Source organism: Juglans regia, chromosome 1 (assembly GCF_001411555.2).
Source record: "Juglans regia cultivar Chandler chromosome 1, Walnut 2.0, whole genome shotgun sequence".
NCBI lineage: Eukaryota > Viridiplantae > Streptophyta > Magnoliopsida > Fagales > Juglandaceae > Juglans > Juglans regia.
The window spans coordinates 39,619,385-39,690,583 of NC_049901.1; the positions used below are offsets into that span (position 1 = coordinate 39,619,385).

Consider the following 71,199-nt stretch of genomic DNA (forward strand, 5'->3'; position numbering starts at 1 on the left):
TGTTGCAAAGAAAAGATGGTTCCCCATTAAGTCCATCAAAGTTTGCCAAAAATGAGTGATAACATTTGTCACTTCTTCCCCAAACACAAATTGTCAAATACCTCTAATATTCGGTTCCTTAGGTCCTAGATTATTGTCTCATATGTCGTGGATCACAACAGAAGCTTGGGAAACAAGGAATGCGATGTGAATACAGTTTTCTTTTGGAATATCAAGTCGCCCTTTTACATTCAGATTGCACTAACAAATCTCTTTTCTATCCTTTTGCGAAGATAAAAGCGAGCTCACAAATTAATGCGCAACACATAGTAAGAAAGGGAGATTTCTGCACGAAGACAGCCTATGGCTGTAAAGTTGGCACTTTGGACGACGATTGTTTTCAGTCCTCATCTTAAAAGACTGGTCCATGGTCTTTCTCCAAAGCTCCATCCAACTTTAGGAAGTATTTTCTCTCAACAATAAAATTAAAAAAAAAATTAAAAAAAAAATGTAATGTTAAAGAGAATTTGGGGAGAATGGAGAAAAATCATGTGTAGAAAAAAGAAAATAGTATACAACAAGGAAAAGTTTGAAGGAGGTAGTAGTGTAGTACTCTAGAAAGAACAGCTTGAAAGATTATACGTTTTGATTTTTTTAATATATATATATATATATATATATATATTCCTTTACTTTTAGAAAATTTTAGTGCCAGGTTTTTAAGGAAAAAAAAAATTAATATACGATTATTATAGACTTATGGACCTCTGTAGTTAAAAAGCGTTATTTTATGTTTTCTTATTTCTTTGTGAGGAAGCAAGATTTTTTTGTTATTAGATTTACAAAATTTATGTGCATTTATTTTGCGTATTTGTTATATACTCTATTAATGTGATTGATTGCGTCTTTTTTTAATATAAAATAATTATTTTAACTAATTATATTAATAGAATGTGTAAAAATTATACAAAATTACGTAACAAATTCTTATTTTTATATAATTTCTTAAGAGGGACAAGGGGAAGAGGCTTCTAAAAAATCAGTGCCCCCTTTTTGTAAAGCGCTTGTTCACACGCGCTAATGGGAATCTGGTAGACCAGCTTTTTATTACTTTTTTTTGAAAAGAATCGCATCATCTTATCATCCGTTACAATATCCATACGATATATTTTAGAGTTATTCTGGCATCAGCCCGTAGCTGCAGATATTCGTGTTGTGATTTTTTTTTTTTTTTTTTTTCACCCAATATATTTAGTATGCAGCGACTGTTATGTACAGTAGAATATTATTTATATTTTTTCTATATTTTATAATATATATTTAAAAGTAAGAATATTTTTATAAAGTGATATTATTTTTATAAAATATTTTATAAAATTATTTTTTATTTTAAAATATAATTATATAATGTATTGTAAAAAGTTATGTGTAATTTTCATTAGCTTCTTCCTAAAATTTCAGAACCGCGACTTTTGGTTCTTTTGTATATTGCTACACTAATTAGTGCAGACAAGCTTTCATCCCTTGTTTCTAGCAACACAACATTTTCTACGGTCATGGATTCCAAAAGAGAAAAAAAAGAGTAATATTACGTACAGTCGTGAAATGTACAAACGTCGTACAATCACTTTAAAAAATAGTGGAGTTTATTATTAAAAAATTAATTTTTTTTTATGTAAATTCTATATTTATTTTTTTTTTTTAAAATGACTGTACGGCACTTGCACACTCACGATTACAACTATTATTTCTCAATAAAAAATATATACATTGATGCTTGAAAATAATTTGGCTTTCACGCAACAATGTTTAGCTATGTATTCTATTTACAAAATCATTTGGGCTTTAGATCAAACAGTTTGTCCGCCTGTCAAACTATTGGTCTGACACAGTTGACATGTACATCAATCATTCCATTGTTGCAAGTTTGCAACAAACACAACAGATGCAAATTCTGTCCAGTACTGCCATGTTTTTTTTTTTGTATCTCTGTCTGGACTTTTTCTCTGGTACTCTTTATCCGGTTGTATTTCTTGTTTTATCCAAACAAAAGCTTGGATTTATGGACTGGATGAACTCTAGTTGTTGTCTCTTGATGATTTCTGCTTTATGGATTAATGGATTTTTGTCTCAATAATTCAAATCTACCAAAACTCTTGTGTGATAACTTTGTGTTAAATCAATGGTGATTAATGTAGAATTGATGTGGCAAGTGGCTACAGTACATGGCGGCGATTGGGTGCCACTGCAATGTGGACTAATAAAATAATCGGAGTTTGACGTGTGTTGGCCTCTAATTGGACCATCAGCTAATTTTCTGGGGGTTCTCTGTAAATTAACTACATGGCAGAAACTAAAATTTAAGAACTCCCCCAAAGCAAGAACATCAGCAAAATTGCCAAGAAGGTCGAAGTTGATGGAAAAACAAATACTGAACTACCAATAAAGAATCTGGGCACACTTATAAATCATGTAAATTATTAATTATGCAAGGTTAAGAGACACGAGTTTTTTTTTTTTTTTTTTGAGTGGGGGAGAGGAGTTTCGAACTCTAGACCTTTTTTTAGAGACTGTAAGTTATACCAATCAGACCACATGAATATCATTCCAAGAACTAGAAAAACTTAAGAACTCCCCGGCGAAGAGCTAGAGAATATCATCCCAAACACTAGGAAACCATGCAGTACCAACATGAAAGAATCATACTCCACATCCAAATTATATAAATCATTCATTACTTATGCAGAGTAAAAGAGGCAAAGTTGATTATAAAAGAAAAGAAAGAAAAGAGACACCAAAGTTTACCCTAAAAGCAGAAGCAAACATTTAAGAACTTCTCAAAAGCAAGAATATATATTATGCTAAACGCCAGCAAATTGCCAAGAAGGTTGAGATCGATAGGGAAACCATTGAAGAACCGATATTAAAGAAGTTAATTCAAAGTCCAAATCCTATAAAGAGGCCAAGTTAATTATTAAAGCATATAATTCTCGAAGCATGAGTTCCTGTTGAGTCATGTTATTCCGCATATGATCTGTGCGGATTAGTTTTTGTCTCAAATCTTGGGCTCTCTAGGCTAACTGCTTGATGCCAAAGTTTTCCTTAAAAAAAGAGAGTCTAGATCTCACTCTAATCCTGACACTTGTAGTGGTTTGCTTAGTACTCGTTTATTTTATTTTTGCAGATAAAATGAAATAAATTGAGATAAAAATTAAAAGTTGAATAAAATATTATTATAATATATATTTTTTTAATATTATTTTTGTTTTGAAATTTGAAAATGTTGAGCTTATTTTATTTTCTGTAAAAATTTAAAAAACTTGTAATAATTAAATGAGATGAGGTGAGATGAGATGAAAATGATTATGAAAACAAACGAGGCTTAGATCATCCATGGACGAGTAAAATTTCTCCTAAATTTTAGTTAAAAGTCATATTTTCCTAAATATTTTCATAAATTTTATTCATCTTTTCATAATCTAGTCCTACTTCACACTCTCTATTATTTTCCTATTCTATTAAAATAATATTTCTCTATTATTTTTTTATTATTTTTTATCACTTTCTTTTACAATATTATTAACTAGGGGTGACAATATATGACACGACTCATGAACTCAACATGAATACGACACGAAATTAGCGGGTTTGGATTTGATATTAATGGATTCGGGTCAAAACAGATTGACCCGTTAAGACATGATTTATTAACGGGTCAACCTGCTTAACACGAAATCAACTCGTTTTGACCAGTTGAAATTTTATTTCAAAATTAAAATTTTATTATTGTTAAGTTGTAATATTAGTATTTCTCAATATACTTATGTTTTTATTGCTGGGATTGTAATTTTAGATCTATGCTTGTATTTGTTATTGTATTATTTGTAATAATAGTTTTATTATATATTAAAATTTGAAAAATATTGATATATATTTTTTAAGATATTATGACTACTAATAAATATAGATTTTAAATTTTTTGTAAAGTTATATTAATCAGGTCAAATGAGTTCTCAAAATGGATGACACGACACGAACCGTTATCTAAATAGGTTGGGTTAGAGTTTGAAAATGAAAATTTGACACATTTAGCTTAATGGATCGAGTTTGGGTTGACTTATATAGTCGAATGTTCATGAATTGAAACGACACAAACACAACCTAAAAACACGGTTTGTCACCCCTAATATTAACTACTCACTCTTTTGTCTTTTTCTTTCTTTTTAAACTATTATTCTCTAGTGAATATTTTAAACAAAAATTTAAATTATTTTTTTGCAAGTACGATAATATTTTCAAAATTATTATGTCTTAAAGAAAAATCTAAATTTTTGTCAAAATTCACTTTTTCCAAAGGTAATATTTTGTAACGGTTAAATTTTAAAAATTAGTAGGAAATTGAAATTGTACATAGCACTGTGAAAATGTGTTTGTTAATAAAAATTAGTTAAATGTTTAGTAAAAATGATTTTATTTAATATTATTGAAAGATATAAAATATAATGAGCCTCACATTAACAAAAATAAGAAATTTGATTTTTATGATATTGGTTCTAATTTTGAAAAAAGAGTAGGAATAATAAATATATCTAAATGTATTATATTAAATTGGAATTAAAAAAAAAATCAAATGAATGATTTAGGGAACTGGATGTAGCTAGCCCACTTTAATTTCTTCCATTTCATATTTTTCCCCTATAATTTAGCCAAGGGTCACTTGATGAAGCGGATCGAATGCAGTGGTCTTAGGAATGCTTATGATCAGAGTTTGTTATATATAGTTAAGAACACCCACATTAATGTACAATATATATATATGTAAGAACTGGTACGTACATGCTTCCCTTCCTTAGTGCGTACGAAATAGCCTTACATCATCAATTGGGATGCATGGCATAACTAAATGGAATTAAGGAACGGATCTTCAGTTTTTTTATTTTTTTTCTTGCTACTTAATTTCCTCTATATTTATTTTATACAAACTCCACCTTTAAACTTTCACCTTGTATATGAATGCACCTCTCAAATGCTAATAACTTTGTAGAGAAGGAAGTAGGATTTCATCACTTTTTCACTCTATAAATCCATCGACGAGAAACCTAAAAATTCCCCTTCCCCGCCCCCTCTAGATCTCTTACATGCTTTCAACTCTCAAGTCACCATTATTTCTGCTCTTTGAAACATTGATTCTCTCTTGGTTCAAGAAAGATTCGGATTCAGAGAGAAAACCCAGTTAAAGAATATTCATCCAAGAAGGAAAAAAATGACACAAACCAGCTTGCTTTTTCTTGTTTTCATGACCATGCTCTATAAGGGCACGAGTATCCATATTCATAACCACAAGGGCAAGGGTGTTGGAGTGAACTGGGGAACCCAGTCCACACAACAACTCCCAGCGGATAAGGTGGTAAAAATGCTGAGGGATAATGGGTTTAACAAGCTGAAGCTGTTTGAGGCCGATGAGAACATTCTTGGGGCTCTGATGGGGACAGATATTGAAGTGATGCTGGCACTACCCAATAAAATGTTGCGGAATTTGAGTGAGGATCCTGATGCTGCGGCTTCCTGGGTGGATGCCTATGTCACTAGTTATTCCTACCCTGGTGGAGTCCATATCAAGTTGAGTCACGCACTATAATTTCTTTATCTTAATCAAACCAATTTAGAGTTTCGTTTTCCTTTCCTTTTTAGATCATCTTTGATTCTTTATGTTCACTAAGTGTTCTATATATCACTTTCGATCACTCTCTAGGTTAATTCTGTAATTTGTTCCCATGCTACAACTGTATGATCCGTTATGGTCCGAGTTTTTTTCTTTTTCTGGGTTACTATACATTCTCCACGTACGCTTTCCGTGATGGCTTCCTCTCTTCATTGATTGATAGTTCTTGTTTCCGCTTAAGATCGTTGTTCATAATCTTCTGAATGAGTACTCTCTCACTTCTCTCTACCTTCTTGGAATAGGCTTTTGATCATTCTGGAAATTGGTCTTCCCGTACTTGTTCTAGTACTTATCCTCATTGGATTACCTTCAACCATCATATTTGTGTCATTCGTGTGTTCTGATATTCTTTTCTGGCATCTTTTATTATCTGTGGGAGGTAGTTAAGTCGATTCCATGATCTATCGAGAAACATTCAGTTTTTAGCATCTTCTGGGTACTTGGAGCCTAAGTCCTTCAGCTTTATAATAAATTTAGTGATCCAATAGTAATTTTTTATAGCTCAAATGTCTAGCTCACATGACCGTGCACACGACTTTGGCATCTGGCTTAGGTGTCTGCAACTAAATCTGACTAACTTGTATTTTGTTCTACCTAGTATCCAACAAAGCCTATAAAGGTGATCTTGATTGGCCTATACTTTATTCTGGCTTCATTAATTATGCTTAACCCAAAAAAGAAAAAGGGATATGTTAATGCCCCATGTGTTTGTGTGAAATTACTCTGACTATTATTTTTTTCAGGTATGTTGCTGTAGGCAATGAGCCTTTCCTTAAATCTTACAATGGTATTTATCTCCATTGCACATTACCAGCCCTCAGAAACATCCAGCGAGCACTCGACCATTCTAGGCACGGATCCAATGTGAAAGTCACAGTCCCCTTCAACGCAGACGTCTACTACTCACCGGACTCAAACCCCGTGCCGTCTGCCGGTGACTTCCGGCCTGAACTCCGAGACTCCACAATTGAAATAATCCAATTCCTGCATTCAAATGATGCGCCTTTCACTGTCAACAGCTACCCTTTCCTCAGTCTCTATTTGGGCGACGATTTTTTCCCCGTGGACTATGCGTTCTTTGATGGAGCAAACAAGCCTGTTAAAGATGGTGATTTGCTTTACACCAATGTGTTTGATGCAAATCTGGACACTCTACTTTCAGCTTTGTCTAAAGCTGGTTACCCCGACATGAAAATCATAGTTGGTGAAGTCGGGTGGCCAACTGATGGCGACAAGAATGCAAATATCCAAAATGCAAATAAATTCAACCAGGGATTACTCCGACATGTTCTGAGTGGAAATGGAACCCCGCTGAGGAAAGGTGTAATTGACATATATCTGTTCAGCCTCATGGATGAGAATGCTAAAAGCGTAGCTCCTGGAAGCTTTGAAAGGCACTGGGGGTTGTTTGAATACGATGGAAAGCCAAAGTATGAGTTAGATTTGTCAGGTTTGGAGAAGAATAAAGATCTGGTACCAGCTGAGGACGTGAAATATATGCCAAAAAGGTGGTGTGTTCTGAATCCAGATGCTATTGATTTGGATGATTTGCCAGACAGTATCGACTACGCTTGCAGCAGATCAGATTGCACTTCTTTGGGTTATGGGTCTTCTTGTAATCATCTGAGCGTGGAAGGGAATGCATCTTATGCTTTCAACATGTATTATCAAGTCAATGGGCAGCAGATTTGGGACTGTGATTTTTTTGGGTTGGCTATGGTGACTGATGAGGATCCATCCGATGAGAACTGTCTATTCCCGGTGATGATTTCTTATGGTGCTGCAGTGTTGCTGCATGGGGGAGTTTCAGATACAGTAGTAAAAGTAATTTGGGGATCATATATGTTTTTGGGGTTTCTGCTGTTATATATATAAGCATATATGTTTTCGGGGTTTCATGCATTCACATAGTTTTTGTCTAGCTAGTTAGGTTGATTGGTACTTTGTACGGCTAGCATGGATAGATCATTGAATTATTTATGAGATGTCTTTGCCATGTATTTATCATTTTTATATTTGGTTAATATAAAAATAATAATAATTTAAAATATGTCGCTGCAACAATCGATCGATATGGTAGGAGATGACAAATTTAAAATAAAAAATAACTCTGGTGTTATGAAATAGACCAATCTCAATAGAATCTTCTATTTCCAAATCGAATTAGTTGCATTTGTCAATTTCTTTAGTGCATTGTGATGTGTAGATCATCATTCATATATATATATATATATATATATATATATATATATATATATATATTGAGGATACTTGAGTTTCCTAGTTATTTATGTTATCATATGCAAATTCTGCAACACTATACTTCTCGGTGTTGATCAATAATGGATATGCATTTTTAACTCTCATATCTCACTCCATTAAGAGAATTTCTCTTATTTTTTTTGTCTGTAAGTATTCTAATTGTTAGGGTTATTAAGGCCTCGTTTGTTTTCGCAGATGAGATAAGATTAAAGTTAAAAGTTGAATAAAATATTGTTAGAAATATTTTTTTAATATCAGTTTTATTTTGAGATTTGAAAAAATTGAATTATTTATTTTCTTTTATATGAAAATTTGAAAAGTTGTAATGATTAAATGAAATGAGTTGAGAAAAGTGGTGAAAATAAACAAGGCCTAATTAATGTCATGATACCGAAGTTTAATTAGTGATTAAGAAAAGACAAAATTTGTTAAAGAATAAAAAAACAGAAGTGTGATATTTATCTTAATTTGTGTAATATTCAGCGTATGATTTACAAGTTTTTAGTATTTTGTATCGAGTTATATTTTATATTTTGCTCGCATTTCATTAGCTAGGTGATCGACATGATATAATATTTGTTTAACTTTTATATTTTTTTGAAGAAATGATTGATGAAATATAGCGTCACATTGACACAGTAAAATACGATAGTAAAATATGAATTATAAATAAAGGTGTGGAGTATATTAATATGTTTATATATAAATATATATATATATATGTTAATGCCCAAAAACAACACAACCCATAAGAGAAAAAAGATCCATTCTTGAGACGCATTGAGGTGGGTTGGGTCTCGATCAGTATTGTTGAGATCCCCCAGCAGTGGTCCGATGAGGTTGTACGGTGTTGGTATGTACATCCATGACAATGAACAATATTTAAATGCAAAGAAAATAAGATGAGATGAGCACAGATTTACGTGGTTCAACACTAGACCTACAACCAAGGGAGTTTGTGGAGGGAAGATTCTACTATAATACATTTGTTACAGTCTCTCATAACCTCTCATTTCTCATTATACAATAAGAGCCAGAGATCTATATGTTGGAGAAGATATTCTATCCGGAGCTCTCTGTCCTGAGGTTGAAAAAGAAGTCGAAGCCTAAAAGAAAAGTCGGAAGTCCCCCTCAAACCATAGGCTCCCTGTCCCTTTTATCTGACCCTCTGCTTACGTGCCTTTCGGTAGTGGTGAAGCATGTTTGCTTTGCGTGTTTGACCCTCTCTACTTAGTCATTTCTTGTCTCATTTTCCTCTCTTCCTTTATCTTCTAGTGATGACCCATTGATAGGTTGAACCTTGAGATCTATTTTCGGCCTTGTGTATTTTACCTCCTCACAATATATATATATATAGATTTTTTTTGTTTGCTTTTTGATTTTGTACCCTTAATTCCTTTCCCTACCAAAAGAAAATAAAAGAGAATAGAAGGCCGTGTGAATTATTTGAATGCATAAGTTGATTAGTGATGCACATATCATAGACAAGAAGGCTGGACTGATAGAAAATGGGCAGGGAGATTATAAAAATATGAACTCGCGGGGCTATAAAGTATGGATTGATCAGATCTCTTATAATTGTGAGTGGATTTTATAGGACTCCATTATTCTATCTTAGACAAATTTTAATTTGAAGTCACGGCCCAATATTAGGCCAACTTCAATTCTAAAATAACTGGGCCTTGATGTCATTGGAAGATCAGTAATTTGCGTATCAAAATTGTGGATACATTCTATCTAGTATCCAATTATAGGTGTATATGAGTGTACTAATATTATATATATATATAAATATATATATTATATACATATATATATTGTTGATTTGTTAATAAACATCCTAGCCCCGTTTGGATATAGAAACGGTTTCATTTCATCTCATATCATCATTACAATTTTCCTAAATTTTCATACAAAATATAATAAACAATTCAACTTTTTCAAATCTCAAAACAATAATAATATTAAAAAATAATATTCTAATAAAATTTTATTCAACTTTCAATTTTTATTTAAAACTATCTCATTTCATTTAACTATCCAAATTAGGCCTTAAAATTGAAGAGTTCTTATTCTCTCTTGATTTTTTAAGATCATAAAAGTGATATAACATTTTCAAAACAATTCATCATGAAGGGTTATTAAATTGTTGATCATTGATAATTATTAATTTTTTATATTTTTATATTTAACTTTTTTTTTTAAAGGATATTTTTGTATCTAACTTAAAAGATGCTGAGTGAGATTCATATGTTAATGATTCAATACCAAAAAATAAAAAATAAACACCATTTAGACGGGGCAAAAAAGGAAAGAAATAATCTTCTGCCACGTGGAGTTATGCGATTGGAAATATAGAATCTGCTCCTCCAAGGTTCCTGCCACATTAACATCCTTTGCCCTTTCAGTTAAGGTAACGGTAACGCAGCCCATAGCGACCAACTGACCCATTTCGAACAAAAGATTCTAGCGGGATTTTGAATTTGAATTCTGTAACGGACAAATCTACCTATCCTTTATTTCCAGTTCTGCCACTTCTAGCCAGTACTTCTCTTCCACTCCACCTCCTCCTTTACTCTCAGACTCTCTCTCTCTCTCTCTCTCTCTCTCTCTCTCTCTCTCTCTCTCTCTCTGTGTGTGTGACAGGCACGCGCTCACCTACAATGGCGTCTCTCACTCCAGGGATCCTCCTGAAGCTCCTCCAATCAATGAACTCCACCACCCGTGTGACCGGAGACCACCGCTCGGCTCTCCTACAAGTCATCGGCATTGTCCCTGCCCTAGCCGGTTCTGACCTCTGGCCCAACCATGGCTTCTACGTCCAGCTCTCCGATTCCCTCAACTCCACCTACGTCTCCCTCTCCGAGCGAGACAACGACCTCATCTTGACCAACCGGTTGCAGCTCGGCCAGTTCGTGTACGTAGACCGCTTCGAATTCGATTCGCCCGTTCCACGTGTCTGTGGGATCCGCCCAATCGCCGGGCGCCACCCGTTCGTTGGAACCCCCGAACCGCTCATTGCGCGGATTTCAGCCTCAAAACGCGAGTTTGTGATTCAACCTGTCGCGGACTCGGATCAATCGGCTGACCCGATCGCTATTTATTTGTCCAGCAAGAAGTTAGAGGAAGCTCGAAGCGAAAATAAGGAATCATTGAAGCTTGAGTCGAAGGCTGAAAAGGGCAGATCAAGGCAGGCTCTGGCACCTCGAGATAATCTACTCGTTGGAAATGTGGGGAATTATGATGAACCAAAGACTTCGGATAGGCCTCAAAGGTTCTCGTCTCCTGCAAGTGCTAAAAGATCAGTATCAAGAGGGAAGAAGAACGTGGCTGTAGTGGAGAGAGACCCATCACCGGCGGCAAAGGGAAAGAGGTCGGCGTCTCCAGTGCCTTCAAAATGTGTGGTTCCGAGTTTGGTTTCTGCTCGGGAAGAGAATCGGAAGACATCAAGGGAGCCGTCAATCATCGTGCCTTCAAGGTACCGGCAGCCATCTCCAAATGGGCGGAAGCAGGCTTCGCCTAGTGCACGAAGGGCTTCTCTTTCTCCAGGTAGGAGGTTGTCGGGGGGAGTCAAGCTTTCGCCCATGGTGGCCGGAGGTCCCATGGATTCCACCAGTAAGAAGAAGATGGCAACTATTGTTGCTGGGATTTCCAAGGTTTCGGAAGCGCTTGTTGGGTCTGCAAAGACAATTCGGAAGAGCTGGGATGAGCCGCCAGCAATGGCAGCCCCAGTGGAGCAGAAAGAGAAGGCTGTTTCAAAGAATAAACAGAATCTGCAAGCAATTTTGCGGACTCAGGTAAATTTATAACCCTTGTCGATACTTAAAACTCTGCTTACATAATGAAATCTTGTCTCTATAGTTTCTGTACTTCAAATTTTCTCATTCCCATTTTGTTGCCACTTCTTTAAGCATTAAGCTTTTGCATGAAAAACTTGATTTACTATTGGGATTTATACGCTAAGCTTTTACGAGAAAAAAATGCTCTTGTTTTTATTCATTGGTAGTAGAATGGACTTCTGTGGTAGCATTACATTTTCTTTCAAGGCTTTACTGTGCTCTTATTTTACGGTGAATGTTTTGCTCAAGTTTCTCTATCTGCATTCTTACAATAGAAAAAAAAAAATCACAGCATCTGCCCAGCTCTTACTTTGGTTGCTCCACTCCGTTAACATATGTCATTGTTGATATCATTGAATTTCAGTTTGGACTGATTAGAGATATGAGTAACCTTTTGTGTACGCCATCGCGAAATGAAATGGCTGTGAACAGGCATGTCTGATTCACACATTTGGTGAACTGATGTAAAGAGAAAAGGAACAGAAAATGAATGAAATCTAAGCATCCTGTTGGCTTGGTCAAAGTCTAATAATAGCTAAATTTTAGCTAATATGTGCTAAAAAACTACCACATTGGATTGGGTATTTCAATAAAATTTTAGACTTTACAACGATTCTCTAAATTTGTTGGTGAACAGTAGGTTAGCCAAACATTAAAATATTCAATTCTCACTTCTCTCACAAAAATATGTAGGTAGTTTTTGTAATTGAGAAATTTGATTCTATTAATTATTATTAAATATAAAATGAGATAAAAATAAATAAATTAGTTAATGTTAATTATAATATTAATTATTAAGTTAATTATAATGATAAGTTAATTATAATATAATTATTATTTAATAAATTTGATAAATATTAATATTAATTTAATTCTAATATAATAATAATTATTATTAATATTTAATGTTAATTTAATATTTAATAAATCTAATAAATATTAATTTAATTATTATTAATATTAAATTGGTAGAATTATAAAATGTGATACAGATAAATTAAATAAAAAAATTATTAAATTAATAATATTTTATTATTATATAGACAGTAAATGGTTAATCCAATGTGAAGATTGAATTTAAATGGAATAGGTAAATGTAAAAAAGTGTGATATTAGCTAAATTTTAAAGATGAATTTAGTCAAGTCAATGAGAATGCTCTTAGAAATTCTTGATTTGACATTTTACCTCTAACAGAGCCAAATCAATAACTTCGTTGATCAGTCTTCCCATTTGTAAGTGTAATTCCCTATGATATATGATAAATTATAAGTGAAGAGTCTATAACTCAGCAAAATCAATGCTTTGCTCTTAGACATATCCATTAGCATATTCACTCAAGAATGTCCTTTGGTCAGAAGTCAACTAACATGATATATATATGGTCATAAACGCAATCTACCATGTGAATATTTTCAGTAATTACCCGTGAAATCACCACCAGTGCTAATGAGAAAAGATAAATTTAATTATTTCTATTTCACTCCGCATTTTATCCCTTTTACTTGAAGTTATGTTGTTTCCGATATTCCTTTACGGATTTTCTTATTTTCATTTCTGTGCACTTGAGATTTCTCATTGATATTCTCTCCAGAGCTTGTTTTGTTCATTGCGTTCTTTCCTGCTTTCCAGGCTGCAATTTCTAGACGTTTAAGTGACGTAAACGGTCGAAAACTGAGTACCGACGATTCTTCAAGTGATGAGAAAATGAAACCAAGCTCTCCTGACAGTTGTCTGATTGAAGAAAAATTAAACTTAGGAGCTCTTGGTATCACTGTTCATGAAAAGAAATGGACTGACGGCAGTGTTCCATTGGATGCAGTGTCTGTTGATCTTGCAAGCCTTGGGAAGGTATGGATCAAGATAGGAACTTGGATTGATTGATTGAGTCGGACAGCACTGAATAGAACTAAGTTATTAGCCACTTGGTAGTTACTACGTGATTGCATCCGAATTGTTCACAATTAATGCGGCAAGGATTACTTTATATCTAGTTAAAAGACTAAAAGAATTATTAAATCTTGATTAAAGATTGAAGACAGAAGGTTGACTTTTAACACGTCAACCAAATGCAGGATGCCATGCAAAGGAGAGCTGTTGCTTCTGCAGCTGCAGCTGAAGCATTGAAGGAGGCCCTTGCTACTGAATCTGTTGTAAGGAGTTTGAGGTAATAATAATTCCTCTCTCCCATCAGTTTTATATTTCTCTTCAAGTGCACACATTTGAAGCAAAGACGCAGCACACGTGGTTTATAAAACAGGGTGGCACAACTTCATTAATAATAAGCCTGCGAGACAACTTGAAAGCATAGTCTAATAAGTTTTTTGCGTTCTCAAATCACAGTTCTGTGATTATAATTGCCATCTTAATGATACAAAGTTCGCTTATGGCTTTAATACTGAGGGTGTATTTGATATTGTGGTCTGTCTCAACTTCATCCATTTTATTCTCTAACAATTTGTTGAAGGGAGCCTAATTATATTACTTTCTATCCTTCTCAGCATGTTCTCAGAACTCTCTTCTGAATGCAAGGCTGGAAATCCTTTGCCCACCATTGATAGGTTCTTCACAATCTATAACGATGTTGTGAGATCAACTGTGATTGCTGAATCAGTTGCTAGTAGCCAGAATTCTGACATACCTGATGACAGTATCCCCACGGAGCAATCTAATCTGTGGGTTGAAGCTGCCTTGGCAACAGACCTGCAGATTGTCTCCCTTCTTACCAGCCAAGATCATGATCCCCCTTCAACTCTAAGGAAAAGTTCGTCAAGACGAAAATCTTCTCATAATGCACCTCCCAAGGTCCATCAAAAGGTCTCATCGTCTTCATTGCCACAATCCAATCCGGGTAGTGGGGTGTGGACAAGGGGTCATGGTATGAAAGAAACAGCAGAGCTTGCAACGAAGCTGCTATCTGAAATGCAAATTTGGTTTCTAAGATTTGTTGAGGAGTCCCTTGATGCAGGTTTTAGAGTGTTGGGAGAGCGTGGCACTGATGGGGGTAAATCAATGTGTCTTGATGGGAGCTCCATTGCTGCAGTTTTATCCAAGTTGAAGCGAGTCAATGATTGGTTGGACCTTGTGGTTTCTAAAGGGGATGAACAGCTGACAGAAAAGGTTGAAAGGCTGAAGCGAAAGATCTACGGATTTGTCATCCAGCATGTTGGGACTACGTTTGATAACTCCTTGTCCCTTGCTTCTTGATTTTCTCTGCCTTTTCTTCTCTTTTGTGAATTATGTTTGAATTCTGAACAAAAAAAATGCTTATGAAATCAAATTGGCTTGCGTTATTCTTCACAGGAAAATGATGATTGATTCATTGTAAAGTCAGTGCCAGTTGGTTTTTTCATTCAGTGGAAATCTTACTGAATATATTTTGGCATTTTGCTTCCTCGCGTGAAGATTATTAGTGAGGTTTGGATTTCTGAATTCTTTAATTTATTTTTACTTTTTGAGAATTCCCTTTTTTTAATTTATTTTTTTTCTTTTGTACACAAATAATAGAAGTAAGATGAAATGGCCTATTAAATGACTGACCTCATTTGTATATAAATAAAATATTGTTAAAATATATTTTTTTAATATTATTTTTATTTTAAAATTTAAAAAAGTTAAATTATTTATTTTATTTTATATAAGAATTTGAAAAAAATTATAATAATGAGTTGAGAGAAGTTGTGAAAACAAACATGACCATTCCTAACATATTTTTTCATTTTTTTTTTCTTTCTTTTAGTCCATATTTAGATTGGAAACTCAGTTTAACTTATCTCTCATCTCATATTATTATAATTTTTTTAAATTCTCACATAAAATATAATAAATAGTTTAATTTTTTCAAATCTCAAAATAATAATACTATTAAAAAATAATATTTTATTCAACTAATCTAAAATTATCTAATCTATTTCTAAATATTTCTTTAAAGTTATTTTTGAAAATGTTACTTTTGAATATATTTCTTTAAAGTTCACGGATCACTGCTATTCCCAAAAGGAAAGTTCACGGGCTGGCCTATTTCAGGCCCACAGGAAAGATATTTATGACTATTTTCCTATTAGGCAACATCTAGTTTCGACAATTTTGTAACTTGTAGATTCCTCCCATTCAAGGTAAAAATTCTTGAGTTCCATTATTGTTTTTAAATTCAAATATGTAACATGCTAATTCTTACCATGTTTTAACTATAAATTTATAAGTTATATTATATACTACAAACACGTCTTATTTAGTAACTATTATGTTACGTAAAATAATGTTAGGATGCAAACCAAACATGCACACTAGATAAATGATTTTTTTTAATTATTTTTTAAACATCTTTAATCATTAAGAAAAAAAATATAAATTCATTAATTGTCACTTCTTTAATTATTAAAAAAATTTAAAAAAAATTAAAATACATGAGTGGACACATTTGACCTTTTGAGAGTGGTACTAACATTTTCCTATTATGTTTTGTCAATTTCTCGTGAGTTCTCAGTTATTGCTTTCAAAGTAAACGATGCGGATTTTTCCACGTCAACATTTTGTCACTTTGAAATTCAATTGTGTCTTTTTATATTTACCACACAAAAATCTTTTGCAATTCTTCTATTCATGGGTCGTGTAAAGTGTAGGATTCAATATTTAAGGGTTATGATGTAATTTCGTAGGTGCCTGAAACCCAACTCGAAGAGTCACCAACTGTAGCTCGTCTTTTAACTTGGGTGGATGTAATTTAAGAATAGCCCAATGAAAGTCATGCCAATAATTGAAATTGGTTTTTTTGTCATTGTCCTATGCCTTAATCAAAATGTGTGAAACATTTTAAATGACATGATATGATGTGTGCCTTTTTCACTTGAGATTAGGCCTCTCCCCAATCCCTAACCCTTGAATGAAAAAGGTGGCTCTCGATATTTTCCTTTTTAAAGTGCACTATTATGTCTTTTTATGTGTTCATACTTCATGTTTTATTGTCATTTTCCTTAGTCTAGTCATCAATTCTTCTCAATAACATATTTTAAAAAAATAAAAATAAAAAATAAATCTCGATACTTGAGAAGAGGTTGAAATTTCCCAACAAACATTCATTTACAACAAATATGGCACGAAAATGGGAAAAAAAAGGTTATCGGATAAAATAAAATAAAAAAATGTTCCCCGCCAATTCCCTGCAAAGAAAGCATTGTCTTAAATGATGGTTTTTTTACCGTCCACTAGACCAATTATGGTGTCATCTCTAAAGATAGTGGTCGATTGTGGTGGATAATGATAGGCTTACTACTAATTCTTATAATTCATCTACTACTCATTTTATTTTTTACTTAATGGTTAAGGAAGTAACTATTAGTGAAGTTGTATATTTTTTAAATTTAAAGATGTTAAAAAAATAATTAAAATAAAATTTCAAATACACTATCATTATACTTACAACCATCCTCATCTATCTTACACAGTAAAAGCAAAATGTGATTTAAAATTATGATTCCAAATGTCACTTTACTCCTATCATTTGGCTCTCATTGCTTAAATAAGATTGTATTTTTTTTTTGTATTTTTTTTTTATAATATTCAGAGCCTTTTTCTCTTTCAATGGGGGTGCCAAGTGCCATTGAAACACTCGTAGAAGAATGAGAAGTATAGAAAAATTATAACTTTGATGATTGGCTCACTCGTTGACCAACTTATAACAAACCCAAAAAGGTATTTTCCTATTAAAGATATGGAGTGATTCATATTAAAGGTATATTCTACTTCATATGGAGTGATTCATATTAAAGATCTGCTCCTTAGCCGCATAGCAAACTTAGTGGATCACGTTACGAGTATTTGTGCTTTATTATATAATCTAAAAGTATGAACGACATGATATTCTTATAATGAGATACTAGTTATAAAAAAGAATAATTTTATATATAATCGTGAAGTATGTAAACGTCGCGTAATCTTTTTGAAAAAAAATTGGGTATATTATTAAAAAATTAATTTTTTTTTTCATGTGAATCTCATATTTTATTCACTTTTTTTAAAATGATTACGTGATGATTATATAATTCACGATTGTAAATATATTTTTTTTATAAAAAATTATTATATAAGTAGTCATTTTTAATAATATATTATTTTATGATAAGATGATATGAGAGTACAGCATATCAATATTTTTGTTGATAATCACCATACCTTTTAGGATGGAATTGCGTATAATTATAACATGCTTACTATATGTAGTCATCTTGTTGTTGAGCTTTCATATCCTATTGGTTTAGGGTTTGTCCGTGAGCACAATTATTTTTAGATATTTTCAAACTATTTCACAAATTATTCACTATTGTGGACCCTTAACCTATTTAATTTGTGGGATAATGCTAGGGTGCACACTAAATATGCATCTCAAATATACACACCAGTACAAATAATTTTTTTTTCTTTTAAATATTTTTTAAAACATCTTTAACTATTAAAAAAATTAAAAATATATATAAATTTACTAATAATCACTTCTTTAAACTTTTAAGAAAACAAATTTAAAAAAAATAAAACACATGAGTAAGCATATTTAGTGAGGGCACATTTAGGAATCATACTCTATTTTCCTTAATTTGTTGTAGCAATAGCAATAGGAAATAAAAACAAAAACAAAACAAAAAACAAAACAAAACCCATTATGAGCTCTTTAGGTAAGAGACTTTTGTCTATTCTCTTTGTTAATCTATTTTCTGTCATGATATTCTCCGGAGATTAGAGTTAAGATTATTTTAACTAGTCTCGAGAAAATGTAACAGGCAACTTTAGGTTTCATTTGAAATTTAAATCTATCTCAATTTATCTCAATTTATTATTATAATTTTTTAAATTTTAATATAAAATATAATAAATAATTTAATTTTTTTAAATTTTAAAATAATAATAATATTAAAAAATAATATTTTATTATTTAAATTTAATTTAATTTAATATCTAAACGCAGTCATAATCTTTATGACCAATTGACCATAAATACAAAACAAAAGAAAACTTGAGAAAAGCAATTATGACACTAAGGGTAGGTTTGGGGGGTAAGATGAAAATTTTGTCTTTTGTTTTGAAGTTTAAAATATTAACTTTTAATATTATTATTATTTTGGGATTTGAAAAATGTGTATTGAGATTTGAAAAAATTGAATTGTTTATTATATTTTGTATGGGGATTTGAAAAATGTGTAATGATGAGATGAGAATTTTATGTTTGATTTGAGGTCCCAAACTTGCCCTAAGATTATGTTTGAAAGTTGAAATATCTTAAATAATTTAAAATAAGTTATAAATAATAATATTTTGTAAGTTTATATTTAAATATATAAAATCAGTTGAGATGAATTTTAATTTTTTTATATCAAAATTTTGTTATAAAAAAAAAAAAAATGGAAGCAGAGTCGGTTAGTTAAAGCACAATGGGTAAACAGGTGGGAGTGGGTCCAAAGGAAGGGAAAAAAACGGCTTTACGCATGCCAGACATTTGTCCTCCCAACTCTGTTCATATCCATCCGCATTTTTCTTCTTCTTTCAATGCTACCGCATGCATAAAACCTCCACCACAAAACGCCAGACAACATGACAACCCCCCACCAAAACTAATCCCCCCCCATCAACACATCCAACGGCTGATCTTCTCTCATTGCCATCTTAAATAAGAAAAATGCTGATCATTTTAATTTTTCTATTTTAATCATTATTTTGTCATCATTTCAAATCTTATAAATAAATAGTCTCTGTAAATATGTAAATAAAAGACTTCACATTCACATTCTTTATGTGTAAATATTTAATTTAAAAAAATTAAAAATTTATTTTAAAAAAATATTTTCTCGTCATTGATATAAAGAGTTCATCATCCACACCAACTAGACAACTATTACGTAAAAATTTAGCTCGTTAGGATACCGAAACTATTTCAACTCATTTATTATTATCTTATCATTATAATTTTTTTAAAATTTTTATATAAAATATAATAAATAATTTAATTTTTTTAAATTTTAAAATAATAATAATATTAAAAAATAATATTCTAATAATATTTTATTCAATTAATCTAAAATTATCTCATTTTATCTCATCTAATTTTATTATTCAAACGAACTTAGTAAGTAATTAAAATATCCTATACTTTTAGGTTGAATATTATATATACATTGAAATAAGACAATAAAGAGTAGAAAAAAAATTAAATTAAAAAAAAATAAGCAAATTTCTTTTATTTAATTTTATCTTCATTAAAATTAGATAATTTCATAGTAAAATGGAGAGTGTCACTCTCTGGCCACTTCCCTCCACGTGACGAGCGCCTAGACGCCACGGCGAAACGAAACGATCGATTAGACGGACATACACACCCCAGCAGCCTCACAGTCTCTGTCCGTCTGTCGACATTGCAAAATTAAAACAATAATAAAAAGAGAGAGAGAGAGCGATCCATCGAGTCTTCACAACGCAGGCCGCCTCCTCGTTCACACTCATGAGCGAAGTTATCTTGGGGGAGTAAAATCTCCATCTCCACGACTGTGATTACGCGTTCTGACTCTGTTGTCCTGTTTTCCCCGCATCGTCGTCTCCATCTACCTATTCATTTCTTTCTTTCTTTCTTTTTGGAGAAATCTTGAAGCTGATATTCCTCAGAAAACCCTAATCCGTTTCTCGAAGAATTTATACTTTTTCCCCATTTTCTCCCTCTCTCAAATAGCTCTACATTATCATCGGCTCTTAAATATATAATACAAAACTGTAGTGTAATTCTGGAAACCAAATCCAAAAAAGGAAAAAGAGGTTATTGTTTGGTTACGCGGCTGAGGCTATTACCGAAGCGGATTAGAAAATGGTGGGAGGAGCGAGCAGGAGGGACGAATCGCTGGTCATAAACAGCTCGAACGTGTTCGCCGCGCTCGGGAGCTTGAAGAAGAAGAAGAAGAAGCCATCCGAGAAGGAACATACGGGTTCTTCCACCGGTAAAAGCGCGACGTCGAATAAGCTCGCGGGGAAGGAGAAGGAGAAGGAGGAGGAGGTGTTCTGGGCCCCGGCGAAGCTGACGGTGAAGTCGTGGGCTGATGTCGACGATGATGATGACGACGATTACTACGCGACCACGGCACCGCCCGAATCGGTCTGGAGCGCTGCCGCTGATTCCAAGGTTGTGAAGGAGAGCGACGCCGAGCATGCGGAGGAGGTAAAATCCTTTGAGCTTGAAAACCTTTAAAAAAATAAAATTAATGATCTGGTTTTTGAATGCTAGTTTTCTTCTTTTCGGTTCATGTTGTTGAGTGTTATTAAGTTTGTTATACACGCGTAAACACTGGAATACATGCATGCAATTTCTTATGTAATTTGTGCTGAGTGCATCGCTGTGCTGAATACTCTGAAATGCTAATTTGTTATTTTCCATTTTTGGTTATGTTTAATGGTAATTATAGTATCCTGAAGAAGACGATACGGAGGGGGATGTTTGTTAATACTTTACTTCAATTTATTGTTTGAATTATGTTGATTGTGCATTTCTGAGGTGGGTTTTTGTGCTGTATGGCCTGATGATTTTACATTTTTTAAGTCGTACATATTGTGCAATTTTAAATGCATGTTCTCTTCATTTTGCCTAATGAATGAATTGGGTAATGTTGATGTTGGGACTACATGCTAAGGATCGAGCTTTAGGTGAACCAAGACAAATAATTAAGGTAAAAACATGATGTCACATAACCCCTAGGGGTTGGCTCAAGTGGTAAAGGCCTTGGGCTTGGGGGTATGCTCCCCCAAGTCTAAGGTTCAAATCCCCTTGGGTGCAAATAATCTCTAGGGGCTATCGGTGGGAGATTTTTCCCATAAATTACCTGAGGTGCACTTGCAAGAAACTCCTTGTTATGATGCCGGAATAAAGAGGAGAACCCTAAGCTAAAGTGAAGACAAGAAGCATCGAACTGAAGTGAACTGGAACTAAGTTGAAGTAAGGGCAGTGGATGGCGTCGTTTGCAATCAAGATAGAGTGGGTTGCTAATTACGGGACGCAACGTTTTGGCATTTATAAGCCAAAACGGTGCGTTCAGCTTTAAGGAAATGTTAGTTTTATTTTTGTTATATGCAGCATGTGTTAGCTTTAAGAAAGGGTCAGTTTTTATTTACATTGTAAGATGCAGCTTTTTGGGTTATGACCAAAACGGTGCGTCCTGTCAGTCACAGTGAATAGCTGGTAACATTAGTTTTGCCTGCAAAGTTTGTTAGACCTTGGGGTATTTGGAGAGAAGGACGGAATGTGAGTGGGGCATTCTGGACGTTGGGAAATTCATAGCTGTAGTTGTTGCAGGAGGAAGGGACTACCTCGAATGAGTTCCAACGTATCAATCCAATATCAATGCATTTATTCAGATTCTTCTTTGTTGCTTCCATTTTATCAAACACCTGTAATGCACATGAATATTAGAGCATTGCCGCAACATTTCATTTCCATCCATCTCTTCCATCGTTCATTACAGTAAGAAATATAGTGAGAAATTATCAAGGGTTCTAACACTCCCTGCCGAGAGCCTGTGCACCTCCGGGATTAGTCAGGGTGTTTTTCCCGGACACCCGGTGCCAATTTTAAAAAAAAACATGATGTCTGTTGGATGACTTTGATTTTAATATTCAATCAGTCGGTTCATTTTAATAAATAAAAAATTAGATTGATATGCAACTTCTTTCTCTTTTTTTCGTAATAAAAAAAGACTTGTATTTGTGAATTGTGGATTACTAACTGTGGCATGGTGATGTTTGCTCTGGAGTTCTGGAATCTGAAGGATCTTGGTTGGATTGTGGGGGGATGGTAGCATTATGTTTGGTTTGTTCAGTCATTTGGTCGCTTAGTTTTGCAACAAAGAATTTTGATCCTTTGAAGTGCATGCCTATTGGTCCCCTGCATAAAGGATTGCATGTTACTCTGTCCTGGCTTGCTCATGTTTAATGATAGCATCTTGGTTAAGTTGCAAATGTTTCTTGTAGCATATGGAGAGCCATTTAATCTTGTGTTTGTTGTTGCTTTGAGATATTTAGGAATAGATTATTCTTATCTTCTTTCTAGTCTATTAGAATGTAATTAGGTGCCTCTCTTAGTATATTTCCTGTGTACTTGGGCACTGCCTAATTTCATTCACATCAATAAAAATTATTACTTATCAAAAAAATTTAGGAATAGATTACTTCTATGCAATCATTGTGAATAACGGAAGTGGTAGATGCCATTTGACTTTCCAGGATCTATGGACTATGCATAATTTTTGTTAATTTAACAAGCATTGGTGGTGGCGGCTAATAATGAAAGATGTGGCCAATGGGCCTTGAGCAACCATAAATATTTTCTTTGTCATCACCTTTGAATTTTTAAGATAATGTAACATTATGTATAAGTATGAATAATGGACATAAAATGTAATATAGCTTATAGAAGTCCAAGGATTGTATAGTTTGTATTAATTCAACATGTGTTGATGGTGGCAGCTACAAAGGAGCACATGGCCTGCTGATTCATACATTTACTTTTGTCGTGTTGATGACAGAGCAACTTTGTCGGAATAGATCTGCATTACGTAATGCTCCCTTTTATGGTGTATCTCTGAAGTTTGTACTTTTCACTTTTGTTGTGTCTCAAGTTGGTAACTTATTAGTTGCTATGGATATAAATTTGGACTTGCGCTTTGTTATGTAAACATCTGGATGACTGTAAATGATACAGCCTTGCAAGAATCTTAGATGATGGGCTTATACTGATGACACCCAATGCACATTTTTTATCCTAAGAAATGTTCATGGACCGCCAAATTGGGTGGGAATTTGACCTAAGACAATCAGTTTGCATTGGCAACAATGTTGGCTGAGCATTTTATGAAACCTGTAGCAACTAAAACTCGGTCTTTGGTAAAAGTATAACAGGTATTAAAGGTTTTGTTAGAAGAATGTTGCTAGAAATAGTCCAATGTATGAGATATAAATATGATGGAAAGTATTAATGTTGAGGAGGTCAGCATTTGATTTCTTGTAGAAATTGCTATTTCTTGTGCCTGATCTTAGTGCCATAGTGGAAACTGGAAAGATCTTAGTCAGTTCATGTAATCACAAACTACGTGCCTGGCATGGATAAAATCAGGGTCAAACTGTAAACAACCACTTTTCCAAGTTTATTATAGAGGGTATGTTGCTAAGATTTTTTTTTGGTATTCATAACATTGAAGGAATTTTATTTTATACTAGGAAAAAATAGAAATAGGTATCTTATTAAAGATTACAGATGGGAAATAGATAAGAGAAAAAAAGCAAGAAAGGAAGGAAACTCTGTCATTAATTTCTGAAAGCAGTAGAAAGTACTCCTAGCTGACCCAATATGGTGGCCTAATAAGATGTGAAACTAATCTAGCAAAAATAATCAAATTAAATAGCAACAAAAACGATAGAAGGGAAATACCTTATTCATAAAAAAAGAAGGCAGGAGCAAAATGACTGGGCGTTCGAAGACAGAGAGCGTTCATTGGAGGAGATTAGACTACTGTTTGTTAGAACTCTGTTTCTCTGGGCTAAAGCTTTAGATTTCAATAGCCTAGATTTTCATGATTTTCTTAATTCTATTTCTTCTTCTTAAATAGGTTTTATCTCTTGTATACCCCCTGTGTACCTAGGCTAAGCCTATTCTTATTAATATGATGTTATAGTTTACCTATCCAAAAAAAAAAGGAAATACCTATGATAAGAATGAAAACATCAATGACACACTTTAACCAAGTAATGGAGACCACAGTTCCAGGAGGAAGGAAGGAGTTGCTCTTTTCTAGGAGTTTTGTTCTTGTATTTTGCATTTCGCATTCATTTGTTTCTTTGCATTTATCAACTAGAGTTATTATCTTTCTGCCTTAGGTGTAGGTTGCCTAATTGTGGTATTTTATTTATTTGATAAGTTATGTATCATTGCTCCCCTAGTTAGCTTTAATGATTCTTGGATTTACTAATTTGCTAATATCTGATTCCAGGAAAGTGAAAGTGAGGAAGAAGGCCTTGATGAATTTGATGATGATGTTGAGGAAGAACATGAAATTGAACCGGAGGCACCAGTAGAAGCTGAGACTGTTATTAAGATTCCTCCTGAAGCTTCTTTGGCTCCTAAAGATACTGAAAGGCAGCTATCAAAGAAGGAACTGAAGAAGAAAGGGCTTGAAGAACTTGAAGCTGCTCTTGCTGAATTAGGATATACCAACAAAGAGACCAGTGGCCAAGATGGAACCCATGGTAATAATTTAGTACCTAATTCATGCGTTGGCTTAGCATTCGGTCCTCTCTTCTGGAAAATAAAAATGCTTAGGGTGATTCTTTAGAAGTCTATAAAGTTTATGCTGTGGAATGGTTTTATTAGCTTCCCATATTTGAATGTTTTCCTTTTAAGTTAAGAAATTCTGAATGATGAGACATCAGTTGTTATTTTAGTAAATTAGTATTCATACATCATGTCCTTCACTTAGAATTTTCTTATGCGATTTTGTAATATTTAGGTTCTCACTGATAATTTTAGTGCAGGAGGTAACTTTTAGATTGTAGCATTTAGTATTATAAATAGTTCAGAAGTAGGACACGAACCAGTAATAATTTGGCCTCAAAAATATGGAGATGGATCCCAGTTGGCCAGTTTTGCCATGGACTTGAATACATTCCTTTGGCTTATAATTATCTTTTGCTAGAAATGCTAATGATCGATTGTTCTACTGTTCTGTCTCTAGTAACATTTAATTGACTTGCTTCATAGATTTAGTTCGTTATTTTTCTTTGCCTGGGTACCTGATGGGTTTTCTTACATAAAATGATTTCTCGACCTTATTCTTGTAGGTGGTGAACAAGAGAAGAAAGTAGAGAATCTAAATGGAGAGGTAGAAAAGAAGGCAAATGTTACAGGGGAGAGCAAAAGTGCGAAAAAGAAGAAAAAGAAGGATAAATCTTCAAAGGAGCCAAAAGAATCCCAAGACCAGCCTCAGGGTGCTGATGCTGAAGATGCAACAGAAGAAGCTGCTGGGAGTGAAAAGGTAGAAGATACATCTTCTATTGATGTTAAGGAGCGGCTAAAAAAAGTTGCATCTATGAAGAAGAAAAAATCAAGCAGAGAGATGGATGCTGCTGCCCGAGCCGCAGCTAGTGAGGCTGCTGCAAGGAGTGCAAAGCTTGCTGCTGCAAAGAAAAAAGAGAAAAATTACTATAATCAGCAGCCAATGCGGTGAGTGGGTGAGATCCTTTGTTTTTTGTAATCCCTTTTTCTTTCTCATATATGAACATGTACTCTTGTTCATTTCGCGAACACAAAATAAACAATGGGAACTGGTTTTGTGAAGTTGAGTTATATAAAGATACTTTCAGTTTTACTTCAGGGAAAAGATGTGTGGTTCTTTATAAAATCTTCTGTTGTCCTCATTGCCGTTTCTTGTGCAATATCTCATGGGTACGAGGTTATCAACCAGTCTTGAATGATTGTTGTTGTAGTATCGATTTCAAGTTGGCGAGGAAGGTATTTTTCTCCCAAGAGTCGAGATTCGAGAAGGGTAAAAAGGGGTAGGTAGGAAGTCTGCTTAGAGTTGCGGTGGGGAAGGGAGAGTAGGAATTTTCTCCAAATGTGGAGAAAAAAACAAAATGGTATAGAACATGGCAATAAACCTTGCATGGACAGACCCCATTTATCTGCGTGTGTTATTCTTGGGGATTACAATGGATGCTGAGGCAGCCATTTCTAGCCACTGAATGGTAGCCAGGTGGAGGTTGGTGGCTGCCGGAAGCAGCAAGCCAGTCGTGATGGTATGATCCATCAGAAGGAGAACGAGTGAGGTTGGCTCTCTCCGACTTATCAGTGTATGTATATTGAAAGAAAGAGATGGTCTTGTAATTTTGGATGAAAAATGGGGGAGGTAATAGAATTTGTTAGATTTCACCAAGGATTTAACGAAAAGGTTCCATTATGTTACAAGTCTGGCATGCATGCAAGGGATAAATTTTGGAATTAAAATAGGAAAAATTATCTCAAAATCTGAAATCATAAAAAAATATAAATAAAAATAAAGAAACGTGAAAAAAATAAGAAAAAGGTAAACAGAAAAAGTCAAAAAATTAAAAACAAGTTAAACATAGGGAAATGAATTTCCAAACAGATGCCCAAAAAAAAGGCTAAAACAAAAAAATAAATAAATAAGATAAAACAAAAAAATAAAAAATAATATTAAAAAAGATTAAAAAAATGTTGGGTGAGGGGATCGCCACCGCGCCACCCATCTGTGAGGGAACCCAGCCCCCTCCGAGCAATGTTGGGCACAGTTGGGATCCTTCCTTACCTCCATGGGCTGGGGGTGATGGAGGGGCTCCTCCTCCCACTACTCCACTCCCCGCCCACCAGTCTGCAGGGTTGGTGTGTTAGGCGGAAACCACTCCATAATTATTTTTTTTTCAAAGGTTGTCTGTCTATTATTATTCATGTGGCATATCATGCCAATAACTTTATCAAGATTTTAATAGAAATGTGGCAGTATTTTTGCTAAATATTAAACCTAAGAATTAGAAGTTTAAAACGAAAGTTTTTGATAACTGAAGGACCTTTTAAAGGTAAAGTAATCTTTAATGAAATAGAAGTGTTTTTGGTAAGTCATAGCACCTGAGTGGTTGGACCTGGGAATTCAGCCATGATGCACTCATGGAAAAGATTAGAATAATTTGGTGAACGTGCGAAGAGAATTGAAGTGAAAAAGAATATAATGCAGCTGGAGGCAGGACGCAGGAGACAGTAATATGACAAAAGGAAAGCAAGATATTATCAAAGAAAATCAGCATGACAGATTAATCAAAATGTATATTTCCTGATCATGAATGATATCACCACCAACTGTTCCACACCAATCTAGTTTTATAATGCTCATCCATTTAGCCCCAGCAGCATCTTTGTATGTCAAATTGAGAATCCTTCTTCTACAAATTCCAATACTTGGCATGAGACCCTCTCAACACAGCTCTCTCTCATGGCTCTTCCGTGGGTTCAAGAGCTCCATTTCCCTCACCTCAACATCTCTATAACCGTTGATCGTATGCTTTCTGTCATGCCCTCGAGGCCTGTTCCTGCTAAACTTGGTGACAGCCTTTACCTCTCTAACCTCGATGATACGATTGGAGCACGTGTTTTCACCCCTACAGTATACTTCTATCGATCAGATAATGTGAATTCCGGGCAAAGATCTTCTGTCATGGAAATACTACAGGATGCTCTTGCCGAAATCCTAGTCCCTTACTATCCTTTATCAGGTAAGCTTAGAGAGACTAAGAACGGTAAGTTAGAAGTGTTTTTTGGAACAGAACAAGGGGCAATCATGGTTGAGGCACATTGTAAAATGGCCTTGGCAGATTTAGGAGACCTCACAGTGCCAAACCCTGCTTGGGAACCATTGATCTTCAAGTTCCCTAACGAGGAGCCGTACAAAGTTCTTGACATGCCATTGGTCATAGCTCAGGTAACATTCTTTAGCTGTGGTGGCTTCAGCCTAGGCTTGAGGCTCTGCCATTGTATTTGTGATGGAATTGGTGCCATGCAATTTGTTGGGGCTTGGGCTGCCACAGCAAAAGCAGGTATCTTATTAACAGACCCTGAGCCATGTTGGGACAGGGAACTCTTTCTGCCTCGCAACCCTCCAAGAGTGAAATTCCCACACGTTGAGTTCATGAGAATTGAAGATGGCTCGAGCCTGACAATGTCTCTGTGGCAAGCCAAGCCTGTTCAGAAATGTTACCGGGTTAGCCGGGAATTCCAGACTCACCTGAAAGCTCTGGCTCAACCAGATGGTGCTGCTGCATGCACTACCTTTGATGCTATGGCTGCTTGTATATGGAGGACATGGGTTAAAGCACTTGATGTAAAACCACTAGAATATGAGCTCCGGCTAACATTTTCCGTCAATGCTCGCCGGAAGCTGCAAAACCCACCATTAAAAGACGGGTTTTATGGCAATGTGGTGTGTGTTGCATGCGCATCCAGCAGTGTCTCGCAGCTTGTAAATGGCCAGATCTCGGACACCATGCATTTAGTTCGGGAAGCACGACTCAATGTTTCAGAGGAGTATTTGAGGTCTACATTAGATTATATCGAAATGAACAGGCCAAAAAGGCTTGAATTTGGAGGAAAATTGACAATTACCCAGTGGACTAGATTTTGCATATACGAATCTGCAGATTTTGGTTGGGGAATTCCAGTATATGCTGGTCCTATAGATCTGACTCCTACACCTCAAGTTTGTGTGTTCCTCCCAGATGGGAAGGCTGATCCTAATGGCACAATGGTGGTATGCATTTGCCTGCCGGAGGCCGTTTCTGAGAAGTTTACAGAGTATTTGTGCCTGATGGGCAATGAAAATTGTACGTAAACAACTTTAGTATAAAGATGATAATTAGTTTGGGAATAAAGCATCATAGAAGGCTTCTTGTTTATAGTTCATGATGAATATAGATATTATTTCAAATGGTATTTGTTGAGGTTTTAGTGCATGTCTGGACACAGAGATGAGATACATAATTATCAAAATTTCTTATAATTTCATTTTCAAATATCGTTCAAATATAAAATACTTTTCAATTTTAAATTTTTAAATTTTTAATCTAATCATTACTTAATCATTATCTAAACACAAAAACCAATACAACTTTTATAAATTTCGAAACAAAATACAAAATTCAATACAACTTTTACAAACTTCAAAATAAAAATTATATTAAAATAATTTTTAACTTTATAATATTTTTATTTAGTTTTTTTTTTATCTCTCATTTCTCAAAAACCCATAAAATATCTAACTCAAATCATATTACTATTATTTATAGAATTTTTAAATATTCCAGGTGTCCAAACCCTTAATGCAACACATTGTGTAAAACCTTTACAAACTTCATTTTTATTGACTTCTTAGAGATTGCTTCTTTAATTACATCGATGCTAAATATTTAAATTGGCTTTATAAATTAACTATTTAAATAAAAAATTAACTTGAAATATGGCAACATTTTTCATCTCTCCTTTACATAATAAAGTTGGAAGGAGGTATTGCATATGTGTCAAGTGCTATGTCTGTACGTGGCAATTAGGGATTAATTATAGTAAGAAATTCATAATTTTGACAAATTGATGAAGATGAAAATTAGTTTTATTACTATTCTCAGCTATTATCAGATATTTACAGAATACTTAAAAATATCTCACTATTCAAACACAACTTTAGACACATTATTAGACAGACATGGTTTCCAAAACTAATCATCTTTCTTATGTTTTAACTAACAACATGCCTTCTTGTTTTTAATTTTGGAGTTTAATGCTCCCAAAACTTCTAGAGTTTAAGTGCTACAGATAATATAATTTTTTTTATTAGATATGTTGTTATTCACATTTGTTTATATCGGGTTATAAATAGAGTTTTTTGAAAAATACTACTCTTGGAAGATTTTTTTTAAAAAAATCTATTTATAAGCTTGTGTGAATAAGATATATAAAAATTTATATTACATAATTTAATTTAAAAAAAAAACAATTTAAATTTTAATGAAAGAAAGTTTTAAGGGCGACAGTTAAGATGTAGGGGCGGAATCTTAACTGTCGCCTAACTTCGACCCCAAAACTATAAATGCTTTCATCGGGATCGTCATCCACAAGAAGACGTCATAAACAAGCTTTTTTCCCCCTCTCGTGCTTGCTTTTTACTATTCCAATTACATTTCTACATCCTATTTCTCACTCATTTCCCCAAGCCCAATCGTTCCGCTCGGCGATCTCAGATTCACTCGGAGTCCAACGCAGGTAATCTTAGATTTACTCTTCGTTTTTTGTTGCTGCGGAAACTTGAGGAAATGAAAGAAAATTTCGAGTAATTGAGAGCTACGGAGGGTAAATTTCGATTTCTTTTTTTCCATCTTTGGTTAAATTTTACTATCGTGTGTTTGGTTGCTGAGAAATGGTGGAAAACTAATATATGGAAAATATGATTCGAGCCTGTATATGTTTTTTTCCTTTTTACTTGAAAATAAATACTCGACTGTATTAAAGTTGTTTATTTATATATTTTTTATATAGTTTCTTAAGTTTTCCTCTCTTTTTTAAACAACGTGCTTGTCTGAGATATAGACTGTTACGATCCAAATACCCGGCATGATTTAAGCACAAGCCTAATTACATGTATATAAGCTATTAAATATCCTCCCTTTGCTTGAGTTCTATCTTAGGGTTTGTATCATTCGTATCAAATTCAACCACCAAATTAAATGAGGGATCGAATGAGTTGTGATTTTGTAGTTGGGTTTTGAAAGGGGCGGCCTCAAGGCTACATTAAGATTTCTTGATACTATGTAAAGGTGTAATAAATCATTGAATAGAGCCGTCAAAAGAGAAAAAGGCTACTGCCTGGTCCATGTCAATAGAGTGATCTGCTATCGTGGCTGCGAAGTGTGGTGGTATGGTACAGTTTAATTTTTTTTTGTTTAAGAATATGTACAAATGAACAAAGAGTAACAACCCCTATGCCGGAGTGGAGCCAAGATTTCTTACTTGGCATCAAGAGATCATGAATGAATTGCAAAGAAAGCTTTTCCCCTCCTCAACCGATAACTTGCATTTCACGTCAAACTGATGAGGGAAAGCAAAGTGGAGAGAAGGAGGGATTGAAGAACTCAAGGAGGATGGAAGAAAGCCACATGTTCTAGGTTTAGGAAAAGGACACATCTCTTGTAGGAACATTTTGGATAAACTCATATTTTCTTCAGACCTTTGTTGGATGGGTTTTTCTTTTCATGTATTTTGGGTCCATTTTTTTTCCCCGAATTTTCAAAAGGGCCTAGGGAGTTTTTTTTCCAAGAAATATTGGTGAGGCAAGTTGTTTTTCTTTCTTTTTTTTTTTTTTTTTTGGGGGGGGGGGGGTTAACAGCTGGGGGAAATGTTTTGGAAAATGTGACTTCGGTTTTTTTGTAAATATATGTGGATGTTAGATAATTTCTGTTCTTGTCTTTAACCTGAGCTCTATTGAGGGATTTAATATGGTTGGACTATATGTTTCTAATTTATGAGTTTGTCCAGTGTTTTTTTTTCACTTTTTCCTTTTGTCTAGGATGACTTAAGTTTGCTCTGCAGACAAAAGAATTCATAATTCCTATTTTGTTCCCAAGGTATTGGTTTATAAGATGTGCATATGGTTTTGAATGGCAGGAAATACAGAATTATCAAGTGCTACCTGCAACATGGGTTATATGCTAATGCTTGCATGGCTGTTTGAGCATCCCTGTATATATTTTGCTATATTTGCTATAGAGACAAAGCCATATATGAGTTTGAACCTCTAAGAAGCGCAGTTATATAGTGAATATGGGATCGCTTGAACAGCTTTGATGATCATAGTTCTTCAAAGAAACCTCTATTGGCATTCAGTGTTTTACTTACCCAAAAAAATGGCATTCAGTCTTTACGAAACATATCAGACGATTTTTGTATTAGTTAACCTTGATTTTTTTATTCATTATTTTTAATATTTTTCTCTATACAGTCAGGATGATCCTGCTGGCATATCATTATTTAATCTGAATACTCTATATTCAAGACCAGCTGGATTGCTTCTGAGATTGTTTTGGTTATTTTTTGGTTGTAGTTTCTCTTAACAGTGAAAGCTCTCGTCTGTCTTTAAACAGTTTCAAGTCTTTATAGATTGAGAATATGAAGCAAGGAACATCATCCTTAAATCCGAATGCAGCATCATACATACCACTTTTTAAGCAAGGAGCAAATATTGAGGGTAAAGTTTCTGGGTCAACAACAGAAGATTCTTTGAAGAATGGTTATAAGACTTCTTGGTCCGGTTGTCCTCCAGAAGGCTACAGTGGAATTGATCAGAGATATCTCCAAGCTGGTATGGATTATGGCATACATGGCTTCAAGGGTCCTCTCATTGGCAATGAATTCATGGAGAAGGGTCTACCTACATCCAGTGAACTGACAAAAAAGCACTCCATAGATGAAGATTCGGAGATGGACATGGCTTATCTGACAATCATGTTCCCCAATATGTCAGAACAGTCCCTTGCTGATGTTTACTCTGCTAATGCGGGTGACCTAGAAGCCTCAATTGAAATGCTGAATGAACTAGAGGTATGAGTTGTATGTTGTGAAATCCCTTACATTAAACTATGGCATTACAGGAATTACATCTTATGGCGTTATGGTGGTGGTGGTGGTGGTGGTGGTGCGCAAGCTGACTAGAAGATGTATATTGCAGAACGCTAAAAGGATTTCAGAAATTTTAGCTTGTTTATTTCAATGCCATTTTACTTTAACTACATTATAGAATTGCGGGGAGGACACTCATCCACCGTTGCCACCTTTTCACATCTCAAGCATTCAGAAGAAGGTCGGATTCGTTTCTATCTCTACGACGTAGTGGCATTAGTCATACCCAAGATTTTCCTGCTGAGCCTTTCCTATTTTATGCGTATATGAAACAATATGTTCAGAAATTGATGGCTTATGATTTGAGTAATGGGCATTTTTTATGTAATGTGTAAGATATGTTTTTGCCTTTTTGGTGTTTGGAGACATTGTCCTAAAACTTTCTTCTCATTGTTTCAAATTTGCAGCTCTGTCCTGTTGATTTTTCGGAACATCTGCCGGACAGCTTGGACATTGGTGATGTGTCAGAACAGAAAGTTACCGAAGGTTCTTATTCAAACCTGAAGAGCATCTTCCCGGGGGAAGCCAGTGGGTCTTCGGCTGGTCCCTCTGATTCAGGCTCCTAAGTTCCTAACCACATCTGCATCTGCATCTGCATCTGCATATGCATCTGATAAAAAGATTGATGTAGAGGGGGAGAGAGAGTGGCTTCCTTCTTAGAAGTTGTAGATAGGTAAGAATTAGGATAATTCGGATATAATGATTGGAGTTTCTTTCCCGATATATGTTGTAAAGCATCACTGTTCCATTTTCTGTCCTATATTTCTTTACTGGTTATCCCCTTTATCTCAAGTCTTTGTCCAGTGCAAAGATATATATATATATATCTAATTTACATATATTACAATCTGTGTTCATGTTTTACTTTCTTTTTAAATTGCTCATCTTTTAATGTGGGGTAATTAGCTGCTATCATCATGCTGTCTTAGTAATTTTTGAATTGGCTTCTCTGCTGATTGGACAATTAATGAATTATGTTTGATGTGCTAGTATGTTTTATAGAATTTTAATACAGAAGGTCACATACCATGCATCATCTTCTGTACATGATTTCTGTTCATGTGTAAAATGCTTCATGATCCAGACAGGCTAGATATGCATGAATGGAAAGGTTGATACTTGATTCAACGATTCAGAAAGTTGGGGACTTCTTTGAGTTGCATGGAGCACTAGATAACCATTAACTACTCCAAAACATGAATGCACTTGTGCAAATTGTTTTGGAGAATTTGTCAGGTTGTTTTATGATCCTTCCAACTTGGCATAACCAAGCCCTAAATATTTATTCACGCTTTTGGTTGGAAAAGGGAGAAAAAAGCATAGAAGAGAATGATTTGGTAACTCACTACTGCTTTAGAGAGATTTTGATAGTGAGTTGAGATAAAAGTTGAAAGTCGAATAAAATAGTATAAAAATATTATTTTTTAATAATATTATTATTATTTTGAGATTTGAAAATTTTAAATTATTTATTATATTTTGTATGAAAATTTAAAAAAATAGTAATGATTAAATTAGATGAATTGAGGAACTTTTGTATCTAAATCGGACCCATCCTTTTATGTCGGATAACACCCAAACCCTCCAGTCGAGGGAGAGAAGGAATTTGCTCATGCATCAAAATTGTGGCATTTTTGCCCCATGGCCTACACTGCATCTGCATTGCTTCGCATCCGAATTTGACTGGCAGATGGTCTTAGCTCCAATATGTTCGGTTCCCAATAAATTTATATGCTTTTTAACATTATTTTTGTCACAAGTAATGTTACATACAATCATGGAGTACATAAGTACTACACAATTATTTTGAAAAATAGTAGAGTTTACTATTAAAAAATTAACTTTTTTATGTGAATCAAATATTTATTCACTTTTTTCAAAACGTGATTTAATATTGTCCGTCTAATTATAAAGCCCCTTTTATTGTAATGTATATTTGGCATATTACGTTAATGTGTAAATTTTATTATATAAGATTTATACGTAGACTTATTATACTTATGTATGAGATATTCGGCATCAATTCATTGTGATTTGAACTTTGTACAAATATAAAAGCAGAAAATGTTTTGTGTCGTAAACAAGGAGTGTTTGCCCTTATTTATATGATTTAGGATCTAACTAATGCGCTAAAGAATATGATTAATTTTGAACTCTTTTATAATTGTTTCACAACTTATTTCAAAATCACTTAACGTAATTGTGTCAATTTATTAAAAATAATTTTAATTTTACAATTTCGATTTTCTAAAATAAATCGTAAAAGAATTGTAAACGTATCATTATCCTTAATATAATAAAATGTGTGAAACCTTATAAGCTCTTACGTGTAAACAATAACACTTGTAATTCATCGTACTCAAGGTTAAATTTATTGAAGACGGAGATTTGGAAAAATAACAAGAATCAACAGGGTGGTTTTAATAGATTAGAATTACACTAAATAATAAAATTACTCTATTTTAAATTAATAATATTAGTTCCAATTTATTTGTATTATTTAAGCATTTTTAAGAGTCACATAACCCCAAACAGGTCAAGAGATGGCAATATATGACATAAGTCATGAACTCAGTATGAACACGATACGAAATTAACGGATTTGGATTTGATGTTAACTGGTTTTGGTTAAAATGGATTGACCCATAAAGATCTGATTTATTAATGGGTCAATAACAGGTCAACCCGTTTAGCACTAAATCCACCATTTTGACCCGTTTAAATTTAATTTCAAATTTAAAATTTTATTATTGTTAACTTATAATATTAGTGTATTTTAGTATGCTTATGTTTTTATTTTTAGAATTGTAATTTTAAACGCACATATTTGTTTATTATATGTTTGCAATATCAGTTCTATTATATGTTAAATAATATTGATATATATATTTTTAAGATATTGTGATTGTAAGTGGATTTTTTCCCATTCATAGAGCCCCCCGGGCCTCGGCCCAAGGGCCAAAAGGACTGCGTAGGGGGAAGGAGTCAAGCCGTCGATGAGACAGGTTAGTTTGACATCCCACGGGCGTATTCAGAACCCAAATACGTGCACTGAGCATGGCGGGAAATGCGAATGACCCTCGATCCAACGATATCAGACCATCTACAGCCCACAAGGAATAGACAAAAAGCTAGGAAACTATACCGCATTAATGACATCATTACCAAGCTACACGCCACATTTATGATGCTGTCGCAGAACTACACCTTATTAAAAAACTCTAACAGCAAAAACAACATAAGAGGCAAGAACTTTGTGGAGACAAAGATGATCTGCACCTCCCCTAATCCATGGTATATATAATAAGTTACAGGTATGAGAAAACTCTCAAATTCCTAAACTCTCTCACTTATTTACATACTTCCAATAATATTTTTAATTTTGGCATCGGAAATTCTCCAGCCTCAAGACCGTCCTCTCCTAGTTGCATTCTCCATCATCTTTTGCAAGCTCATTTAAAAAGATTTGAGGTGTCAGAACTTGGTCTAAAAGTATGCGAAACACGACGTTAACAGTGGCTACTAATAAATATAAATGTTAACTTTTATATGAAATTATGTTAATCAGGTCAAATGAGTTATACGTATTAGTTCAACCCATTTTACATGAAATGAGTTTAAATGGGTTGTGTAGTAATAATTTATTTCTAATTAATTATTAAACGGATTAAAACGGGTGGCCCGACCCGACTCATTATCTAAATAAATTGGGTTAGAATTTGAAAGTTTGACACATTTAATTTAATGGATCGGATTTAGGTTGATCTATATAGTTAGGGCTGAGCAAAAATCCGACAATCCGACTCCGAATCCGACTCCGCTCCGGCTCCGCTCCGACTCCGCTCCGGCTCCGACTTGTCGGAGTCGGAGTCGGAGGTTTTTTCTTCATGACAGTCGGAGTCGGAGTCGGAGTCGGATCCATTGATGATCCGACTCCGACTCCGCTCCGATCCGACTCCGATCCTCCGCCTCCGCCTCCGACGTCTCCCTCCGACTCCGCCTCCGCCTCCGCCTCCGATTTTATACATATTTTATAAAATATGTGTTTTTCTATATATTAATTATTTAAATTTTATACAACTATATATTATATAGTTAGTTAAACTCAATAATATACTAGTTAAATAATATATTTATACTATAATATATAGACTAAATTGACTAATAATAGTTTAGTATATGACTATATGTAAATATCATACTATTACAAATTTACAATATTACTACCATGTAACACTAAATTACTAATGTATAAATATAATAGCATATAATACTAATAACTAATGTATATATAATATACTATAAACACTAAGATGAATAATAACATCGACATGTAATATTGTAATACTAATGTATAAACACTAATCTATAAATTTATAATAACATATAATACTAATGTATAATAACTAAAGTATTATTCATATAAATTACTAATAGTCTAATAGTATTAATTACTATATATAAATTAGTAAACCACTTTAAGCCTATATATAAATGACTATATAAATTACTGTAGTAATAGTATCAATTACTAATACTATATTACTATATGATACTATTAAGTTATTAACTATAGTGATATACTAGTATTAGAAATTAAGTATACTAATACAATCAGTAATATAGTCAGTATAATACTAATATACTAATACTATTATATAGTTATATTAAATTAAAATCATTATAGCAAATACTAATATATAGTTATTCTAATCATTACAACTAATTCTAATACTAATATAGACTATAGTTATAACTTGTAGTATCATAACTATACTAAATTACTATAACTTATACTAATATAGTTATACTAAATGACTATATCTATAACTATATATATTATATAGTATTAATATCACTATTAGTATAATATATAGTATTAATAATAACTAATAGTCTAATACTAATATAACTATTAATATAACTAATATCACTACTAGTATAACTAATATTAATACTAATACTAATATACTAATACTATTATATAGTTATACTAAATTAAAATCATTATAGCAAATACTAATATATAGTTATTCTAATCACTACAACTAATTCTAATACTAATATAGACTATAGTTATAACTTGTAGTATCATAATTATACTAAATCACTATAACTTATACTAATATAGTTATACTAAATGACTTAAGTTATAACTATAACTATATATATTATATAGTATTAATATCACTATTAGTATAATATATAGTATTAATAATAACTAATAGTCTAATACTAATATAACTATTAGTATAACTAATATCACTACTAGTATAACTAATATTAATACTAATACTAATATACTAATACTATTAGTGTATTACATATATTTATATATATTAATATATATATATATATAAAGTATATTAGTGTATTAATAATATTTCGTATACAGTGTCGGTGTCTTTTTTTTAATATTCATATATAATAATATATATCATATATTTTTTTATGAATCTTCATATATATATATAATATAAATTATAATGATAACATTAGATTGATATTGCATGGTCTTCTATTTAGTTTAGATTGTAATATTGATAAAGTTGAAATTTGAAAGCTCACAAATTTTTTTTTTTTTTTTAAAAATGGGTCAAATATGAAATTAAAAAAGACAAAAAAATAAAATAAAAAAATCCGACTCCGCTCCGACAAGTCGGAGTCGGAGTCGGATCGGATAATATACATCGCGGAGTCGGAGTCGGAGGTCGGATTCGACCTCCGACAAAGTCGGAGTCGGAGTCGGAGTCTGGGCCCTCCGACTCCGAATAGGTCGGTGCTCAGCCCTATATATAGTCAATTGTTTATGATTTGACAATATACGAACACGACTTGAAAATATAATTTGCCACCCTTACTTATACCAGTTTGGATATAAAAGTTTCTTAACCCATTTAGGATGTGTTTGGATGTTGAAGTGAGTTGAGTTGAGTTGACATGATAAAATATTGTTAGAATATTATTTTTTAATATTATTATTATTTTGAGATTTGAAAAAATTAAATTATTTATTATATTTTGTATTGAGATTTAAAAAAGTTGTAATGATGAATTGAGATGAGTTGAGATGAGTTTAGGATCCAAACTCACCTTTAATCTAATTATTACAATTTTTTCAAATTTTCTTACAAAATATAATAAATAATTCAAAATTTTTAAATCTTAAAATAATAATAATATTAAAAAATAATATTATAATAATATTTTATTTAACTTTTAATTTTAATCTCAATTTATCTCTATCTATCCGTTGTCCAAACCTCCCCTTAAAGCAGCTGCCAACGGTTCAGATCTCGCGTGACCCATCCAACAAACAGCTGCCAAAGCAACCCACCTAAATCACCCGCAGGGGAAGACGAGGATCAAGCGAAATTGCCTTGGCCGTATGGTATTCCACAGCGAAGCCCACCTCTCCTCTTCCTCCTCCACCTCCTAGCTGTCTCTCTCTCTATCTCTGCGTTTTATCTCTGCTCAGTCCCATATCGATTCGATCTCTCCCTTTCTCTCTGCAATTCAATCCGAACGCATTTTTGTGAAAATCCTTACTATTTTCATCGGTTTCCCGATCAAGATGAAGGATTTAGGTTTAGCTACGTTATAATTCGATCGATTCCAGTTGGCGAATCCGTGAATAACCGTCAGAGCTGGGGGCGAATCAGTCCGCGCCTCACCGAAGCCCGGCGGGGGCGGCATCCCGTACGGGAATCTGGCTCTTTCTACGCCCTCACAATGCGCCACCTCCCCACTCCCTCGCTTACCTCGACTCTGTGAGCCGTCACCACGCACGCGATTCTCACCACCCGCCTCCAAGACGAACGACTCCCATGGACTCCTCCATTCACAATTCCCATTCTGCCTCTCCTCCTCTCGAAGAGCCCGAGTACCTGGCCCGCTACCTTGTCATCAAGCACTCCTGGCGCGGCCGCTACAAGCGGATACTATGCTTTTCCAGCATCTCCATAATCACCTTGGACCCCTCCACGCTGTCCGTGACCAACTCGTACGACGTTGCGACCGATTTCGAGGGCGCCACTCCGATAATCGGCCGCGACGACAATTCGAACGAGTTCAACTTGAGCTTGCGCACCGACGGGCGTGGTAAATTCAAGACGATGAAATTCTCTTCGAGGTATAGGGCGAGCATATTGACGGAGTTGCATAGGATACGATGGAGTAAGCTGGGGGCCGTTGTCGAATTTCCGGTGATTCATCTGCGCCGGCGGACCTCGGAGTGGGTCCCTTTTGTAAGTTACTCTATATTAATTTTCCCGTAGTTTAAGTGAATTTGGATTGTCCAATGTGATGATTTACGGTATTAAGTTGATGGTAAAAGATTCTTTTTTGCCTTGGATTAGATGTTAGGTTGGTTTTTATAAGTAAATTCATTAATTAGTTAAAAACACAGGTGGAACCCTAGTAAAAAGTTGTATGGGAGATAATCTTTTTAAAAGAAGAGCAGAAATCGTAAATAAATTCAGAAATATTGGAAAAAATTAAAGATTTCATACGCCCCTGACCGTGTATAAATAAATTTGAGCAACATATTCTTTAGCTCTTCCACCTACTTCTCGTGATCTTCAAAGCATCTTGCATTCCGCTCTCTCAATATGCTCCATGTGAAACACAGAGGGACCATCCTCCAAGCAGCTAAAACTGAGAGATTTCCCATTTGATATCTCCAACAATCTAAAAATCCTATCACCTGTCTAGGCACGACTCATTCTACTTCCAATGATTTTAAGCTTGGAAGTAAGTTGTTTCAGTGATAAGAGGCATGTTTGTTTCTTCACCAAGTACTCTGATGCAAGTGTTTAGCGTTGATGAGACTATTAGAAGGCATAAAGATTGTGTATTACTGCTTGCTAGACATCCATGCATACTAATGTAAACATTTTCCTTTATATTATTTTTAATTTTTTGCAACCATTTGGTAATAGAACTTGTTTGTTCGTTTTGTATGATTAAGAACTAGACTAATAAAGTTTATTACTTACTGAAAAAAAAGAACTAGACTATATGAAAGAAAGGAATGAAGTGGGAAGAACTCTCTTTTTGTAAGTTAGGATTGAAGCTTCAGTGCTAACAGGCAATCACCAGCGAGGAGTTTTTGTTTTTGTTTTGTTTTGTTTTTTTTTTCGCGGGGGTTGGTGGAGGAACTGGAAATGCACTCTCAATGCTGAATCACCATTCTTTATAATTATCTACCTAGCAACTGTTCTCTTTTTTCCAAAATTTCACTCACTGACAAGTAAGTTTATGCAGGAAAAAATTTATAGAAATGATATGGTTTGTCTGATGATAGCTTCATTAGTTTCCTTCCCGTTTAGCTGCACCTTGATAAACTCTCTTTGTAACATTCACATTGAAGCCCATTGATAGCACAAGATTAAACAGCTGTTGCTAAGGCGAATGTATGCAGCCTTAGAGTTTTTGTATTACTCCTCTTTCCAACCTTCAGTGGCTGCTAAATCATAGTGTCAGTTATTACAATGACCAATCTTTTCGGATTTTTTCATACTATATATACAATCTACCTTTGGACAGCTCATACATTTTGGAGGGAAAGGAGATGGATGCTAGAGGAGCTCAAAACTCTCCCTTTGAACCCTCTCTTCCTTTGGACAGCTTTGATACACTTTTTGTTTTTTTTTTATAAGTAAGAAATTTTATTGATTGAATGAAATTAGGCAACTCCCATGTACACAAGAAGTATACAAAAGAGACTCCTAATTACATTCTCGAAAGCTGAAATTTGATACACTTTAACAGGCTTAGCTTTCATGCTTGTTTCTTTTTCTCCTAGATAGGTGTATTTCTTGTATACTTCCTGTGTACTTGGATTGTGCCTTTTGCACCTCTTAATGAAGTCTTATTACTTAAAAAACAAAATGACTATGCATACAATCTATCTTATTGTCCATTACTTCATTTTTTTCTTCAAACTGACACTGTTAAAAATTCACAACTTTGGATTTGCACAGAAATTGAAAGTTACTTATGTTGGTGTTGAACTTATCGATCAAAAATCTGGAGATCTTCGCTGGTGCTTAGATTTTAGAGATATGGATTCCCCTGCGATCATTCTCCTTTCTGATGCTTACGGGAAGAAAAGTGCTGAACATGGAGGTTTTGTTCTTTGCCCATTATATGGAAGAAAGTCTAAAGCTTTTCAGGCTGCCTCAGGGACAACGACTTCTTCTATCATCTCAAATTTGGTATGGCTGGCATCCAAGTATTTGACTTACTATTTTGTGCTTATTTATTTTAGTACTTTATCTGTATTTCTCACGTCTTTGCCTCTGACACAAGGAACTCAGATCCTACTTGACTGTTTGATTATGCCTGTCAGGGCATGCTAATGCCCTGGATTTGTTTTTGTTTACTCACACTCTTTTTTCCCCATTACGACTTATATAGTTGTACATCTTTTGCAGATTAAAACTGCAAAATCCATGGTTGGTTTGTCACTATCTGTGGACAGTTCCCAAACCCTCACTGCAGCAGAGTATTTAAAGAAAAGGGGTAACATATCATAAGCATGTTTTCTTCACTTTTCATCTATTGTATTTTTTCTTCTTTTGTGCTTCAGTTCTAGGCACTTCTTAACCTTTGAAAACATGAAAAATACAGCCAAAGAGGCAGTAGGAGCAGAAGAAACCCCTTGTGGGGGTTGGTCCGTGACAAGATTGCGGTCTGCTGCCCATGGAACTCTAAATGTTCCTGGATTGAGTTTGGGTGTTGGCCCAAAAGGAGGACTTGGGGATCATGGTGATGCTGTATCTCGTCAACTCATTCTTACAAGGGTTTCACTTGTTGAGAGGCGCCCAGAGAACTATGAAGTAAGCTGCGGAATTTAAGGGTTTTTTTTTTCAATTTTATATTTCAGGTTGTTGATATATGCCTGAATTAGAGAAACTACTCCATGCATTATTCCTGCCATATGTGAACGATAGACACATAGTCTTAGCCCTTGTTTGGGAACACAAACAATCTCTCATCTCATCTCAAAATTTCCTTCCTAAATATCACTCAAACACAAACACTTTTCAATTTCAAATATTCAACTTTTTCATCAAATTATTACCTAATTATTACAACTTTTCCAAACTTCCAAACAAAACACAAAAAACAATACAGCTTATTCAAATTCCAAAACAAAAATTATATTAAAAAATTATATTTTAACAATATTTTAATTTTATAATATTTTTATTCAACTTTTTCTCTTTCATTTCCCAAAACTCAATAAAACATATTAACTCAAATAATTTCACCACTATTCACAAAATTCTCATATCTTATTCCCCAAGTATCTCTTACTGTAAATAGGCTTAGCATCATAGAATGGGGTCATGTTTTCAAATTTAATAAACATATTTATAAGCAAGTGATACTATTCACCTAGGTTTTAACATTTTTTCCCCCTAAATTCTTAGTAATTTTCATAAGCATGTTAAAGGAAGAAAATGTTATATTCTAGATGATCTGGAAGGCAATTATATGAGAAGACTATCTGGCGCTGCATTATAGATTTCTGTACAAATCTTACAATACAGAGAAGTAATAGAACATGTGAGGACATGGTAAGTACAGGCAAGTGAAAATAGGAATAAATTCTTTAGATTGAACATTCTGTAGTACTAGAAAGTCCCTTTGTGCGTACTATGGAGTTTGACCTGCATAATTTATAATGAATCAAGATAATCATTCGTTCCAGATAGTCACTATCTATTCTTCCACTTTGAGAGGGGCCGAGGACTGCAAAAGATGGTGTCAGAGTTTAATTTTCTTAAACGTCTTGTATCATTGGACAAAGGCCCATTATGGTGCTCCCCTTTCTATTTCTAACTTTCAGTACTTTATAGCAGCACTCTTCCCTTTTGTTTGTTGAGTGGATTTATGTATACTAACCGTGCATTGGGATGATATCTCTTTCCATGATTAATAAAATTAATCATCCTCATCGTGGAAAAAACCATTCTATAGGATTATTTTATTTAGTTTGGTGTGTTTTTGGTGGCATTATATCAAATGCTGAGAATCATCACTAGATGTGTGCAGGCTGTTAGTGTTCGTCCTTTATCTGCAGTAAGCTCTCTTGTTCGGTTTTCCGAGGAGCCCCAGATGTTTGCGATTGAATTCAATGATGGATGTCCCATCCATGTAAGTTATCTTCAGTTCTTCTTTTGGTTCACTTAGGAGGTAATGTTTCTGAAGCATGTGGCATGGATTGTAGGTTTACGCAAGTACGTCTCGGGATAGCTTACTTGCTGCAGTTCGTGATGTTTTGCAATCAGAAGTAGGTAGATGTGCTCTCTCTTGGATGATGATAACATTTGTTTGCCTGAATAGTTAGATTCTGTAACATAATGTGGTGTGGTTGATTCCACCAAGAAATTTTATTGGTAATACATAATCTAGACACTGATGTGGTGTGGTTGATCTCTGGGGTAAATTTTGCAGGGTCAGTGCCCAGTTCCTGTATTACCAAGGTTGACAATGCCTGGCCATCGTATTGATCCACCTTGTGGAAGAGTTCATTTACAATTTGGACAGCAACATCCTGGTGCTGATATGGAAGGTGCTTCCATGCATTTGAAACATTTGGCAGCAGCTGCAAAAGATGCTGTTGCTGAAGGTGGTTCTATTCCTGGATCTAGAGCTAAGTTATGGCGTAGAATAAGGGAGTTCAATGCATGTATAGCATATAGTGGAGTTCCTCCTAACATTGAAGTACCTGAAGTGACCTTAATGGCCTTAATTACAATGCTTCCGGCTACTCCAAATTTTCCTCCAGAGTCTCCTCCCTTACCGGCCCCTTCACCTAAAGCAGCTGCAACAGTAATGGGTTTCATTGCATGTTTACGTAGATTACTGGCATCAAGAAGTGCAGCTTCACATGTGATGTCATTTCCAGCTGCTGTTGGAAGAATAATGGGTTTACTCAGAAATGGTTCAGAGGGTATAGCCTTTGAAGCTGCAGGGCTTGTTGCAGTCCTTATTGGTGGTGGTCCTGGCGATTCGAATATGTTAACAGATTCCAAAGGAGAGCAGCATGCTACAATTATGCACACCAAATCGGTACTGTTTGCTCAACATGGTTATGTTATTATTCTTGTCAATAGGCTGAAGCCATTGTCTATATCGCCTTTATTGTCAATGGCTGTTGTTGAAGTTTTTGAAGCTATGATATGTGAACCACATGGCGAAACCACTCAATATACTGTTTTCGTTGAACTATTACGCCAAGTAGCTGGTTTGAAGCGTCGCTTGTTTGCTCTGTTTGGGCATCCTGCTGAAAGCGTCAGGGAAACAGTAGCTGTGATTATGCGAACAATTGCAGAAGAAGACGCAATTGCAGCAGAGTCCATGCGTGATGCTGCTTTGCGCGATGGTGCTTTATTGAGGCATTTATTGCATGCGTTTTTCCTTCCTGCTGGTGAGAGGCGTGAGGTCAGTCGACAGCTCGTTGCCCTTTGGGCAGATTCCTATCAACCAGCTCTAGAATTATTGTCTAGAGTTTTGCCACCTGGGCTTGTTGCTTATTTGCACACATGTTCTGATGGAGTTCCATCTGAAGATGCCAGTCGGGAAGCATCATTGACCAGTAGAAGAAAGAAGCGTTTACTTCAACAGAGGAAAGGTCGTTCAGGAAGAGGATTTGCTCAAGAGCATTCCTCACCTTCAGTCAACAATTTTGAAGTCGGTGATTTGGCAAGACAGGCAGGTGGTGGTGCTTTTAAAGGGTCAGATGGCTACCAAAGATCTGCTCTAGAGCCAAATCTAGGGCAGACCACAACCATTCAGTCATCTGTTGCCCCAAGTGGTGATAACTTGACCGGTGAAGTGTTCTCTTCCAGAGTTGCACAAAATGATCATTCAGCTGTTTCAGCTGATGCTCCATCAACCAGTCTTCATGAGGCATCAGAACCAGGTGCTTCAAATCTGGTTGATTCTAATGCCAATATCGGTGGCTTGGAAGATACAGGCCTTCCAGCTCCTGCTCAGGTTGTTGTGGAAAACACCCCTGTGGGTTCTGGAAGGCTACTCTGTAATTGGCCTGAATTTTGGCGAGCTTTTAGTCTTGACCATAATCGCGCAGATTTGATCTGGAATGAGCGTACCAGGCAAGAGTTAAGGGAAGCTTTGCAGGCTGAGGTTCATAAACTAGATGTTGAGAAGGAGCGTACGGAAGATATCGTTCCAGGAGGTGCAACGGTAGAGATTATGACTGGCCAAGATACTGTGCCACAAATATCCTGGAACTACTCTGAGTTCTTAGTTAGTTATCCTAGCTTGTCCAAGGAAGTTTGTGTGGGCCAATACTATCTGCGTTTACTGCTTGAGAGTGGCAGCAGTGGTAGTGCACAGGATTTTCCACTGCGTGATCCAGTTGCTTTCTTTAGAGCGCTTTATCATCGGTTTTTATGTGATGCTGACATAGGCCTTACAGTAGATGGCGCTGTTCCCGATGAGATGGGTGCATCTGATGATTGGTGTAACATGGGAAGATTAGATGGTTTTGGTGGAGGGGGAGGTTCTTCTGTTAGAGAGCTTTGTGCAAGGGCAATGGCAATTGTATATGAACAGCATTATAAGACAATAGGTCCTTTTGAGGGCACTGCTCACATCACAGTTCTTTTGGATAGGACAGATGATAGAGCTTTAAGGCATCGCCTTCTTCTCCTTTTGAAGGTACATTCAGACTGAGTTCCGTCGATTTTTTATTTCATTGTTCTGCTGATATCTGAATTGCCTTAATGATACATTTCACCATGGTCTGTTGTGCATATTGGTGCAAGTGACATGTTCTCTTCTGTTTCTTTGCACTGAAGTTCTCCTTTTTTGTTGGTAAGTTATACACACGTACAGTGGGTTGTGAACACACGATCTTACCCTTCACTGCAGTTTTATAGAGGAGTGTAACAGTGAATTCATTTTTATAGTATTTACTGTTCCTAAAATCCTTCAGAGAACCAACCTTATAATGGAATGGGCTCAAGATCTAGGCTAAGCCTGAATTGAAGTTTGCATATTTCATTGTGGTTATATTTTGGATAGTAACAAATTTTCAACAATATATATGTGCAGGCTTTGATGAAGGTTCTATCGAATGTGGAGGCTTGTGTTTTGGTTGGAGGGTGTGTTTTGTCTGTGGATCTGCTGACAGCGGTTCACGAGGCTTCGGAAAGGACTTCTATCCCTTTGCAGTCAAATTTGATTGCAGCTACAGCTTTCATGGAACCACTTAAGGAATGGTTGTTTATTGACAAGGATGGTGCAGAAGTTGGACCTGTGGAGAAGGATGCTATCAGGAGGTTCTGGTCCAAGAAAGCAATTGATTGGACAACAAGGTGCTGGGCTTCTGGGATGCTTGACTGGAAGAGATTGCGTGATATTCGGGAACTTCGCTGGGCGCTATCTATTCGGGTTCCAGTTCTCACTTCTAATCAGGTACTGTAATATGGTTGTTATCGGATTTGACATTTTGGAAAAATCCCCCTTAAAATTGCTTGAATACACTAGTAGTTCTATCTGTTTTGTTCTTGGTTGCTTATTTTATCTAGTAATGCTGGTTTATCTATTGGTCAATCGAAATTTATTTGTTATTTAATGTTCAACTTTGACATATGCTTTCCATTCCTTTATGCGATTTGATTACTGTTGGTTTTTTGAGACCTAGTAATGCAATATGTTTGCAGAATCATACATGTTGGATATTTCCAATTTCTAGCTCCAGAAGTGTTTTTCTAGCTCTAATTCTAACTTGAAAATAATATGTCTGTCACTTTTGCCTTTTCTTGTTTTATTTCCTCGATACTTTCCAATAGATGTTACTTGTTTTCAGGTAGGGGAGGCAGCATTGTTCATTTTACAGAGCATGGTATCTGCTCATTCAGATCTAGATGATGCTGGAGAGATAGTAACACCAACTCCTAGAGTAAAACGGATCTTGTCAAGTCCACGTTGCCTTCCACATATTGCACAGGTGAATTTTGCAGCTGTATTGAATGAACTTAGACGTTTCTTCTTTGATACACTAATGTCGTGGGTAATTTCTATTGATTTCAACGGACTCAGCTTTCATGTTTTTGTTGTATCTATTTCTAGTTCTTGACTAGGTCTGTTATCTCATATATGTCATGTGTACTTGGGCTATGCCTATTTTCATTTCTATTGATAAAATTTCTTTTACCTATCCAAAAAAAAATTGAAGCTGAATTTTGATTGTCAATGCTAAACGAGTCCTAGTGGTAATCTGATGGTTAGTCCAGACATGGAATATGTATGTGTGGGTGTGGGTGTGGGTGAGTGCACGCACATGAGATGTAAGGCTATATTTCTAACCTATTTGATCTTGTGAGGACATTTGTATAGAACTTTCCTTTTAATCTGAAAACATGGATGTTGAAAAGTACCTATTATCTTCAATTTTGTTTGCCAAATAAATTTAGGCTATGCTGTCCGGGGAACCGTGTATTGTAGAGGGTGCTGCTGCATTGCTGAAGGCTGTTGTCACCAGAAATCCCAAGGCCATGATTCGTCTATACAGCACGGGCACATTTTATTTTGCCTTGGCATACCCTGGATCTAATCTCCTTTCAATTGCTCAACTCTTCTCGGTGACTCATGTCCATCAAGCATTTCATGGTGGGGAAGAAGCTGCTCTTTCCTCTTCATTGCCTCTGGCAAAACGGAGTGTATTGGGTGGACTTCTTCCTGAATCCTTGCTTTATGTACTGGAGCGTAGTGGTCCAGCTGCATTTGCTGCAGCAATGGTTTCTGATTCTGATACGCCTGAGATTATATGGACCCATAAAATGCGAGCAGAATATCTGATACGTCAGGTATAGCAAGACCTCTAGCAAGGCCTATGCATTATTTGTTTCACTTCACTAGAGGATGGTTATCTATAAACTACAACTGAATCTGTGCCTCTTTCCTACCCCCCAGGTTTTGCAGCATCTTGGAGATTTTCCCCAGAAATTGTCACAGCATTGTCACTCCTTATATGAGTATGCGCCTATGCCACCAGTGACATACCCAGAGCTAAGAGATGAAATGTGGTGTCATCGTTATTACCTTCGGAATTTGTGTGATGAGATCCGGTTTCCAAAATGGCCCATTGTTGAGCATGTTGAATTTCTACAGTCATTACTGGTAATGTGGCGTGAAGAGTTGACACGAAGACCCATGGATCTTTCTGAAGAAGAAGCTTGCAGAATTTTAGAGATAACCCCAGAAGATGTGTCGAGTGATGATGTCAATAAAACTAGTTTTGAGTTGGGTGAGGAGATATCTAGCATATCCAAGCAGGTTGAGAACATTGATGAAGAAAAACTCAAGCGACAATATAGGAAACTTGCAATGAAATACCATCCAGACAAAAATCCTGAAGGTCGGGAGAAGTTTCTTGCTGTACAGAAAGCTTATGAGCGCCTGCAGGTAGACACTGTCCTCCAGATTAAGTATATCCATCTGAAAAATGCTTAATCATGAGAATATCCAGAATCCTCTTGCGCTGAAATCTATATAATTTCAATGGTATTTCCATGATATGGGTATAACTACTTAAAATCTGTGTATTGTATATAATTTCACTTCATACTTCCTTCCGAGTCTGTCTCGAAATATTAAATTTCTAACAAGTTTGGCCATTTATGAAGCTTTTGCATCTCTTAAGGTCCACTGTCCAAGGCTCATGTATGCTGTTAAGTGGATATATTCTAGGATTAAAGATGCAATGTGATAAAGATTCTGCTTTTCTGTAGAGTTTTTAGAATATAATATGCACATATACCATCTTGCGTACTTGGGCTATGCCTATCATCATTAATACAATCATTTACTTATAAAAAAAAAAGAATAGAATATGCACATTTTTAAAAAACAATTTCATGTAGAAAGATATGAATATAAATTTCCTCAGAGCAGCTTAAGATTGGGAGGTGGAAGTTTTAGTGAAATTTTGAACTTGTATTCCACTAGCTTTAGAAGAGGTGGTGAAGGCAATTTTTTTTTGGCCTTGTATGAAAAAGGGATATTCAGTGTTCGTTCTTTTTATATTATCCTTACTCCTAAATCAACAATCCATTTCCATGGAAGAGCATTTGGTGGACAAAGGTTCATTTGAGAGTTGCATTCTTTGGTTGGACATCCTCTCTAGGAAAGATTCTCACTATAGATAATTTAAGAAGTGACATTGTCATGATTCATTGGTGTTGCATGCGTAAGAGAAGCGTTGATCATCTTTTACTTCATTGTGAGATTGCAAGTACTCTGTAGATTAACTTCTTCAATCATTGGATTTGCTTGGGTCATGCCCAAAAGAATTGTGGATCTTTTTTATTTCTCGAAAGGGAAAGTGGCAATCTGCAGATCATTGTAGTGTGGAAGGTGGTTCCTGCTTGCCTCATTTGGTGTATTTGGAAGGAAATGAACGGCAAATTTTTTTAGGACCTTGAATGAACATTGTAGAAACTAAAACTTTTTTTTATCAATACCCTTCTCATGTGGACTGTTTCCATAGGCTTTAATGGGCTAAATTTGCATGATTTTTCTTGATCTTTTTGTTTGTTATAATTAGGTGCTTCTCTTGTATACTTTCTGAGTACTCAGGTGCACCTTTCTTGCTTTTTAATAAAGATTATTATTACTTGTTAAAAAAAGAAAGATATGAATTATCCTTGTTCAGTTTTATCCCAAAACAATTCAACATTTTCAAATCCCAAAACAATAATAATATTAAAAAATAATATTCTAACAATATTTTATTCAACTTTCAATTTTCATCTCAACTCATCTCATCTCATTTCAACTCACTATCTAAACCTAACGTAACTCTTCCCTCAATATGACTTTTCTGCAGGCCACCATGCAAGGCTTGCAAGGTCCTCAGCCTTGGAGGTTGTTACTTTTATTGAAAGGACAGTGTATCTTATACCGGCGATATGGGGATGTACTAGAGCCATTTAAATATGCTGGCTATCCCATGTTACTCAATGCAGTTACTGTGGACAAAGATGATAACAACTTTCTTTCCTCTGACAGAGCACCCCTGCTTGTTGCCGCATCAGAGCTTACTTGGCTGACGTAAATCCCCTTATGCCAATATCTCCTTGGTTGATTTTATTTTTTTGTAACAAGTGAGTTTTGACACCGCCATGATTGATTTAATTCTCATGATTGTCCCATGTTTAGGTGTGCATCTTCTTCTTTGAATGGTGAAGAACTTGTGAGGGATGGAGGGATACAACTTCTTGCAACTCTTCTTTCTCGTTGCATGTGTGTTGTTCAGCCAACTACTCCTGCAAGTGAACCATCTGCGATTATTGTTACGAATGTGATGCGAACCTTTTCTGTTTTGAGTCAATTTGAGAGTGCCAGAGTTGAGATGCTTGAACTTTCTGGACTAGTTGAGGACATTGTACACTGTACTGAACTTGAGCTTGTACCAGAGGCAGTTGATGCTGCCCTCCAGACAATTGCCCATGTTTCCGTGTCCTCAGACTTGCAGAATGCTTTATTAAGGGCTGGTGTTTTATGGTAAGTTAGCTTATTATTGTATTGGTTTAATATGTATGCACCATGCATACTTCTTAGTCACCCCCTCAACTTTTTTACTAAATTAATTGCCAATATCAAGATCAGGTGTATCTTCTTACAAATCCCCCCCGCCCCCCAAAAAAACTATAAGCATGCCCATTCTTTCTTTTTATTTCTTGATGTTTGTAAAATTAATGCTGTACATTCTGAAAATTTTTCTTTTTGTGTTATTCAGCATATGAGATTTTTATTATTGAAAAATTGTTACCCTGCAATTGGCTCGTTTTAGGTACCTTTTGCCACTGCTGCTTCAGTATGATTCAACTGCTGAAGAATCTGATATGACAGAGTCACATGGGGTTGGCGCTAGCGTTCAGATTGCAAAAAATTTGCATGCTGTTCGAGCATCCCAGGCCCTATCAAGGCTTAGCGGGTCATGTACTGATGAGAATTCAACACCTTACAATCAAAAAGCAGCCGATGCTCTCAGAGCCTTGCTAACTCCAAAACTTGCTAGTATGTTGAAAGGCCAAGTGCCTAGAGACCTATTATCCAGATTAAACACAAACTTGGAGTCTCCAGAGGTAAATCCTATGATTTTTTGCCTGTCATGTGGAAGAAATATTTCAAGTGTTCATATTTCCAGGGATGAAGATCAAATTCTGTTGGATGATTTTGAATATGCATATATGTTGTTAAAAGTTTAGTTTACTGATTGCAATTTGTTTGGGTGCGCAATAACTTGGTGATATAAGCTATCTAGAATTCAAATTAGTGTAATCAGCAAATTTTGTTTTTTGTTTTTTATTAAGTAAAGACACAAAGGAATCATGCTCCAAACTGCAGCCACCTGGGGATTACCTTGAAGACCATTATAGCAAGCTAGGAGATCCACCACCCTCCAAGGCATCACCCATGCAATTCCCAATCTACTAAAAACCTCATCCCAAAGTGCCCTAGCCACCTCGCAATGCAATAACAAGTGATTCACAGATTCCCATTCTTTTTACACATGTAGCACCAATCCATGACAATGAAACCACGCTTTCTCAAATTGTCCATAGTCAAGATTTTCTCAAGAGATGCAAGTCCAAATGAAGAAAGCAACTGGAAGGCGCCCTACTCTTCCAAATACACTTCCAAGGAAAAGAAGTATGACTCTGAGATGGCAAAACCTTATAAAAAGATCGAACAGTGAACTTCTTGCTCCCATTAGGCCACCAAAGCAGCCTATCCACCACAGAATGACCAATACTCACAGCATATAATGAACTGAAATTTTAGAAAAAGTATCAATTTCCCAATCATGGGCTGCTCTAGTAAAACGAACATTCTACTGAAAAAAGAACCATTGGTGGTGACCAGAAGGTCCAACACTGAGGCCTCCTGATCAGAAGATATGCGAAAAAGGGAAGGGAACATCGTCTTGAGAGCAAGGTCACCACACCATATGTCATTCCAGAAACTCATCCTGGATCCCTCTCTAACTTCAAAACAGATATGTCTAGAAAAAACCTCCCAGCCATTCTAAATGTTATTACCCCTCGCCTCCTTAGAACACCAACCTCCCCCCCCCCAAACAAAAAAAAAAGCACTTCTAAATTTGAGGTCAATAACCTCCCTCCAAAGAGAATCCCATTTCGGGTGGTATATCCACAACCATTTCCCAAGAAGTGCTTTATTAAAAATCCTCAAATTACAGATCCCCAAACCTCAGTAAGAAATTCGAGAGCAAATTTTATTCCAACTAACCAGAGGGATCTTGGTCTCCTCCCTAACACCACCCCACAAGAAAGCTTGAAATAACTTCTCAATCTGCTAGACCACCCACCCCACAGGCAAGGGAAACAAAGATAGAAAATAAGTGGGGAGACTAGAGAGCGTACTCTTGATTAAAGTGAGTCTCCCCCCTTTGGACAAATACATCCTTTTCCACCCTACCAACCTTCTCTCAATCTTCTCAACAATCCCATCCCAACTGGATTTAGCCTTAAATTGTGCTCCTAAGGGAAGACCCAAATATTTCTTAGGCAAAGAAGCGACCTTACACCCCAAAAAACTAGCCAAGCTTATTGCTCACAACCTCCACCAGCACTGCTTAACAAATTGATGGCTGATTAATGTTTTAATGTGGAGAAACCATCAATGAGCATTCATAGATGGTGCGATATCGAAGACTTTGAGTCTGTATCCCTAAGGTCTTGTACTTGTTCAAAAAATAAAAGTACACCTAAGGTCTTGCATTTTATTAATGTTAATTTTTCTATTTCCTTTGGTGGATTCTTTTGCAGGCACAATTGCATATTTTACATTGAATTATTGTCTTAGTTTCTAAATATTAAATTCTGCATGCTGAGACACAAGTCAGTGACTATATTAACAATATTTAGAAGGTTCCTAGATCATTTATAAGTCCCATGGTGTGGCATGTGGAATGTTTTGTATTTCTTATGGTCAAAACCAGTCATGTCAATCTAGGCTACCCTCAATATTATAATTCTTTTATTCTTAATCATTAACTTTCTGGAAGGCCAAAAGATTGGCCTGAAGATTAGGGGTGATCATGCTGCTGATGAACCTGACTGAACTTTTTTGACAAGTGAAACTGACCAAACTGACCGACCATGATCAGTTTCCAACAGTCTGGTGATGCAACGTGGTTTTGGTTTCACCGAAATCAATGCTATCATGTTTGGTTTTTAAGCCTAAAATCTCCTGCGTACCGAACTGATCAACCAAATGGCCCATAAAAACTGACAAAACCAATCATACTTGCAGCATACTGATTGATCTAGGTCAATTTCAGATGGTCCTTGTAGAGCGATCTGCTGATGAGTCTTGATCTATTACATGCTGTCAAAAACCGAAAAAGGAAAACATCTGTGCTTACCCTGCCTTTAGTCCCAATTAGTTTTGGAGTATCCCATGGTGGCTACTCCAATCAATCTCCATCATGTTTTCTTTATTTGCCAATCTCAATCGATTAACTGAACCTTGTTTTGTTTATATCCATTTATACTTGTTGATATCTAGGCAAAAATTGAGAAAATCAACCAACCATGCCAACAAATTCCCGACATTGGATTAGTCAACCTCAGGGGATTTGGTTGGTCACTTTCAAAATCTAAAGGGTATGTTCAGTGATTGGAACTTCCTCAAATCGTTCAAATAACTAATGATCGCCTCTTTTAGAGATAATAGCTTTAATAATTTTTTCTCCTATCAAAATAATAATTTTATCTGGCTAGTTTTCCTTCTAATTTTTTTTTTTTCAAATATGACTTTTTTTGTTTAGCTTCCTGCCCAGGCCCTTAGATTGTGTTATCAGTCATGGGATTTAATAAGATGATTCTGTAAATAATTGCTGTTCTATATTTGGGGAATAGAAAATGATATGGCATGTATCTGAAGCTCTATCTGCATACAGAGTTATTGATCATATGGCATGCATCTCATTAGCCATCGTCTCTGGGCACTTGGGTTGCAAGAGTGATTGTTAATCTTATTTTGATTTTATTATTCCTTATACTAGCTGCTTGTGGTTTTAGATTATCTGGAACTCTTTGACCCGAGCAGAACTATTGAAATTTGTGGACCAGCAACGTGCAAGCCAGGGTCCTGATGGTTCATATGAGCTAAAAGATTCACAGGTCTTTGTGTATAAGGCACTGTCAAAAGAGCTCTTTGTAGGCAATGTTTACTTGAGGGTCTACAATGATCAGCCTGACTTTGAGATCAGTGAACCAGAAGCTTTTTGTGTTGCTCTTGTTGATTTTATAGCACATTTAGTGCATTCTAGGTGTGCAACAGATTCAGATGTTCAAAACGAAGTTAGTGTCAGTGGCTCATCCCTCGAGGCATCTGAGCCTCAAAATGATATGGTTCATGGATCAGTTAATGATCAGCATGTAACATATGAGAACCAAAGTGATTCGGCATCTGGATCACTTAATGAACAGCAGATTTCTGATGATTCTTTGACAGTATCAGATGGACAAGTGGCAAACAGTGAAAAACTTGAACTGGTTAAGAACCTTCAATCTGGATTGACCTCACTTAAGGTACATTTCTCGCTTGTTATATTAACTTACTACTTGTCCAATGTGTCTAATACATTTTTGTACTTGCAGAACTTACTGACAAGCAATCCAAGTTTGGCATCAATATTTTCTACTAAAGACAAGCTGTTGCCTCTTTTTGAATGCTTTTCTGTGCCTGTTGCATCAGAAAGCAACATTCATCAACTTTGCCTGAATGTACTGTCACTCTTGACTGCATATGCTCCTTGCTTGGAGGCAATGGTTGCAGATGGATCCAGTCTTCTCCTTTTAGTACAAATGCTTCACTCTACTCCAAATTGTCGAGAAGGGGTTCTTCATGTTCTTTATGCATTGGCAAGCACAGCGGAACTTGCTTGGGCTGCAGCCAAGCATGGTGGAGTAGTGTACATTCTCGAACTTCTGTTGCCCTTGCAGGGTAATGAACCTCTTTTTTCGTTCTCTTCTTTAATTTATTTAAAATATATCTTATTAATAAGAAAAACTATTATGTGCAGAAGAAATTCCCTTGCAGCAAAGAGCAGCAGCGGCTTCATTGTTGGGGAAACTTGTTGGGCAGCCTATGCATGGGCCTAGAGTTGCAATAACGCTGGCAAGATTTCTTCCAGATGGTATGGTATCGATTATTAGGGATGGTCCTGGTGAGGCTGTTGTAGCTTCCCTTGAACAGACTACAGAGACACCCGAACTTGTCTGGACACCAGCAATGGCAGCTTCTTTGTCTGCTCAAATTGCAACTATGGCATCAGATCTTTATCGTGAACAGATAAAAGGTCGCATAGTTGATTGGGATGTACCTGAGAAGGCATCTGGGCAGCAGGAAATGAGAGATGAGCCACAGGTATCACTTGATATTGCTATTTTTAGCCTTATACATAATTATAATGTTCACTGAACTAAAAGCTTCATGATCATGCAGGTTGGTGGAATATATGTCAGGCTGTTCTTAAAAGATCCAAAATTTCCCCTCAGAAATCCAAAGAGATTCTTGGAAGGACTACTGGATCAGTATTTGTCGTCCATTGCTGCCACACATTATGACGCCCAACCTTTTGACCCTGAACTTCCGTTGCTTCTGTCTGCTGCTTTGGTTTCCTTATTGCGGGTGCACCCTGCACTTGCAGATCATGTTGGATATCTTGGATATGTGCCCAAACTTGTGGCGGCTGTAGCCTATGAGGGAAGACGAGAAACAATGGCATCAGAGGAGGTTAATAATGGCGTCTATGCTGATAGAGGCTATGAACCTGACGATGGATTGACACAACCCACACAAACTCCACAAGAACGTGTGCGTCTTAGTTGTTTACGTGTGCTGCATCAGCTTGCCGCTAGCACTACTTGTGCTGAAGCAATGGCAGCAACTAGTGTAGGGACTCCTCAGGTATGTGCTAAACAATCCATTTCTCTATCATTAAAATTGGTGTCTTGTGGATTCTGTTAATTTCGTCACATATAACAAACGTGTCCATTTACTTGGAAGGGATAGGCATATGATTAAGTTTGTGAAAGGGCACTGGTGAAGTGCTGTTTTTTTATGTTGAAATGATATCAAAATGCTATCCACATCCTTCTGTTCTTCTTAATAGTATACCATTACAAACTGTATAAAATTTTATGATTGTTGACTTAAGGCAGAAAATCTGCTTCAAGATCTTTTAAAAATTGACCTTGCTTTAATAGGAAATTTTTATTTTATCTGTCTTTATTGTTCTGAGAATCGGAAGGATACAGTTTTGCTTAGGTTTTATCAGATTGGCAAGTTTCCAATTTCCGGACACTTGCTGTTATATTGGATAATAATTTATTCTTTGTTTTACTCGTTTAAAAAAATTCTATAATTTCTTCTTTGTTTTACTCTTTTTAAAAAAATCTATGTTTAATTTTATTGATGTTGTGACAGGAAGGGGGGAGGAGGAGGGGTAGGGTCTTTTTTATGCTGAAGGGTTGTCTACATTAGAGATTATAATAGTCATGAATCCTTGCATTGTTCGTCATATATTCTGCTATGCTTTGTGGCTTAATCTGTATCCCTTGCTTGCTCCTGTCAACCTTGTTTTCAGGTTGTTCCACTTCTAATGAAAGCCATAGGGTGGCAAAGTGGAAGCATATTAGCTCTCGAGACACTAAAACGTGTTGTGGTTGCTGGAAATAGAGCTAGGGATGCTCTTGTTGCACAAGGACTCAAGTGAGTAACTTCCATATTCAACATTCATTTATTCTTCCATGTCTGTTTTTTGTTTCAACTGTGGCGTAGTTTGTGCCCCGTAGATCCTAGTTTATGTGAAAAATATTTTATTTGCACAAGACATGCTTTTAATACACACAGGCCGACCCACTTGAAGAGTTGTGGATAAGGTGCATGTTAACTATACTTAATTTATCTATTTTTTTTTTATGAGTGCTATAGTTTACCTATAGATTGCACATGTTTATTCTTTCTTTGTATGAGTGACATGATTTACGTTTTTTAAATTAAATCCTTCTATTAGATTCATTGTATAATTTATTCATAGTGAACTTTATTTCAATTTTCTTAGAAAAAAAGGTTACGCTTAATTATCATAATACTTGCCCAATATAAAACAAAGTGACATTTTGCTTCCCTGAACTATCATTATTTTTGCAACGTGGACCCCAAACTACTGAAAGTTGTTATCTGCATGCTTCTTTTAGATTTGACCGTTAAGTTTGTATCACATGTTTATTTTCCGTTCATTTTAATAATCAGATCTTAATTGAGGGTGCATGTTCTTTTGGTAGTTTTGACTTATCAATTGCTTCCTGACACAAGTTACTCATAATTCTATTAATCAAGTCTGAATTCTTTCAACACAATCAATTATACATTTATATACTGTTGCCAACTTGAAGATAATATATTATTGCCTACTGTCTAATATTTCTCTACTACGGCAGACATTCTTCCTATAATTGTAACTGTCTCTTTGATTTAGTATTTCTCATAGATTAAATAAACCTTATTGAGAAAAATCTTCTCAAAGGAACTTTTGATCTCGCGATGTGTTTATTATGTTTAAGTTATACTTCCATGCTTTCTGATAGTAGAACAATTCGTGTGAACATTACAGGGTTGGTCTCGTTGAAGTACTTCTTGGCCTTCTTGATTGGAGGGCTGGTGGAAGGAATGGTCTTTGCTCTCAGATGAAGTGGAATGAATCTGAAGCATCTATAGGCAGAGTGCTTGCAATCGAGGTTAGAATATTAATCCTTCTCTCTATTTCATGAGATTTTTTGGGTTTTGTAATGCTAGTCTAAAGTTTTGAGCGGATATCTTCCAGTCACAAACACACTTAAATGTTTTAGTGTATTGTAAGCCGTTATAGTTCTGTGTTACCTCGCCTTTAACGGGGGAAGTTCTTGGGTTGGGACCTTTGGAGGTGAGCCATTTGGAAAGGGTTGGCTATCCCTCATTGTTCATCTATCAAAAAAAGTTCTGGGTTACCTATCAAAAAAAGTTCATTTATTGGTCCCTACAGTTTTGCTCATTTTTAGATGGGTTCTTAGAGCACGTCTTTTTGAAAGAAAAATTGATCCGTATGGTACATATTGAATTTAAGATTGGTCCCTTAGTCCGATGTCTGGTAATCTTAGGACAGAAACTACCGTTATGACACTCCCTTACCATGTTAGAACCAATCACATAATGACGTGCCAAAAAAATCGCTTTTAAAAAAGGGTTCCAATCAGCATAAAAAAAACTAAACTTGAGAAATCAACTAAAGTTTTAAGAATCATGGAAGAATAATTTTTAAAAAAATCATAAAATAGATTTAAGAATATCAACTAAAATTAGAAAGAAAAAAACTTGGAAATTTAAAAATCCAAAATAAACAGAAAAAAAAAAAACCCTAAAATTCTAAAGTTAGAAATAAGCTTAAAATTACTTGATTTAAAAACTAAGACCAATAATTGAATAAAATGAATTAGAAATAATAATTAATAGTAAAAAAATTTAATTTAAAAATACTTAATTAAATTGAAATTAATATGTAATATATTACTGTTATGTGCATGTAAACTTGGGTTGCTTCCTTACTAAAGAAAAATATTTGGTTGCATGCCAATTCATTGGTGAGAAATTGTTGCTGCTGCTATGTATTTAACAAAAAATAAAAAATAAAGAAGAGAAATTGTTGTTGCTCGCTATTCTCATACAGTTTACTTAATACATTCTTCTGAAACATTCTTTGAAACTCATCTATAATGTGATTTAGTAAACATCGTCTATTTTTTTTAATTGCATTTACTTATGTGTTACTCCTTGGGAACTTCCAACTTGTTCCACACATTAGCTTTCTTATGACGTCCTAACAAGGAGTAAAAATTGGAGTCAGGTTTTAATTTGCTCTAAACAAGAGAGCTTTAATGTGCCTGTGAAGCTAAATTTCATCCCATTTTTTCAAGTGGCTTAGCACTACCTGCTTTGTGTTGGTCCAGGTTTTGCATGCATTCGCAACAGAAGGGGCCCATTGTACCAAAGTGCGCGAAATATTGAATGCTTCTGATGTAAGTCTTAAGGCCCCTTTTCTTTTTCCCACCCTTGATATTTGTTATGCAATTTGTTGCTTTTTGGTATCCTTGAACCATATTCTGCTAGCGGCTAACTTGTCTGTCTGGATAAAGTGAATTGTCGATTCTGAAATATTCTATGATATAATGAATGATCTTGTACTTTCTCTTGTCAGTATGGTTCCTTCTGATCATTGATAATTGGAAAGTTGTCACTCAAATATAATAAATAGGTTGTAACTCAATTCCTGGTTATGCTCCCTATTTTGCAGGTTTGGAGCGCTTATAAAGATCAGAAACATGACCTTTTCCTACCTTCGAATGCTCAATCTGCTGCTGCAGGGGTTGCCGGTCTAATTGAAAATTCATCATCCAGACTCACTTATGCCCTTACAGCTCCACCACAATCTGCCTCTTCAAGACCTGCTTCAATGACGACATCGGACTCAAATGGAAAGCAGGATCACCCTTCATAGTACAAAAACAGAAGAAAGACTTGAGCATTATATTTTACTCATTGTATAGCACACTGTACAGTTGAATCACCTTCTTTTTTTTGTTTTTGGCTTTTTTTTTTTTTTTTCTTTGCATACTCTCTCCTGGGGTAGATAATCAGGTGTTGATTGCAATTTTTAAGAGAAAAAGTGAAGGGGCTAAGCTAATCTATTTGTTTTCCCGTGTAAAGAGGAGGTCATATGCCTTCTGTAAATTGAGTTGGTCAACTGCCCTATTTTCAATATATAGGTGAATTAATCTTTGTGTGAAATCCATTCCATATTTCCTTCGGAGAATTCACGTTTGATTTTTGTTTTGAGTAATGCTAGAAACTATACTACAATCTCATCATTATTGATAATATTCAATAGCCATTAAATTTTTATGGTTTTTAAGATAGATCTTAGGGCTACTAGATCTAAGTCATATCACTAGAGTGGGATAATGTTGTTACACACTCCAATACAGACAGCAATACATATATGAATGAGGCCGATAATGAGCTATAGGCTTTAGTAATGGATTGAACTTAGAATGACACCCCGACCAACCACCAACAGAAACTAAACTTACTTCAATTTTAATTTGGAAACAGTGGTAACCTTTTCTTTCAGTGGCCTTTGTATATTGCCTGCCCATGACTTTCAATTTCTTTTGAGTTCAGAAGGATTAAAGTAATCATGTTTAGGTGGGCTTAGAGCTTATGTTTAATGGACCTCATCTACTACTGTCCTTTCCCATCTAATTACTTAATTCAAAATTCAGATGGGCTCTCATATCCCATCTATATGGGGTAAGCATGTCTTGACAGGCTCTAGAAGGAGTGCTTCATCCTGATCTTACCGGATTTGGATCTTTTATCTTAAATTTAAGATTTAGAGCGAATGTGAGACAAACACTTGAAGTAGAGCTTATAGTATTATTTGAACATTTTATGTTACCTAAACAACATTTGACTATTTATAAAATGTTGTACGGCTCACTTCATATATCTATCTCTTTTCCATTCTGAATTATAGAATTCGTATAAAAACTCTAAATGATTTGAACTACTAACATTTAAGTGAAATCTAGTTGATCAAAAACCCTAAAAGCATTGCTTTAGACTTACTAAATTTTAACTAAAAAGCTCTTCTTATACTTCATTTATATATTTTTCTTCATTATTTATTTTGACTACCCATACATCTCACTCCCTAACAGAGGTATTAATTAATTAGGGATTTAAATCTAATTTTGGTAAAAAAAAGAGCATTACTCTTGTTCAATGCGAACTTGATGAGAATTAAACTCAAAACAATAATGAAGTTGAAAAACAGAGGCGGGTATGCTCGGCTACAATATTGGCCACAATCTAAATATACTTTATTATCAAATCCATCTTCTTGTCACGGTTATTGCTCATATGTCATTTTCCTCAAATTGAAATACCAAAGTTAGTTTTAGACAACCACGTTGGCATATTTTGGAAAGGGTGTCATCAATGATATCTATCTAAATATTAATGTTGCCACTCAATTCCCGAAGTTGACATCTACTTTTTTTTTTTTTATACAAATTAATGCCTCCGAATTCATAGATAATGAATAGTGTCATTACCCACAATAGAAGAAAGAATATCAAGATATATGCTTCCATATGCAAGCTTGCTATTTTGTTGCTTCCAACCTATCTAATTAGAGCGGGCATCTTCAAGCGGCAGGGTAGCATTACTCATCTAATTAAAGTATGGATATGGAAGATTTCATCTATTATAGTGAAACATTAGCCTATTTCTACCAGGGATGATGCTATTCTTCAGGCTCTTGAAGTTCCTTATATTGATCGTGCAAGGCCTATTCCAAAACTGGTTTATTGGAGGAAACTGGTTGAAGGGTGGATTAAATTGAATGTAAATGGGTGTTGTCGTGGCAACCAGGGTAGTTGTGGTGGAGGAGGTGTCATTCGAGATGAGAGGGGTACTTTCAAAGGAGCATTCTCTTCTTCTTTCAGTCATGGTACGAATAATAAGGCTGAATTGAGGGTATTAATAGCTGACATATCTTTGTGTAAGAGTTGGGTTTTAATCAGATAATTATTGAGAGCGACTCCAGTTTGATCGTCTCTTAATTGAGCAGTCGCAAGTGCACGGCTTGGTACTTATGGTACTATTGGGATGAACTTTTGATGTTATTAAGAGACGTGCATTTCACCATTAATTATCAATTACGCAAAGGAAATAATGCGGCGGATCTCCTCGCTAGAAGGGGCGAGGAAGGTTATAATAACACTTTTTCTAATTTTATTTCTTTGCCACGTAAGTTGAAAGGCATGCTTCGGTTGGATAAGGTGGGATTGCCTCATGTTAGATTGTAACTTGGTATATTGAGCTTTCCCTGTCTGGGGACTTGGTTTTTTTTTGTTTAGTTTGGTTATATTGGTTTTATAGTTTATTGTTTCGTTTGTTTTTTCCTTATAATTTTGATTTTTGGGATGTTTTTCTTTAAATATATGTAAATCCCAAATGTCCTGCATATTACCACGATTTTTCTCTACTACAAGTGAGAGTTTTTAATAAAATTGGGAGGGGGTCACTTATGGATAGGTGACCTTCGTCTCTTCTTAAAAAAAAAAATACACCTCTCTTCCCCTAATCCTGATTCCCAAGTTTTTGGAAAAGAAAAGAAAAGAGTATTACAACTTGCAATAGTACTTCCAATTCTTTCTAATTTTGTACCTGAAATATTACAAGCAAGAGCAATATTATATGTAATTATAATTTTATTTTTAATTTTACGTATAAAACTTATTTTATTGGTTTTTTAATATAAATTTCAAATTTCAAATTTTATAATTTTCATGATATCGTATGAATAATTGATTAGGGCTGCTAGATACATAAATGGATCTCACATACTGATGCGGCACACTCAGTGTGCCACGTGTACATTTTTCCTAACCCCTCATTTCCCCATTCAGCCGTGCGCCTCACCTAACTCGGTCTCCCAGCCACAGCAGCGTCGTCGCCGCCGCTCGCCGACCACTACCAGTGGCTGTTCCTCCTCTCCGGTGACCTCCTAACCAGACCCAGCCCCCCACATTGCAGCCCCTCTCCCTCTCTTCCTCCCAAAATCGAGCCCTTCACACAGCTTCTCCCTCTCGCCGTTGCCAACGCCGCCGTCGTAGCCCATCTGCACCACCGCACCCAGCCCCTTGACGACATAAGCTTCTCCCCCAGCCACTGCACCCCGCCCCTCTCTCTCCCTTCTCTCCGAGCAACGTCTCCCTCTCTTGGTAAAGCGCCTCCCTCCCTCCCTTATCAGCGCTCCATGTCGACGGTGCCGCTTGGGCCGTCGGCATCTTCTGTCCACCATGAGGTGGTCCCTGACCACCATGGCTGGCACGGGGAGATGGCAAGGGGCGGGAACGGGATGAAGGGGAGAAAGGGAAAAAAAAAATAGGAGAGACATGGCGCACTGGTAGTGTGCCACATCAGTACGTGGGATTCTTTTGTGAAATTATTTTGTATCTATAGTGTTTTTTATAATTGATACAGGATGAAATACATTTCTTTTAAATTTCTTTTAAATAACGTTAAAATTTTCCTACAAGTTAAGTAGGGATGAAGGAAGAGGACGATCGAGGACCACTCCTCGACTCCTAGTCCTAGTTAGTTTGATCATAGGTGGATCCCCACTTATGAGGTAAGTGGCAGTACACGTGTACTCTAGCAGCTGCACTTCATTGAAGAAAATTTTTACTAAAATATTATTTAAATTGAGAATTTCTATACATAAAATTGATCGATAGTTTTATTTTTTTTAATTTTTTATTTAATAATTAAAAAATAATTATTAGTGAATTGATTTTTAAAAATTTTTAAATATAATAAAAAATGGTTGAAAAAAAATTTAAACAAATTACATTTGCACTTATTGGTACTACGATGCGAAACACCATTCTAAATCCTCCAAAAATATTATTGCCCTAGCTTCTAATTGTCAGGGAGATACGCAGCATGTATCATAAACACTGATGTTTTTAATATATTCATATTTTTTGAAATATTTTTTTATTAACCTTTTCAATGAACATAATATAGAATATTACTCTCACAAGATTAAAAAAAGTCTTCAGCGATCGGAACGGTTTCCAAACTAATTTAATTATGCTAATTATGTGCTTTAGAAAGATAGGAATGCCATTAAAAGGAAATAATTAAACGTAACTTTAGCCTTATTAACACCAATAAGATGACACTACTTTTACATATATTTAAGTGGACCAAATCGCTCTCCCTTCTCTCTAAATTTTCATTGTAGATCCGGCTATAGGAAGTGTGAGCTTCGGCCCCCTCTCCCTATGTGTAGTGTTCCATTTTGTGTTTTTATGTTTTTTTAGGCTAAATAAGGGAGAATCGCATATTTGAAACTTTCCAGCGACCATCGACCAGTATGTGCCTCTCCATGGTGTTGCCCAGCTGTCGATCTTCAAGACCACCGAATATTGCGCCAAACGGAACAGCGAGTAGCCCCCATGAGCGAGTTGAAGTTCTCGGAGACGTTCAGCGCGTGTTTGTCACGCGCCATCGGGAAGCCCTCTGCCGACTCCACGTGTGGCGCTTCTAGGGTCTGTGAGTCCAGGACTTCCAAAATTGACCATCGGTTTTCCTCCCAGAGTGGAGCGTGTACTGTACGCACCACAACAACCTCTTGGAGCACTGTTTTTTCAGTTTTCACAGTGTTTTCTCATTATATTTTATTTCGTATCCTGTCTTTACTTTTTAGAAAAATAAAAATCCAAACAATAGTGCATTCGGACCTTAGTCCGAATGGAGTGGTCCCCTCTTCGTTTAGGCAGTGCTTATGGTGGGGTTGGTGCACCCTACTCCGCTTAGTCGGGGTATGGGGTTTTATCACCCGGTTACTGTTAACTCTGTCGTGGACAGAGTTATCCTATCTCTTAGACTTAGATCTTTAGAGGTCTACTATATGGACTATATCATGTTAGTCACGGAAGTGTGCTGGAAAGCTGTTAACGTTTGTAACTGGCTTACTTTTAGGTCAACTTTGTATGTACTCTTTTAATGAATGGAATTTAGTTTGTTCTTTAAAAAAAAAAAAAAAACAATAAGATTAAGGGTACATTTAAGTAATGAGATGTGATAAAAAAAAATTAAAAATTTTCTTTTTTCAATCTTCGCTCGAATACACAATATTTTTCAATTTTAAATGTTCAATTTTTTTATCTGACCATTATAATTTTTACAAATTTTAAAACAAAACACAAAAATCAATACAACTTTTTCAAAAACAAAAATAATATTCAAAACTTATATTCAAACAATTTTTTAAAATTTATAATACTTTTATTCAATTGTTATCTCTCATTTCTTAAAACTCAATAAAAATATCTTAAGTCAAATAATTTCACTACCATTTACAAACAATCTCACTACTATTCACAAAATTATGAGATATTCAAAATATCCAAACAGCCCTAAGAGTTAGAACTTCGGACCAAAATAAGAAATTTTATAACGTAAAGCTCTATATATAGGACATGATTATTGAACTATTTAGGTTTATAATGGATTCTTATTGATGCAAGTTAATGAAATCATGTTTAAAACTCTTTTATAAGTTATTTTGAATGCGAAAATTGCATTATATATTTTGGTTTTTTTATTAATACTAAAGTATCCGATTTAAACCTATATATTATGAATCGCCCGCCATATTCAATTATGAAATATTGTTGAATTCACTTAATGATCAGTTCTACCCCCATTTTAAATCCGATTCTAAATTGTTGAGGTCTTTAAGAAGTTTTATTAAAGTAAGAGAAAAGATAATTGCAATCGTGAATTGTGCAACCATCGCGTAATCGCTTTAAAAAGAATGAATAAAATATAAGACTCACATGAAAAAAATTAATTTTTTAATAGTAGATCCTACTATTTTTCAAAGCGATTACGCGACGTTTACGCACTTCATAGTTATACGTAGAATTACTCTTAATAATTATAGATTAAAGTAATCCAATTCCAATGGTAGGAGTACTTGATGATGCATACCGCAAAGGTCATGCATTTATAATTAATTAATTTGCATGTTAGAATTAGGGCTAGTTTGAATAGTAGTAAAAATATTCTACTATTATTTATTATTACTATTCATTAGTACAATTTAATATTTTATTATTTTTTTACTATTATTCATAAAATATTTGAGATCTCCTTCCTACTAAGATGTAAACTTAAATTTTCAACTAAAAACTTTTTCCGGTATGAATATATTGGTGTGCATGCATGGTAGCAATTAAAAGCTAACAGTTAGCCTCCGCCAAAGTACTCAGCTCCATCCACCAACATCGCCAGCTAAGCCTACTTTCCCTTTCCCTTGCCTCATGCAATTTATATCAATACCGTCGGCGTCAAAACGTGAGGTATATATATCGAATCGTCCAATTATCTAATTATTATTAGAATAAATATAGATAAAAGTTATTATTAGAAGTATCCATTTTACATATATAATGTGATATTATGTAGACCACACATATCTCTTAATGAGTGTTGAGAACAATCAAGTGAAAGTAACCATGCAGTGAGTGCAAAGTGTACACTGCTATAGTGACTTCTCTATAGTATTACTCTTATTATAAAGGAGAAGTCGCGCTATATCATCTATAAAAAAATTTTATAAAATTAAATTTATTAACTAGACATGACTTGATATAATACATTATATCTATTTTATAATCTGACCTATGTATTTTATCAAATATTTTAGTTGAGAAAAAAGCTAGTGGCCACCATGTCATGAAATATTGAAGGGTATATAGCACATACGTACAAGAAGTAAGAAGCAAGCAGAGAGCATGATGCATTTTGTGGGCATGCATGATGTCGTTCAACAAACTCTAACCTACCCATGAGCTGCATGCGTTAACCCACAAAGCACGGATCGAGTTTGTGTACGCAAATGTTTTGGCCGGGAGTTTTCTGTATCGATCAATGTGATCACATCATGAAAACGAAAGAATGATCGATCGATCAATATTATTCAAATCTTCAATTAATGAGAAGCCAAAATTAGTTGGGGGGGTTTAAATTTTAATTATTGCAGTACTACTCACGTCAATTGGGCTGCATGCTCCATGAATTTTGAGCCACATGCTTTTATGGATCACTCCTCAACCGTTGGAATTAATGCCACCATAACACGTCCCTTCGTTCAGCTTAGAGCATTAGTATTGGATTGACTATCCTATTCTTTAAATTTTGATTAATATGTAACTTTTTCACCTTTAACTAATCATTCAAAACTTGAAATCTACATTGGATTAGTCATCACACTTTCTATAATAATAAAATATTATTATTTTTTATTATTTATATTTTTTTATTAATTTTTATTTTATTTTCATAATCTTTAATAATCTTCAACAAATCATATTCATTTTTATTTTCACAATCTAACAATCTATAATATAATAATCTCATATATATATAGATAGTAAAATCTCATATGAATAAAAATATCATATCTATAATATAATAATCTTAAAAAATACTTTTAGACTTACTATAGTTCTTTTCATATTTGAAAAGAAGAATGGATTTACTGTAACTTATAGTTTGGATGAAAACAATTTAACTAATTCAATGTGGAGCAAATATAGATGATGTTTGTTAAATTTGAAGATAAAAAAGCATTTGGCTAATCTAATGCAATGCTCTTATAACTACTATATATGATGTTCATGTTTTATCACGTCGTCAAATAATTTAAAAGAACAAAAATTATTTATTTGTAATTAATTATTTCTTATAAAAATAATTATTTTTTTGTTAAAAATAATTTATTTTTATTGTAAATAATCATTATCGTCGCAAATAATCTGTTACAAATATTCATTTTTCTTGTAGTGACACCAGATCATGCATGAATGTATGTAGTAGAGATTTCTCTCAATTAAGTTTGAATGTTATTAATTAATTTCTTCAATGAAGTACACTTGATGTCATGCCAACCACATATTCGATCGATCGATGTGGTTGTATATCGTTTATCATCAATCAAGATCCTTTTATAGGACTCCATCTTACAGTTTAAGGTCACTTTTGATCATTATCATAATTAATTTGCATATATTATATATATATATATAGTTTAAGGTCACTTTTGATCATTATCACAATTATTAATTTGCATAAATCCCCCGTGATGTGAATATTAAAATCTCCTTCTTGAATATGTTTGTAACTTCTATACGAAATAATGCACATCAACAGCTAGAAAAAAAATATATTATTAACTTATGTATATTGTAATAATTAAATACTACATTATTATATTATTATTTAAAATATCCAAAATAATTTTATTATTCTAACAAAATATAGAAATTCTTATCCGAATTTGAGGGTTTCATGCAAATAGGAAAACCATTATCGGTATGTATATAAACTGAGCTCAATAAATGTTATAGGACACACTTTATGAATGTTTATGAAATGATAATTGCAGTTATGAGTGTGCAAGCGCCATGTAGTCATTTTAAAAAAATGAATAAATACGGGACCTACATGAAAAAAATTAATTATTTAATAGTAAACCCTACTATTTTTCAAACCGATCGCACGGTACTTACACACTTCATAACTGTATATAGCATTACTTTTATACATGACTGACTTATATTTAGAAATACTATTTAATTAATTAATTAAATTTAGAAATACATTTTCATTAATCTAACTATTTGTTTAATACTTTTTGTAAGTCAAGTTGCACTTTTCAATTACCAAAAAATGATAAATAGCATCATGTGATACAATCTTGAATGTCTGAAGCCACGCGCCACCCCAACCTCTCCGCATGTGATGATCGTCCATCTCAACCATTTTGTCATTATTCTTTTGTTCATGTGAGCCTACGCCTACGCCTCGGCCTCGTCGTAGGTGAGTAGGGGCTCATAGGACTGTTCATCCGGGTTCCAACCCGGGAACCCGGGTATACCCGGATCCGGATCCGGGTTTCAAACTTGGGCCGAAACCCGGGCCGAATTGATCCGGGTCAGACCCGGGTTGGAACCCGGGTAAATCCGGGTTTTTCAAAACCCGGATTCCGGGTTCCGGGTTGAACCCGGATTTTTGTGGTGAACACTCCTCAACAATGCCGAAGCTTCTCGATGTGGTTTGTGGTGAACACGAAAATCCTCTCGCTCCCACAGCACGACCATAATCCGTCCGTGAAATTCAACAATCCCGACATCGTCATCGTATTGTTACCACCATCTTCACCTGAGCCACCCCCACCTCGCATTTCACCCATATCATAGTAAGCGCTTCTCGCTTGTGAACTAGTACTATTAGCCTTCTTCCTGTTCGTCAAATTTAGAGAGCAATCGATGTCTTCGATGACAATTATGGACTTAGAGCTCGTCTTCATCAGCAGCTTCCTCAGGTCCGAGTTGGTATGCACCTCGGTCAGCTCCAAGTCGTAAATATCGTAACCCAGATAGTTTGCCATGGCTGCGATCATGCTTGATTTCCCTGTCCCCGGCGGTCCATAAAGCAGGTACCCTCTTTTCCAGGCCCGCCCAGTCTTTTGGTAGAATCCTTGACCGTTGGCGAAGCCCATAAGATCCTCCATGATCTCCTGGTTCTTTACCGGGTCCATGGCTAAGGTTTCGAATGTGCTTGGATGCTTAAACGAGACAGGCTCCCATGGGTGTCCCCTCGAGTCCAAGGATCCACCTTTCGAGTTTGTGTACAAAAGACGGTCCTGGTTCTTTCTACGTATGTCATTTGCCTTTTCCATTATGTAATCCAAGTACGAATCAAGAATCAGGGTTTTGTCGCGTTTCTTGATTCGGAGAGTGAAGCCTCGTTTTTCTTCTGGTAAAGGACGCCACGAGAAAGTTTGAGCTTGCCTTTGTGTGACGACGTGTTCCCAGAGGACGGTGACGCCGTTGTAGGTGTCGACCATTTGAGGATTTAGGGTTTTCGTAACGAGAGAGAGAGAGAGATAGCGAGATTGCGAGAGAGACAGAACTCGGGGGGGGGGGGGTTTCGTTTAGACCCGGGTACCGGGTTTAAAACCCGGTACCCGGATTTGTAACCGTATCCGGGCCGGATAGATCCGGGTTTTTTAACCCGGATTTCGGCCCGGATTAAATCCGGGCCGAAACCCGGAACCGGATCCCGGTTTTTCGGGTTTCGGACCGGGCCGGGAAAAAACCCGGCCCAGTTGAACAGTCCTAGGGGCTCACTCTCAACTAGATTTGTACAAAAACCAACAGGACCGGTCATTGCCGATGCGGACTAGTTCCCAAAGTCCAGAATTAACTGAAACTTACAAAGAATCGGTTGATCGGTGATATAAAATTAAGAAAATCGACGTTGACAGATTTGGTTTCGGTCTAAACTAAACCTAAACTGTCAAACCGGCCAATTATATATATATATATATTATATTATACGTATATAAAACGACGCTGTTTAAGATATGAGTTTTATAAAAAAAAATAATAAT

At 35.2% G+C, this 71,199-nt stretch overlaps 7 protein-coding genes across 9 annotated transcripts; 6 read left to right on the forward strand and 1 right to left on the reverse strand.

The window, feature by feature from the left end:
* Positions 1-5,103: 5,103 nt before the first annotated feature.
* On the forward strand, positions 5,104-7,697 carry LOC108992701 (glucan endo-1,3-beta-glucosidase 8). Its single transcript, XM_018967332.1, has 2 exons — positions 5,104-5,598; positions 6,445-7,697. Exons 1-2 carry the CDS (start codon positions 5,243-5,245, stop codon positions 7,574-7,576), a joined length of 1,488 nt encoding a protein of 495 aa, XP_018822877.1. The 5' UTR covers positions 5,104-5,242; the 3' UTR covers positions 7,577-7,697.
* Positions 7,698-10,515: 2,818 nt separating this feature from the next.
* On the forward strand, positions 10,516-15,193 carry LOC108992700. The gene is made up of 4 exons (XM_018967331.2): positions 10,516-11,760; positions 13,433-13,651; positions 13,876-13,967; positions 14,302-15,193. Exons 1-4 carry the CDS (start codon positions 10,627-10,629, stop codon positions 15,005-15,007), a joined length of 2,151 nt encoding a protein of 716 aa, XP_018822876.1. The 5' UTR covers positions 10,516-10,626; the 3' UTR covers positions 15,008-15,193.
* A 4,954-nt stretch (positions 15,194-20,147) lies between these two features.
* On the forward strand, positions 20,148-26,185 carry LOC108992681 (DNA topoisomerase 2-alpha-like). The gene is made up of 3 exons (XM_018967297.2): positions 20,148-20,990; positions 24,808-25,063; positions 25,655-26,185. The coding sequence occupies exons 1-3, from the start codon at positions 20,643-20,645 to the stop codon at positions 26,038-26,040; spliced, it is 990 nt and encodes a 329-aa protein (XP_018822842.1). The 5' UTR covers positions 20,148-20,642; the 3' UTR covers positions 26,041-26,185.
* A 1,621-nt stretch (positions 26,186-27,806) lies between these two features.
* LOC108992665 (omega-hydroxypalmitate O-feruloyl transferase) lies at positions 27,807-29,305 on the forward strand. The gene has a single exon (XM_018967271.2). It carries the CDS (start codon positions 27,817-27,819, stop codon positions 29,206-29,208), a length of 1,392 nt encoding a protein of 463 aa, XP_018822816.1. The 5' UTR covers positions 27,807-27,816; the 3' UTR covers positions 29,209-29,305.
* Positions 29,306-30,477: 1,172 nt separating this feature from the next.
* Positions 30,478-33,903, forward strand: LOC108992686 (polyadenylate-binding protein-interacting protein 6-like). 2 transcript variants are annotated; one of them, XM_018967306.2, is made up of 3 exons: positions 30,478-30,632; positions 32,467-32,963; positions 33,449-33,903. In XM_018967306.2, the coding sequence occupies exons 2-3, from the start codon at positions 32,532-32,534 to the stop codon at positions 33,605-33,607; spliced, it is 591 nt and encodes a 196-aa protein (XP_018822851.1). In that variant the 5' UTR covers positions 30,478-30,632; positions 32,467-32,531; the 3' UTR covers positions 33,608-33,903. The 2 variants fall into 2 exon arrangements, with proteins under 2 accessions (XP_018822851.1, XP_018822855.1); XM_018967310.2 differs by having other exon boundaries at positions 32,507-32,963.
* Positions 33,904-39,386: 5,483 nt separating this feature from the next.
* LOC108992669 (dnaJ homolog subfamily C GRV2) lies at positions 39,387-60,961 on the forward strand. 2 transcript variants are annotated; one of them, XM_018967276.2, is made up of 22 exons: positions 39,387-40,288; positions 42,026-42,259; positions 42,479-42,566; positions 42,675-42,883; positions 44,106-44,207; positions 44,281-44,343; positions 44,508-46,739; positions 47,136-47,498; positions 47,893-48,033; positions 48,500-48,892; positions 48,999-49,490; positions 50,914-51,137; positions 51,246-51,590; positions 51,880-52,174; positions 55,139-55,651; positions 55,721-56,066; positions 56,146-56,489; positions 56,568-57,032; positions 57,712-57,836; positions 58,741-58,864; positions 60,110-60,178; positions 60,454-60,961. In XM_018967276.2, the coding sequence occupies exons 1-22, from the start codon at positions 39,869-39,871 to the stop codon at positions 60,655-60,657; spliced, it is 7,791 nt and encodes a 2,596-aa protein (XP_018822821.1). In that variant the 5' UTR covers positions 39,387-39,868; the 3' UTR covers positions 60,658-60,961. The 2 variants fall into 2 exon arrangements, with proteins under 2 accessions (XP_018822821.1, XP_018822822.1); XM_018967277.2 differs by lacking the exons at positions 39,387-40,288; positions 42,026-42,259; positions 42,479-42,566 and having other exon boundaries at positions 42,698-42,883; positions 44,096-44,207.
* Positions 60,962-69,831: 8,870 nt separating this feature from the next.
* Positions 69,832-70,653, reverse strand: LOC108992666 (AAA-ATPase At5g57480-like). Its single transcript, XM_018967272.1, has one exon. The coding sequence runs from the start codon at positions 70,651-70,653 to the stop codon at positions 69,832-69,834; it is 822 nt and encodes a 273-aa protein (XP_018822817.1).
* Positions 70,654-71,199: the final 546 nt, after the last annotated feature.

Coding starts and splice junctions, on each gene's coding strand:
- LOC108992701 (XM_018967332.1), top strand. CDS start 5,243: ATGACACAAACCAGCTTGCTTTTTCTTGTTTTCATGACCATGCTCTAT. Junction 5,599..6,444: donor CCTGGTGGAGTCCATATCAA/GTTGAGTCACGC, acceptor TATTTTTTTCAG/GTATGTTGCTGTAGGCAATG.
- LOC108992700 (XM_018967331.2), top strand. CDS start 10,627: ATGGCGTCTCTCACTCCAGGGATCCTCCTGAAGCTCCTCCAATCAATG. Junction 11,761..13,432: donor AAGCAATTTTGCGGACTCAG/GTAAATTTATAA, acceptor CCTGCTTTCCAG/GCTGCAATTTCTAGACGTTT. Junction 13,652..13,875: donor ATCTTGCAAGCCTTGGGAAG/GTATGGATCAAG, acceptor AACCAAATGCAG/GATGCCATGCAAAGGAGAGC.
- LOC108992681 (XM_018967297.2), top strand. CDS start 20,643: ATGGTGGGAGGAGCGAGCAGGAGGGACGAATCGCTGGTCATAAACAGC. Junction 20,991..24,807: donor ACGCCGAGCATGCGGAGGAG/GTAAAATCCTTT, acceptor ATCTGATTCCAG/GAAAGTGAAAGTGAGGAAGA. Junction 25,064..25,654: donor TGGCCAAGATGGAACCCATG/GTAATAATTTAG, acceptor TTATTCTTGTAG/GTGGTGAACAAGAGAAGAAA.
- LOC108992665 (XM_018967271.2), top strand. CDS start 27,817: ATGGCTCTTCCGTGGGTTCAAGAGCTCCATTTCCCTCACCTCAACATC.
- LOC108992686 (XM_018967306.2), top strand. CDS start 32,532: ATGAAGCAAGGAACATCATCCTTAAATCCGAATGCAGCATCATACATA. Junction 32,964..33,448: donor AAATGCTGAATGAACTAGAG/GTATGAGTTGTA, acceptor TCAAATTTGCAG/CTCTGTCCTGTTGATTTTTC.
- LOC108992669 (XM_018967276.2), top strand. CDS start 39,869: ATGGACTCCTCCATTCACAATTCCCATTCTGCCTCTCCTCCTCTCGAA. Junction 52,175..55,138: donor CAAACTTGGAGTCTCCAGAG/GTAAATCCTATG, acceptor TTGTGGTTTTAG/ATTATCTGGAACTCTTTGAC. Junction 57,033..57,711: donor CTAGTGTAGGGACTCCTCAG/GTATGTGCTAAA, acceptor CCTTGTTTTCAG/GTTGTTCCACTTCTAATGAA.
- LOC108992666 (XM_018967272.1), bottom strand. CDS start 70,653: ATGGTCGACACCTACAACGGCGTCACCGTCCTCTGGGAACACGTCGTC.